Source organism: Arachis stenosperma, chromosome 4, assembly GCF_014773155.1.
Source record: "Arachis stenosperma cultivar V10309 chromosome 4, arast.V10309.gnm1.PFL2, whole genome shotgun sequence".
NCBI classification, from domain to species: Eukaryota; Viridiplantae; Streptophyta; class Magnoliopsida; order Fabales; family Fabaceae; genus Arachis; species Arachis stenosperma.
Window position 1 is genome coordinate 1931755 of NC_080380.1, and position 72089 is coordinate 2003843.

A 72089-nucleotide genomic window follows, 5' to 3' on the forward strand; every position below is an offset into this window, starting at 1 on the left:
AAATTTTTAACTTTTCAATACAATTTTTTTTATATTAAGGTCCTTAAGATCTTAACAAAAATCATCATTATTTGTTTCTCTCATGAGACTTAACCAATCAAGAAAACCAAGAAAGAATCAACAATCAATCATTATATTTACTGCATTATTAATACATAATTGAAAACTATCAGATTAAGAACCGTGCAATGTGTAAAATAATAAATTAATTTTAATATATACAATAATATTTTATATTTATGTAATTTTTCTAACCAAGTTAATTAAATGTTTTTTAGATCATACGCCTCTCTCTCCTTATTAACATAAAGAAGCTTCTTTCTCAACGTGAACCTTCTCTTCGTTCTTCTATCTCAACATAGAGCTTCTCCTTCTCAATGTAAAGCTCTAGTGTTCTTCTCTGCCCTAATTTTTACAACATAAAACTTCGTATTCTTTTTCGATCTGCATTGCATTTATCTTCTTTGTTTTCTTTATCGTTTTCATATTTTAGATTTCTTCTTTGTTTTCAAATTTCAATAGCGTATTAAAATAATAAATGATTCAACTTCAAATCAGTTGAATGAGAGCGATTTGGATTATTCTTCTAAATCGAATCAAGCGGACGAAGTTTGAATTATTCAATTTGAATTGAATTGAATGGAATGCAATCGCTAAATTCAGTTGTTTATGAACACAATTTTCTGTTCATTTGGTATTGTGCATTGGTTTCATTTTGATGGTATTTCTCGATTTATTCCAGACGCATGTGTTTTGATGAATTTGAATTTATATAATGGATAATGTTCGGTTCATTTAGTATTATACAGTGGTTTCGTTTTGATAATATTTTCGATTCATTCTAGATGCAGGTGTTTTTGAATTCGAATTTATATAATGGACAAATATTTGGTTCATTTGGTATTATACAATAGTTTCGCTTTAATAACATTTTTGGTTCATTTGCAATCCAGGTATGTTGTCGATGAATAATTTGTCCCGGTTGGAATGACTTTCAAGATAAATTGAATGGAATGGAATGAAATCTAATACAATTGAATAAGGTGATAATAAATAATTCCATTCTTTTTTGCTAAAAAAAAAGATCCAATTAGCAATAAAAACACATTCAATTTATTTTTGGACCAAATGAACTTTAATTAAACTAACGAATGAACCGAAATTACTTAAGGAATAAAAATTTGGTCAATACTTATCAATAGCATCAAGTGAACTTCAATTAACACACAAATGAATCAAAATAAACTAAGAAATGAATCAAAATTATTTAATAATAACACTAGAGAAAATCAGAACCAATAAAAATGTTAGCAAAATGGTGTTGTTGGTGATGACAATAACGAAAGAGAAAAAGAAGGAGGAGGAAGAGGAGGAGGAGGAAGAGGATGAAGGAAGAAGAACCTGCGTGTGTGAAGAAGAAAGCGAAAAAGAAGAATAGTTTTCATATTAGAGCACGAAGAGTAACCTTGGGAAATTTGAGCGTGTATGCACGCTCTTTTAATGAAAGTGTTGAGTTAAGAAATTAACTAAATTAATTAGTGATGACAAACATTATTTTTGGGCAAAATAAATAATTAGTGTTGATTAATTGTATTTATTTTTACTAATTGTTTATTGTTGCAGGCCAAAATTTCAATAGCCCAATTGGAATAAAAAGCAAAAATCAGAAGCCCAAGAAAAAGCAAAAGATAGAAGCCAAAGAAATCAGATGGGCCAAACGGGTTACATGAACCAAAACCGATCCAAGCCCGTATCCATCCCACAAAGCTTCTCTTGTAAGATTGAATTCTTCACTCCTCCAAAATGTGCAACGTATCTCTTCTCTCTGACCAAGTCAAATCAGCTTCAGAAAAGTAAGAAAGAGAACGAGAGTGAAAGAGCTTCTTCACCAAACAAAACACCAAAGAAGCAAGAGAGAGAAAGGTTAAGCTTGATACACAGAAATCTAATCACAAAATTCAAACCAAATCAAGCTTAGGTTAAAGGTATTCCATCTCATCTTGTTTGCATCAAATCTTATTCTCTTCTTCCCAACTCTCTGCTCTATCCAAAAATGGCATTCAAGGAAAAGTTGTTCTCTGCCATATTCTGCTTCACATCTACGGTCACAAGTGATACTTGGGGACCAAGTAGTTTTTCAATGGCTAAGATCAAGTTGACCATGAGAAGATTTCTATGGTTACTGCTTTGTGGCTTTCGGTCAAGATGAGAAAGTCAGAGGAAAAGTTTCTACTTTGGGGATTAAGGTGAAAAAGTGAATCTGTGGGTTGATGAAGCTCAAGGCTCAAGGTGTTGACCTTGGAAGAAGAACCCAGCAACATGCAAGGAGATAAAAGAAGATTTTCTGTTCATTCAAAGGTAAGGAGAGAAAACCAGAGAGTGAGAACAGTGTTCTGTTGAGAAGTTCCTCTACTTGGATAATGCTTTCTTTCAAAGAAGCATTCAGCCAATACTAAAAAACTGCATCTGAGGTTTGCGAATCTGGTTTTGCACATAGCCAAGAGGCTGCTGATAAAGTCAATCTCCTTCATGTTTTACTGATTGTAATGTACTTTTTTAAGTTTATCTTTCTGTAATTTCTTGTGAGAAAAGGCATTGTGAGAAAGCTCAAGTAAAATCCATGAGTGGAAAAAGGTTGAGTGATACACTTGAGAGAAAAGCCTAGAGTTAATTTTCTTATTTCTTTAGGTTGGCTAAGTGTCTTGTATCTTGTACCTGTTTGGTATCCCTTTCTTAGTTGGGTTAGCACTAAGAGTGAATAGTTAGGAGTTAGCATAGCCAATATCAAGTTAGGATAGAACTTGAGTGTGAAATTGGTGTATGTAATTCTGTTAACTATAGTGAAATTCTTCCATAATTGTGGAGGAGACTGGATGTAGGTTGCATAGCACAAAGCAACCGAACTAGGATACATACTGGTGTTCGCTTTTCTCTTCTCTGCTGAGTTCTGTTTTCTGATATTCATGAGACAAAAATAAATTGTCTCATAAATTTTCGCTGCTGAGTTCAAACAGAATCAGCATTGTAATTATGTTTAAAAAGGTCATAACAGCAATTTAAAAGGAAGGCATAGATTCAACCCCCCTTCTCTAAGCCTACCACAACCTTCAGAAAGTAATTTTTATTGGTGTTGGGCCTATTTAGTTAGACTTGAATGACAATAAAGCTTGGATGCGTAGTAAATCCGTAATATATAATGTATTATTTAGAGATTAATTAGATATATATAAATTAATATTAACTTGAAATGTTTTTATATTAAAATTATTTTTCAGAATATTTTTTTGATAATTTTTGTATAGTTTTATATAATTATTTAATTAAAATACAATACAATTTGAAACATAGTTTATTCTTTTAATAATTTGAGTTCATTTATTTTAAAAAAATACAGACATTTTATCATAGAGTTATACAAAGTTACATCTTTATTTATTGTTTTTATTTTTATATTTATTTAGTTGCCATACTTTTTCTTTTTATATGGTATTTTTTGGTGTACAAATAATTAAAAAAATTAGAAACAAAAAATGAGAATGAAAAACACTAAAAATACAACATAAAATTATGAATTAATTTTATAATCATGATATATTTAAATGTTCTAGTAAAAAAATGTGTCAAATTTGAATTTACTTGGAAGAATTTTCGCCTATTGATATGAGAGATTAAAAAATGAAGGATAATAAATTTTATATAATATGCATAAGTAAACCAAATAGTATAGTAAACTAGTAATAAGAATCTTAATATATATAAGTTATAAAATTTTAATATTTGTTTCTCAAAGTTTTTATAATTATTGTTAAGAGTTAAATTTTGATACACTGACCATACAAAATATTTTATATAGTTCTTTTAGATAAAATCATTTATGCAAACGTAAAAAATAGTTATTTTTTGTTGATGTGACGTTACGTAATTAGATATATGTGTCAAATCACTTTACATTGACAATGTATCAAAATTAAATAATAATAATAATTATTATTATTATAATACCACTTTTAATGTATGTTTATTATACTTAATCAGTACTTTATATTTCAACTGAATAATATAAGTTTTTTTTTTAATCTTTTACTAAAGAATGATGAGTTGATTCTCATCTTTTGCCAAAGGAAAGAGGGGTTAAATTTATTGTAGAAAAAACTTGATATAAATTTTTATGTTATAAATAAGAGTTAACTACCAATTTAATACCCAAAAGATTTAGTCGCAGACAAAAAGATTCTTAAAAAATGTCATCGACAAAACAGCACCTAAATAATTTAAAAATACGACAAAAAGAACCAATAAATATTATAATTTTGGTAAGTAACAAAAAAATATTTATATTTACCAAATGGCTTTTCTATTTGATCTAATTTTTGTGACAACATTTGAATATATATCTAGAATATGCACACAAAAAAATTGGAACAAAATTTGATATCTAGATTTTCTTTTTATTTTTAAAAAAAATGTGGTCATTTACAATAATTTTTTTAAAAATATTCGCTTGATAAAAAATTATCAAATTTTAAAAATGAAAAGATTTTATTTTTCTAATAATGTTTGTAAAAATTTACAGTAAAATTTGATCTCTAAAATCGTGTTTTAGAATATATATTTAATATCTAATTCTTTTTGTCTTGTTTTAAAATTTTTTGGAAACTTATTTATGGTTAGCGCCGTGTGGAGTTCGTTTTGTCAGCGATGCGAGTTTTCGAATATCATTTTAGTAGTTTACTCTTATAAATAAATAGATAGATAGATAAATAGATATAGATTGATAGATGTAAGAAGTTTACGATGAATCATATTCCTTTGATTTCTGTAACAAGCAAGAGACATTATCAGTTAATTTTTGACATAACTGTCTAATGTTAAAACACAAGTTTGAAAAATAAAATCAAATAAATTATGCTCTCTGTATTTGTGCTCAATTCTTCTCCATCAACCTTTCTTGGTATTGAAGTTTCACAAAAGAACATGTGTTTGGCTCACTTGAATCGCAACTCCAATATGCCAGCTCAAATAAGAAGCATTGTTAGTCAACAAAATCAAATGAATGTGATGAGAAATGAGTTCTGGTTGCCCTTTGTTCCAAGAGTTCTAGGGAGAGGTATAGAGCAATCTATATTTTCTCAAATCAATTGTTCACTTCAATTGAGAGGCCATTACCACCAAGTTTAATCAAAACCAATATCAGATGGATGGTTCCAACTTCGGCTCTTGATGTCTCAAATTATGGACATATAGTGTGACATGTATGCAATATTACAGTTGCAACACGGCCATGACCAACATCTCAATGTGACTCCCAATCATGAAACTTGCTGTAGCATAATCATAATGCTTAACAGAACAGGCTTCAAGTTGCAAATGCAAATTTCACCTTTAATAGTCATATAACTCATAATGACCATCACAAGGATCACAATTCTGCAGCAACTGCAATCAAGACCCACAAGTAATTCTTAATAGCATGGTCCCTGGCTAACATCAAAATTTGAGGAATCTCAATCAGAATTCCTAGTTCACCAGAAGTCATTGCATGAACATTTCCCTTCTTTGAAATGGTGATACCTTGTAGTATCACGAACATAAATGTCTCTGCTTGTTATGGTGCTGATGAGCTTCAGAACAGTATGACAATCTCCACAAACACGAAGATTTTTAACTATACGGATAATGGTTCCCGGAACAGACTTGAGAAGCCCGTAAGCTAGAGCCAGCCTCTCGCTATGCCAGAAAAGCTGTCTTTCCTTCTCCTGCTGATCCATGTCATGCAAAACTGAGCTAGTATCAGGAACATAACCCCTTTTCCTCATCTCTTCATCCAACTTCCTCATCAAAGCTGCAATCTCATCCTTCATCGGATGAGACGTCTCTCCAGCATAAAACACATAGCTCTCCTTTCCCAATTCAATGCAGCTATACCCAGGTTGTTTCTTAACTTCCATTACCATCATCATCTTCCTCACCTTTGAAACATTTTCCCACATACCAGCCCCAGCATAAACATTAGATAACAATATATAGGAGGAAGGCTCTTCAGGTTTTAAGCTCAATAGATGATCAGCAATCCTAATCGCCATCTTGGCATTACCATGGTGCTTACAAGCACTCAGTAAAGCAGCCCAAGTAGGTTCATCAGGGGTAATTGGCATCGCCCGTACAAGATTCTCAGCCTCTTCAAGGTGACCTGATCGACTCAAAAGATCAAGCAAACATGTATAATGCTGCAGCGAAGGCCTAATTCCGTGATCCTCAACCATAGACCTGAACAATTTGCGGCCTTTGCCAACCAAACCAGCATGACTACAGGCATAAATCAATCCAACAAATGTCACCTCATTCGGCTTAACACCAGCCGAAACCATGCTGTCATACAGAGCCAATGCTTCCTCAGCTCTTCCATGCTGCGCACTGCCAACAATAATAGAAGTCCAAGAAACCACATCCTTCCTCCACATCCCAAAGAACACACCCTTGGCCGCATCAAGGTCGCTACACTTAGCATACATATCCACAAGCGCATTGCTCACAAACACACAAGACTCAAAGCCAAGACCTATCACCAAACAATGAACTTGCTTCCCAAGCTCCCAAAGAGCACAATTAGCACAAGCCCCAACCACACTAGAGAGAACCAAAGGGTCCGAAATCTCAACCTCTTCACGAAGCATTTTCACAAACAGGTGCAATGCATCAACACCGTTCCCACTCTGAACAAACCCCGAAATCAAAGCAGTCCAAGCAAACAAGTCCCTCTTGGGAGCTTCTCGAAATAGCTTCAAAGCTTCGTTCTTGAAACCGTTACGTGCATAGCCCGATATCATGGCGGTCCAAGAGGCCTTATTAAAGGACGAGATGGAATCAAAAACGGCGCGGGCGTAGAGAGGGAGGGAGAATTTGGAGTACATGTCGACAAGGGAGGACTTAACGACGTCGTCTTGGGAGAAAGGAGAGAAGAGGAAGCGAGCGTGAAGCTGCTTTGCGAGGGAGAGGTGGAGAGGGGCGAGAGAGGCAAAGGAGTTGAAGAGAGTGGCGAAGACGAAGTGGTCGGGGAGGGTGGGGTGGGAGCGGAGGATGGGGAGGGAGAGGGAGAGGGAGAGGCGGGGATGGGAGGAGAGGTTGCAGGCGGAGAGGGCGGAGGACCAGGCGACCGGGTTGGGAGGGAGAGGGAGGGAGAGGAAGAGGCGGACGGCGTCGTGGGGGAGGCGGGACTTGGCGTATGAGTCGATGAGGGAGGCGGAGTAGGGGTGGCGGTCGTGGAGGCCCCACTTCATCAGCTGGCCGTGGAGGGCCTGAGCCAGGGATGGCTTGTATCGTGCCTGGGACAGGACTGCCTGAGGAACTAACATTCCTCCACTCTTCACCTTTTCAGTTACGTCATGCTTCCTCTTCATATCATGGCAAAATTTTATAGTGGTGGCTAAATCGAGGGTGGCAACACTATTCGAACCCGTGGATACCCATTTCCATTCTGCTCCTATTCGTTTGAGATGGGTAATTATCTGCTTCTGTATTGGAGTGGGTTTTAACGCGATGGGTTCTTGGGTGGGGCAGGGTGAGGTCGGATTTAGATTAAACCCACTTCGGTATATATATATATATATATATATATATATATATATATATATATATATATATATAATAGATAATATATATAATATATACAAAATAATTAGTAAAATGATTAATAATATTATATCATATTTAAATTTTTATTTTAATTTATGTTATGTATATAAATAATAGTTATATAAATCTTAAAATTTTATTTTATTTATTAGATTTAATAATTATAGGGACGGATAGAGACGGATAAAGGCGAGGCGGGTTAGGGTTTAACATTTTACTACTTGTGAATAGAGGCGGAACGGATACGGGTTTTTATTTGGCGGGACGGAATCGGATAAAGCAAAAACCTCTATTTTACTACTCGTGAATAGAAGCGGGATGGGTTCGATACAGATTCTTATTTGGTGGGACGGAATCGGGTAAAGTAAAAATCCGCCCCTACCCATCCCGTTGCCACCCCTGCCTAAATCATCATCCTATCTCTATAAATATTTTATCTAATTCAGATATTTTTTTAATCCAATTCACTTAAATCTGTCTAAATTCTTTAATAATTTAAGTATCGAAAGATTTTTCCTTCCGACGAACAAGTTGAAATTTTCATCTAAAGAAGTTTGGATTTCATATTTAGATCCATACTATATTGGTTTCAGGTAATCCCATAGAATATTAATAAATGTTTACCCAAAAGATGGACGCATTGCGTCGGATTCAGAATCTCACAGTGACGGTCACTCTAATAATGATCGAGCATCCTCTTTACCTCAATACTCCGAAAGAGGATAGGGTATTGCAGAAGAAAGAGACAGAGATAACTTAAGAGGATGAAAGCTAATTTCTCAATTCATATTCTCGAAGGATCAGGAAGTAGGAATGCTGCAAAGATCATGGGCTTGGTTTATGGTCATCAATGTACCTATAACGTTTTCATTAGGAGGTATGTTTGCTGAGGTCTTAGATGTTAATATTTTTTGGACTATGCTAAGTGTACATTAAAATTAACTATTAAAATCAGTCATTAGTATAAAATATATATTAGAATATAAATATATATTGAAAATAAATTAAATCATACGTGTATTTATGTATAAATATATTAGTGGTTAATTTTAGTGATTAATTTTAATATACAAATAGCATTTCTCGTATTTTTTAGATGAGAGAAAAAGAAAATAGAATTGTCAAAATTCAATTTTTTTTTCTGAATATCACAAAGCAGATAAGACGGATTTTAAAAATGGATGGCCCTAATGAAAAGGCTATAGGTGCATATCCGATATGAGAGAATTAGGGATTTTATAAATATTTTAGTTAGATATTGATCATCTGAAAGACTCGTTGAAGAGAAAGTTATACGATCATTCAATAATCAAGGGATACAAAATTTTTAACTAAGTTGAACAAGATAAGTTAAAAATAAGAGTATTAGTCATAAAAAAACGTACCATATAACGAAAGAGAAAATTTTAGTTAAAGAAAAATTTTATTATAAGATATAGCACTCTCATTAATTATTTTATATTTTTTAAACATGAGTATGTTAAAAAATATCATATAATTAATTGGAGTATAGTGTTTTATCATGAGAATTTTAATCAATATTATGTATTTTATAATACTACATTGTAAACTTTTTATATTTTTGTCATGTTTTAATGTATGTATACTGATAAATTCTACATAGTTTAAAACTCTTCTTCTCCATTCTTTTCATTTTCTGTTAATTCTTCTTTTTTTTTTATCATTATCGTCATCATCTTTTTTTTTATTCATCTCTTTTTTGTTTTACCTTCTCAAATTTTTTCTTGTTTTACTCTCTTAATAAGAATAAAAACAAAAAAATCAAACAAAGAAGAAGAAGAAACACATAATACTATAAAATTACTTGGAAGAAGATGAACCTACACTCATTCAACTAAAAAAAAGAAAGAAATAAGAAAAAGAAGAAGAAAAAAATGCAACATTAAAGGAAATATTTTTGTATATTTACAGCCAATTTCGGTTAAAACTAAGATATTTATATGTACTGTTTAAAAATTTTCGATGTATGTATACTAATAAGTTCTGTATAATTCAAAATTCTTTCTCTTACTCCTCATTTTCTGCTGCTTCTTCTTCTTCTTTTTCATCATCATCACTATCTTCTTCTTCTTTTTCTTATTCATCTTTTTCTTTTTGTTTTACCTTCTCAGATTTCTTTTTGTTTTACTCTTTTAACAAAAAAAATCAAACAAAGAAGAAGAAACATATAATGCTGCAAAATTATTTGGAAGAGAATGAACTTACATTCATTCAACTAAAAAAAATTAAAAAAAAAAAGAAAAAAATACAACATTAAAAGAAGTATTTTTGTGTATTTGCAATCAATTTCGGTATAAAACTAAGATATTTATATGCATTCTTTAAGAATTTTCAGTATTTTTATACTGATAAATTCTGCATAATTCAAAATTTTTTCTCTTCCTGCTCCTTATCTTCTGTTGTTTCTTCTTTTTTTTTTTATCATCATCACCATCTTTTTCTTTGTCTTTTTCTTATTCATCTTTTCCTTATTGTTTTACCTTCTCAAGTTTCTTCTTGTTTTACTCTTTTAACAAGAATAAAAACAAAAAAATTAAACAAAGAAAAAGAAACACATAATACTACAGAATTATTTGGAAGAGGATGAATTTACATTCATTCAACTAAAAGAAATAAAGAAATAAGAAAAAAAAGAAGAAAAAATGCAACATTAAAGGAAATATTTTTGTATTTTTACAGCAAATTTTGGTGTAAAATTAAGATATTTATATGTATTGTTTAAGAATTTTAGGTATTTTTATACTGATAAGTTTTACCTAATTAAAACTCTTCCTCTCCTCATTTTCTACTACTTCTTCTTCCTCATTTTCTTATTTTATTTTCTCATAATTCTTTTCGAATTCAGTTTCGAAACTTCCTTCACTTTTTGTGATGATTTTGAGAGATTTTTTTTTAATTTTGATCATTTAAGTGTTGCGGTTTTGATCGAAGGAGAAAAACTGTTTGTCATGATTTTTGCACTCTTTAAGAGTTGGTGAAGCGTGTGTTTACATACAATCTAAATTGAAGGTTGTTTTTATTAAATTTAGAGCAATTTGTATAAACTTATATGTCAAAAAAACTTATATGTATGTTAGGCATGAATTAAATAACTTCTTCATTAAGGAGGGCATCCAAATTCCAAAGTTGATGAATTCACTTATCGTACAAAATTAGTAAATTGCCAACCAAAATAAAAAAGGCACTGATAATGATTTCAAATCAATAGACCCAATTTATTAGCAACCTCCCTAAAGAGAGCTTTGGGGGTACAACTTATTTAGTTAATTCATCCAGAATAATTTAGTAGTCTTTTATGATGTCATACTTGAAGAAGATCGTAATTGTAGCTGATTACAAAACAACATAAGACACCTTTCTTACAAATATGATACATATGGTTTAATTTAATTAAATCCATATATCTGAAGTGCAGTCACCACCAGGATATCTCATCTCATGAGCAAGGGAAGGGCCATCAGGCTCAGCTCCAAAGTCAACAAAGAAGTTTGGATTAACCCTGAGACCACCTTTCTCAGAATCAACATCAATCTGCAACATGTGTGCTCCTTTCTCCACAAGCTCTGGATAAAATTGTTTATCCCATGTACTGAACAGTGAGTTTGTAACATATAGCCTCTTACCATCCAGACTCAACTGAATCATCTGAGGGCCGCCTCTCAACTTTTTGCCCTGAAAATGATAACCATAAAAAGTGGGCACTCATCAAAATCCACTAGAAAATGTCATTTTAGCAGAGTTTAAACCATTATGTCTTCTCTAAATATTCTATTCTATTTCTTCTCTTTGTTTAAACTCTGTTCCAACAATTAAACAGCACTTACCTGAACTTCTGGCACATCAGTTTGCCAAGTTTGACCATCTTCCCCTACAGCTACCACAGGGCTACCTTTCTGAATAAGTCCACCAACCCATACTTGGCCAGTAAGTACAGGATTGTTAACATCCTCAATATTGTACTGTCTTATATCTCCATGAAGCCAGTTTACAAAGTACAGAAACCGGTCGTCGAGAGAGATAAGGAAATCAGTTATAAGTCCAGGCATTTCGGGAAGAATCCAGTTTTGCACTTTAAGTGGTTTCACTGGTATGGAAACCTACAAAGAAAACTTGCTGCTTAGGTATAGTGACTAGCGTGACAAACTTATGCTGGTTTTAAGTACCTATACTAACTAGAAGAGAATATATATGTATATATCAAAAATCATTTTCTTAATAATACCTCATGGCTCCATGATCCATCCTTGGTCTTGAAAAATCGAATCATGTTACTAGTCAATGCACTGCCAACGAAACCTGTGTCTTTGGAAGGATCATGCAGGAACCTTATCTGCATTCGGGATGCATTACAGCATTAGTCATATTATATGCTAACTTGTGCAAGAAGGTTCACCAGTACCAGCTACAAGAAGGACGGAATAGGGTAAAATCATAGTTAAATCAAACAAATGTACGGAGAATTTATCAACATAAAAGAGAAATGCTTGCTGAAAATATCTTGCATGGAATGTTGTGCGACTCCACTCTATCCACCACGATACAGGTGTGGATAGGGGACCCCACTTAGGCTCTATCTACTGGTGTATAAGGCATAAGTGGACATGTACAATGTAAGATATGATTACATAAAAGAACCAAAAGTTTAAAAAATGTAAATCAAATATCTCCTTAGAATATTATAATAAAGAACTTGCCTCCAATGGTAAGAGCCCTGAATCACCAAGGTCCAGTGTTTGTCTCAGTTCGCCCCCAGGCCAGTTGTACACATGGAGATGCCTCCCGTATAATCCGTCCGAGACATGCTGCAGGTTAAAGCCTTTGGTAAAGGCCGCAGGAGCACCCCACGATGTGCTGATCATAGTATTGTGACGTGGTTGATACCAAAAGTCATACCCAAATGTTGGACTGTGCCCTGGTTTCTCCCACCTAACAATTGTGGAATAAGAGACATAATATTACTATTTGAAATTATGAAATGTACCCATATTTAGTTCTATTTTCATTTGCTTAACTTGTTTGTGGAATTTTGAGGAAAAGGTAGAAAACTTAAAATAAGAAATGAAAACGGATCATTTTAACTATTTTCACATTTTACTTTACAAAATCCTGAAAATTGAACACACTGAAAATGAACATAAGAAATGGGAATATAAACTAAAACAATGTTGCCAAAGTTGTAGCGTCATATGCAGAGAAACATGCTGCTGTATGCTCATTGAGCAACCCAATTACATAATGAATACAAGAAATTTTTGTAAATCAGAAAGCACCTACAAATTGAGCAACCAAAACTGCAAGATCTAAAGATTATGCAAGCACATTCGAATATGGATTATTGCATTTGTTGACTAACATGTAAAAGGCTACCTTCCTTTCACATTAAAATCTGAATCAAGAAGAAGAAATCCATTTCCTTTAGCATTTCCATCCTTATCTCCAAGACACGAAACCATTACATCACCGGAGGCAAGGCAATGAGATGTGTGTGGAAAAGCTAATCCAGTCTTCTCTATGATATCTGAAGGCTCAACAACTTTATGCAAAGATGGTGCTCTTGGATTTGTCTTTGTGTCAACCACATATATGCGACCTGATCTGCAATGGGATAAAGATAATAAAAATACGACATGTTTGTTTAGAGCTATTGGAATCCACAAAGTAAGCAACATAGATATGTACTTGAACTTCATTACCAAGTGCCGCAAGAGAAAAGAAAAGGAGGTATTAGTAAGGAACAGAGATTGAAATTAGATCCCCTTTTTAACAATATTTTAACTGTATCACTCTTTTGACACAACAATTGTAGTATATATAAAGCTTCTTCATAGTTTCTCTGCTTTTCAATTTGAAGATGATATATTGCTGTGTCCTTGTATTCAATCTTTGTAGTTACATAATAACTTACAAAATCCAAACAGATAGAGGATTATACACACAAGTATGGTCCTTATTACAACAACCGATTCGATTCATAGTGTTATACACAAGGAAACCAAGAGTCCTTTAGGCTCTGATTTTCCTTGTACTTATCAAGTATCAATCCTATTGTCACTAATCTGTAAATTTTTTCTAGTAAAAGTAACTGATTAGTGTTTACCACCACTTACACCAGTCCAGGTACAACAAGAAATCGTCGCTCTGCGGATGGATCACCATGGCAGGAGCTGCATGAATTCCACCCAGTATGGTGCAATTCATCGCCTAAATAGGGAACAGGTAGCCTATGAATGACTTTTGAATAAGTTGGGGAGTTTGGATCTATATCCACTGTGGCCAGATAATCAGGCTTCTGTACTCCTGTTCCTGTATTGCATTATCAAGTCAACAACTAAAGTCAACAATTGCTCTGATTGAGACAGTAATAATTAGTTATAACTGATAAAATTATGGGAAAAATAATTGTCTTGAGAATTCAGAAATCACCAAAGCTAAGCAATTCTATCTATGACCAAAACAGGTATGAAATTCTGAGAGGACGAATCGAGTTCAATCCTTCAAACTTCAAAGTCACAAAACCTTGAGGTATCAAAATTAAGCTTAACAAGGACACGCGATGTAACCTTTGAATCTTCAAATTCCAAAAATGGACAAGAAAGCACACAAAATAAAAAAACCAGCTGAACAATTTTTCCAAAACCTTCAAACGAAGCAGAATCAGAAAGCAATTTGAGACCTAATTAGGTTTACCAGTGTAGACAGCAGTGACATAAATGAGAGTCTCTCTGGGACCGGACATGGCTTCAAGTGGTGTAGCATAGCCAGGACCCGTTTTGCAGCATCCTTGATGAGAACCGTTATGGTTAGCCATTTGATTCACTGATTCACTTCACAGTTCAGAGCTTTTGCCGTACAAAGAAGAAAACAACTAGAACCGTTCACATGGAGTAAGCCACTGAAGCCAGCAAGCTGAAGTGATGAGGTAAGCCCACTGCCTTGTGCCTGCTATATATAAGAGAGTGGTAATAGTCATTAAGGAATTATTATTATTATCATTATTTATTATTTATTATTTATTATTTATTATCATTATTATTACTGATTTTGTTTTGAGTTTGTACGTAATCGTAATAGCAGTCAGATACAACGTGATGGCGTTGATGTGTAATGTATTCATGTGAAATGTCCAGAGAGGATGAACCAATAGCCGACGATGGTTATTCGATAACGGATCTCCTTCGGCTCTTCACATGTTGACACGTGTTCTTACCGTACATTTTCGACTTTTGTTTTCTCCCTGTTATCTGTCTGTGTCGCCTAAGAATTTTTTTTTTACCATTTTCTTTTAAAAATCTGTGACATATTTTAAAATATTATAAAAAAATATTTTATTAAAAATTATTGAAATATAATTTTATAGCTTTTTATGTTTTTAATAAATTAAAAATTTATATTATTATACTCTTAGGTATATCTTTAAAATACAAGACAATTAAATTCTAATCTTATCTATTATTAGATATTTATTAAAATATTTTAAAAGAAACCAAAAGTATAAACAAAAATTATAACTTGAAATTGTTATTAAAAAATTTATTATTAATGCTAGATATTCTTACTATTTATAATATCATAAATAATAATTATTTTTATTTTTTTTATTATTAGCATTTTGTTGTGAAATAAATAATTAAGGGAGATATAATAAATATAAAATAAAAAGTATACATAGAAAATACTAGTGTTAATATTCACTACAATTAATATTTTAATATAATAGAAATAATTAATATATATATATATTAGTAACAAAAGAGAGATGGAAAAAGTTGTGTACAGCTAATATAAGGAGAGAGAGAAATGAGAATTATTATTCATGGTGTGTGTTAGAGAACTTGCTCCTCTACTTATATAAGTATATGGCAATTATTTTTAAACTTCATTAAATATAATTTCTCTTGAAAACTTGAGCCTTATAAAAAATGGGCATCCACTTTAGGCTATCTTATCACAACACTCCTCCTTAGATGACCATTTAGAATTATACTTCATTAAAATCTTATTAAAGAAAAATCTCATAAGAAAAAACTTTAGTGAAGAAAAAAGAGTACAATATCCTTTGTAATGGGGACTGTCTCATTAAAAACTTTGTTAAGAAAAATCCAATAGGAGAAAACCTGACCAAGGAAAAAAGAGTACAGTCTCTCCCTCTTGTCGACATTATTTAATATCTCGAAATCGGTGCATCCCAATCTGATGTATTAATCTTTCAAAAGAGGATTTTGGGAGTGACTTTGTAAATAAATCTGTTAGATTATCACTTTTGATATATCTACCCTTAAGTTGAGCAATGCATGTTGTATTATCTTCAAACATGACAGTTGGAGCTATCTTATGATCAATCAGCCCACACGATTGACAGAATATATTGGATCAAACTCTTGAGCCAAAAAATACTCCGCTTCATGTATCGCTAGTAATTCAGCATAATTAAAGGAGATTGCTGCTATCATCTATTTCGTGGACTTCCATGATATAACTGTACCACTATATGTGAACAGGTATCCTGTTTGAGATCTTCTTTTGTGTGGATCAGACAAGTATCCTATATCTGCATAGCCAACTAGTTGTGACTTGGATCCATAGGAATAAAATAATCACATAGCAACCATTCCATAAAGATGTCGAAAATTTTGTTTAATTCCATTCCAATGTCTTTTGGTTGGAGAGGAACTATACCTTGCTAGTAAATTCACCGCAAATGATATGTCAGTTCGTGTGTTATTGGTAAGATACATTAGTGCTCCAATGGTACTAAGATATGGTACTTCAGGATCAAGGATATCTTCATTTTCTTCTTTAGGACGGAATTTATCCTTTTCCACATCCAAAGACCTTACGATCATTGGGGTACTTAATGGATGTGACTTATCCGTATAAAATCTCTTCAAGACCTTTTCTGTATATGTTGTTTGATGAATAAAGATCCCATTTTTTGTATGCTCGATCTGCACGCCGAGGCAAAATTTAGTCTTTCCAATATCTTTCATCTCAAACTCTTCTTTTAGAGTTTTTATAATTGTTGAAATTTTTTCAAGAGTTCTAATGATATTTAAATCATCAATGTACACAGCAATTATAATAAATCTAGATGCAGATTTCTTTATAAAAACATATGGGCAGATATCATCATTCTTGAATCCGTTTTTTGCTAGATACTTAGTAAGACGATTATACCACATTCGTCCAGATTGGTTTAGACCATATAAAGATCTTTTTGTAATTTAACTGAGTATAACCCATGTGAATATTCATTAGATGGTTTAGACATCTTTAGTCCTTCAGAGACTTTCATATAGATATCACGATCTAATGATCCGTATAAATAGGCTGTTACCACATCCATTAAATGCATATGTAGTTTATGATATGCGGATAAACTGACCAAATAACACAATGTTATTGCATCCACTACAGGGGAATATATTTCTTCATAATTTATACCGGGCCTTTGTGAAAAAATCGTGTGCCACAAGTCGAGCTTTATAGCGTACAATTTCATTTTTCTCATTTCGTTTTCTCATAAATACTCATCTGTATCCAACAGGTTTTACATCTTTTGGTGTACAGACTACAGGTCCAAAGACTTCACATTTTGCAAGTGAGTCTAACTCAGCCTTCATGGCTTCTTCCCATTTTGGCCAATCATTCATTTGTCGATATTCTTCGACTATTCTTGGCTCAAGATCCTTACTTTCATGTATGATATTTAATGCCATATTATATGCAAATATTTCATTGACAATTATCTTATTTTGGTCCCATTTTTCTCCTGTAAAGACATAATTTATCGAGATCTTGTCATTTTTACAATTTTCATGTACTTGAACGTCTTCTGCCGTTAAAACTACAACAAAATTTTGGACAACTGCAGGTGTCTTTATTATGTCTTTTTCAATAAGAATAGTATTTACCTCTTTTCTTTTTCGAGGATTCTTTTCTTTGGAATCGACAAGTGTACCACGTTTCTGTCGTGAATTTGTTTCAGTAGCCACTTGTTCAGTTGGGACATCAATTTGAATTGGAGCATTTTTCGCTGGTGTATAAGATTTGGTTATCCTCTTTGTATAAGAAATTGCATCAGGCAGTTTATTTTTCATTTTTTGCAAATGTATAATATTTTGAACTTCTGGTTCACATTACCCTAATCTAGAATCTAAATGCATTAAGGATGATGCATTTTAATTAAGTTCTTTTTTAGAAAGCTTTTTCTCTCTCTAATGTTAAATATTTTAATTTATCGAAATGACAATCTATAAATCTGGCTTTAAATGCATCTTCAGTTTGTATCTCAATATACCTCACTATAGAGGGAGAATCATATCCAACATATATCCCCAATTTTCTTTGTGATCCCATTTTGGTGCGAGAAGGTGGTGCAATGGGAACATATATCGCACACTTGAATATTCTTAAATGAAAAACGTTTGCCTACTGGCCAAAAGCTAATTGCATAGGAGAGAACTGATGGTAACTTGTTGGCCTCAAACGAATAAGTGTTGCGGCATGTAAAATAGCATGCCTCAAACCGAGGTTGGGAGATTTGTTCTCATAAGTAAGGATTTAGCAATTAATTGGAGGCGTTTAATAAATGATTTCGCTAATCCATTTTGTGTGTGAACATGAGCTACTGGATATTCAGCGCTTATTTCGCTAGTCATACAATAAGCATCAAAAGTTTGGAAAGTAAATTCACTAGCATTATCAAGACGAATTGCTTTGATTGGATTTTTTGAAAATTGTGCTTTTAATTGAATAATTTGAGCAAGCAATCTCACAAATGCCAAGTTGCAAGAAGACAATAAGTACATATGTAACCATCTCGAAGATGCGTCTATTAGGACCATAAAATATCTAAAAGATCCACATGGTGGATGAATAGGTCCACATATATCGCTTTGAATTCTTTCTAGGAATTCAGGAGACTCAAATCCAATTTTTACTGGTGATGGCCTTAAAATTAGTTTTCCTTGAGAACATGCAAAATAACAAAATTCACTAGATTTAAGAATCTTCTTATTCTTTAGTGAATGTCCATGGGAGTCTTCAATAATTCTCTGCATCATGGTTATTTCTGGATGACCCAATCGATCATGACAAGTTATGAATTCATTTGAGCTAGTAAACTTCTTATTTATAATGACATGTGATTCAATTGCACTAATTCTAGTATAATACAACCCAGATGAAAGTGAGTGTAACTTTTCTAATATAACCTTTCTATTTAAATCATAAGTTGTGATACACAAGTACTCATGATTTTCCTCATTCATTGTTTCAATATGATATCCATTTTGGCGAATATCTTTGAACCTCAATAAGTTCCTTAGAGACTTAGCAGACAATAGTGCATTATTTATTTTGAATTTTGTTCCTCCAGAAAATAAAATTATAGCTCTTCCAGAGCCTTCTATCACATTGTCTGAGTTAATAATAGTATTAACATATTCTTCTTTTGCCACAAGATGAGTAAAATATATATTACTTTTGAGAATAGTATGCGAACTTGCACTATCCGCAAGGTAAATATCTCCACTATATATCCTTACCATTTTCTTCAAAGACAAATAATAAAATGTGTAGAAGTATATGCACATAAAAATTTTTTCTTGATTATTTTTCTAAAAAATACTGTATATAGTATCATATACTAAAAATTTTATTATTGTTATTTTAGAACTTAACACATTTAGTCATTTTGAAATTTATAAATATTTTATTATACATCATACTTGAAATTCAAATACATAGAAAATAAAACTTAACAATAAGTTTCTTATATTATTTATTTACATGAATACTTAACAATCCACATATTAAACTATTCCATCATTGATCAAATGACCAATATTTCCTTCAAGATCCTCAAAAAAATCAGATACATTATAATGAGTGGTGAAATTTTCAACATCAGTTGAAACGAAATTCGTCTCCTTTCCTTTGTCATCCTTTTTCAAAGATGCTTGATAACGATCGACTATGTGCCTTGGGGTACGACAGGTACGCGACCAATGACCCTTTCCACCACAACGGAAATATTTATCCTCTGTTGATTTATTTTGCCCAGTATTTCTTTCTTTATCCATTTCTGGTGAGATCCTTTCTTCCGAACATAATTTTTCTTACTTTCATAATTTTTCTTGTTGCCAAAACCTTGTCATTTACCTCTCCTGGGGTTATGATTTGTCTCATTTGCTTCAAGAAATGGGGCGGCGCCAGCTGGACGCGCTTCATGATTTTTTTAAGAGCAACTCATTGTTGCGTTCAGCAACAAGAATGCAAGAAATTAGCTCAGAATATTTTATAAATCATTTTTCTCGATACTGCTGTTGCAGGAGTACATTCGAGGCATAGAAGGTCGAGAAAGTTTTTTCTAACATGTCATTATAAGTTATTTTTTCCCACATAATTTCATTCGTGAGGTGATTCGAAATATTGCTAAATTATATTCATTTATGGATTTAAAATTCTGTAGACGCAAATGCATCCATTCATATCGGGCTTGAAGAAGTATCACCGTCTTTTGATTATTATACCTTTCTTCAAGAACTTTTCACAGATCTGCAGGATCTTTTAATGTGAGATATTCATTTTTCAATCTTTCATCAAGATGATGACGAAAGAAGATTATAACTTTGACTTTTATCCTTTTGGGATGCATTATTTTTAGCCTTAATGGTATCTCCAAGATCCATTGAATCAAGATGGATTTTAGCATCTAGTATCCATGATAAATAGTTGGTTCTAGATATCTCAGGAGTATTAAATTCAAGATGAGCGAGTTTCAACATAATGAAAATTTGTTATTTGAGTCTTCTTAAAATTTGATCAGAGTCTCGTGCTAATAACATGTTGTGAAATAAATAACTAAAGGAGATATAATAAATATAAAATAAGAAAGTGTAAATAGAAAACACTAGTGTTAACATTCACTACAATTAATATTTTAATATAATAGAAATATTATATATATATATATATATATATATATATATATATATATATATATATATATATATATATATATATATATATATATATATATATTAGTAACGTATGAAAGAGAGAGGGAAAAAATTAAAAATTTTGTATATAGGTAATATAAAGAGAAAAAGAGAATTGTTATTGATGGTGTGTGTTCTTATCACAAAACTTGCTCCTCTATTTATTCAGGTACATGATCATTACTTTCAAACTTCATTAAATATAATTTCTCTTGAAAACCTAAGCCTTATGAAAATTAGGCATCCACCTCAGGTTATCTTATTACAACACATTTTGAGTAATACTACTAGGGGTGTTTGCAGTGTGGTTTGGATCGGTTTTGAGTCAAAAACTCATCCAATTCGAACACTAATTTTACTTGCGATGCGGTTTGGATTGAATGACTTTGAAAAAAATTCGATCCGATCCAATCCAATTTCAAGCGGTTTGGATTGGATTGGATCTGTGGTTTTGTAAATTAAAAAAATTAAATACATATAACAAGTCTCAACATCAAATTTTAAATAATCAACAATGACATAACAAGTCTTAACAATATCCTAAAAAGCCAACGATAACATAATAATAGAAATAAAATTATAGATTAGTTAAAATAAATAAATAAATAATATTTTAAAATAAAATATTTATTAAATAATAATAATACATGAATAATAAAAAATGTATAACAAATTAAACATGTTATAAGTATAGCTGTAAATATAATAATAAAATAATAATATTATAGCACATTGTGCTGTTTGGATTGGATTGGATCGGTTATGAAAAGTAAATCCGAAATCCGATCCAATTAAGCGGTTTGAAAAAAAATAGAATCAAATCAAATCCAAATTAGTGCGGTTTTAATCAGTTTTTGTTTTGGATTGGATTGAATGAGCGGTTTAATTTAGATCGGTTTGGATTTGAACACCCCTAAATACTACACATTTAAATTTTTTTATGAACCAAGTCCAACCAAGTTAACAATAAAATTTAGAATAATATTAGTCATAATTAATTTTTGTTATATTAGACCAACTTAATAGGAGTTGGTTAATAAAAAAATTTAGATGTATAATATTATTCTAATATTTTTTTTGCACAATTATAATAGGTATGGGATTAAAAAATTGACAAGTATAAAAGATAATTTTTATTACATAAATTAATGTATTAATAATATAAAAAATATTATATATATATATATATATATTAAAATTAGTCATATTGTATTTGTGTATAACTATATATATCATTTTTAATATATATTTTTATATTTTAACATATATTTTATATTAGTTGCTGAATTTTGATATTGACAATACGATGATGTTTTCGTGCCTTATTAAAGCTTGCTGTATTTTAGCATGGTGTGGAGTTAACTTTCACAAATATGACCCTTAGATTTGTTAAAAACACTTGTCTATATATAATTTTCACAAATTTGACTCTAAGATTTGTTTCCTCAACAAACACAAATTGGACACTTCTAGTTAGAACCTCTGTTTAGACATAGAACATCCATTGTCCAAACTTATGGTAAAAGGAAAATGGTTAGAACCTATATCATTAACATACACAACTGAGACTTTTTGAGAGTGAAGTCTCCAAGAATTAGTTACCAAAATCCTATCCAGCCTCTCCTTGGCAAGGCTGCCTCGAAATTATTGATTATTCCATGTGAACTTTCTTCCAACATATCCAAGGTCAATTAACCTCCCATTGTTGATAAGATTAGTAGTGAACTTTATAATTGATCTTGTTGACTTCATTTTCTCATTCTCTTTTTGGGGAGGTGATTTGATGCTTCAAAATTGTTTGGAATTTTAATGCTCTTTAAATAAAAGAAAGAAAAAAAAGTTTGTATGAAGTTTTAGTGTTCTTTAGTTAAAAAAGAGAGAGAAGGATTAACATTAAATTATTAAGGAGAGAGAATTAATATTAAATTATTAAGAAAAGAGAAAAGAATCAATATTAAAATTCTATTAGGCTAAATTTTGTTTTAATTTGATTTAATTTTATTTTTAGATTGATATTAAATTATTACAAAAATAAAAATTTAAAAGAATTAAAAGAGAAAAATACTCATTATTTTAAAATTTTTTTTATCTACATAAACATATTCTTATTATTTTAAAATTAATACGAATAAATTTATTTAAAATATCTAAACTTTAAATAAACATATTCGTCTCATTTTAAATAAACATTCTCGTATTATTTTTTTTAAAGCGGTTAAATATGGTCTTTAAGTATCTCAACAAAAGAGATAGATATATATAATCTTTTAAATTAATAACTTTAGAGTATATATAGGTATATAATATCTGAATAGATTAATAAATCTTGCATAAAAAATATAGTTAGCGATATCTTTTGCTTAAAATAATAAAAATAATACAAATATATTTATTTTTATTAAATTAAATTATTAATTTAAATTATATCTATGTAAATTTTAAATAAAAAATTTATAATTTTAAAATTTAATTATGTGAATAAAATTAGATTAATAAAAAAAATAAAAATATACAAATATGATTCAAATTGTACAGAAATAGAAATAAATTTATCTGTGGACAAATTTATTATTTTCAATGCACAAAAGAAGATAGTATATAAAATAAATTTTATGAGATAAATTATAATTTTAAATAAATAATTAAAATAAATAAAATATAAAATTATTAATTAATTAGATTTTATAAACTAATTTAATAACCTTAGTAACTTATATACTAATAGAGTATAGAGCATATTAAATTTCTTATAGTAATTATAATTATCCTTTATTAAAAATATATTTACAAATTGTCATTAATGTGTTTGTAGTTTTAGAAAAAAAATGTATTAATTATTTATTGATATTATCAATATGCATTAAATATTAAATTAAATCAATGTAAGATTAAATTGAGTTTTAAATTTTGATAATATTTTTTTTTTGGTAAAATTACATAAAATTTTAAAACTCCAAACATGAAAAAAGTATTGTAACATCCACTTCAAATCACGTCCCTACATTTATTGTGTCTGTATCTCTTTGTTGCTTTACAATGACTAAAATACTTTCAAATTGATTTTTCTTTTAGCTGTCATCGGTATGCAAGTGAACAGTCACTATATCCAATTTCTTTATAGTAAATAATTTTTCCATTTAAAGTGATCAAAAAAATAGTATAACCTATAATTTGAATTTTAACATCCTCATTCCATACCATCACTTTCCTTCGTAATAAGGATTTGGATCCTTTAAAGTTTGAATTTCACTTTAGAAAATAAAATATGATTTCTCACCATTTATTTCATAAGTGAGATAAAAAATAAATATGAAAAAAAACTATTCAAAAGTAGACGATCACACTTTACTCTCTAAAGTGAAATTCAAACTTTAGAAAATCTAAATCCTCATAACAAACCCATAAGATCAATACAAAATATCTCCTTGAAACCTATACTATAACCATTATTCTTGGTTTAGCTGAAGAACATTACCTCAAAAGAACAAGATTTTTTTATCTCTTTAATATTATGACTATTCAAGAATTTTTTCAAAATTTAACAATTTCACACCATCATCTTCATAGTTCCTTGGTGTCATTTGTGAATCATTTGTTGGGTGACATCGTTTCCCATTGCTCATGTGATGATTTCTTTTCGGAATTGCTTTTTAACTCCCAAACTCTACCCTCTCTTCCTCTGGCCTCTTCTTCCTTCCAACAATAAATCTATTATGATTCTCTCTCATTATTTGTTTAATTTTCTACCTCCCTTAACCAAAGACCTTCCTTCTACATCAGTTTAGCTAGAAAATATTCCTTCAATCAAAAACTTGTTGTAGCATTTGGCTTCATGGCCAAGGTGGTCACAGCAATTGCAAAAATTTTCAATTTTCACGTACCTAATTTACTGCTCAATTATCTTTTTATTACTGCTAGCAATTTTTAGAACTCTCCACAACAATTTGTGATATCTATATTGATCATTATCTTGAGATTTTTTTTTCTACTTACTCTAGTAAACAAAAAAATTCCACCTCCTTCACTTCTCCCATTAACTCTCTTACTTTCTTACCTAATTCTTTAGATTTACAATGTTTTCGCAATCCCTATAACTAAATCTAAATAGGGACATGAGAAAATTCACTTTTAGCCATAAAAATGTCCTCATATGCCTCTTTAGATTCAAAATGTAATTTTTAAAGGCCGATAGAATCCCTTCTTTTTCAATCCGGTGAAAATCAATTTTACCGCATAGACGCTTATGACCTCCACCCTCTATGTCATGTGATAATGAATTTTCTGGTATTGCGACTTTTATCACAACGATGCTATTCATAGATCAAATTATTTGGTGGATTGGATTTGACTTAATTGTATACAGTTCTATTGCGTGTGTTTAAGGTAGAAGTTTTGTATAAATGTATCGCTATGCTATTAAGTATTTCGATTTAAGTTCATTTTTTTTAAGAGGTGGAATAGAATAACCCGGTTGAAGCGTAGTGATCATACGTCTGTAATGCATTGTATGTCCCATAATAGGTCGCATTCTTCTACCCTTTACTGGTAGTCGATGACTATTCATAGCTATTACCTTGACACCAAAAAAGAGTTCCACCCAATACTTTATTTCTATTCAAGTTAATCCCAATTCGACATTAGAAATATATTGATTTTATATTAATAATCGAATACCTTTGTTTGTAAATACTATATTTTTGATTCCATTCATAGATTTTATTCATAAATAAATTTTCTTCCTTATGAATTCTAGTCTCTTAACCCTTTTCAAATCAATTTTATTTCGAAAATAAAAAATTGAAATAAATTACTACCATGATTTAGGATGTTGAAATCCTCTAATTGTCTCCAGATATAATATAGCACTACTTGCTGCCATGGCTAGACCCGATTGATGCTTAAGTGGAATGTTCACACTCAAAATTAGGAATTTAGGATTACTTAGCTAAATTCTAACCTAGCAAAAAAATTCTATTAGGACACACTGTTAGTACATTATCTATTTTTTATTTATTAAATAATAATAATAATAATAATAATAATAATAATAATAATAATAATAATAATAATTTTAGTAATAAATATAATGTTAGTTAACACAACAAACAATTTTAAATTTAAATAGACCATGCTCTTTGGCCACCTTCCTTTCTAGACCCACCACCTCATCAGCCTCCATTCTCCCTCAACCTCTTCTCTACAGAGAACCCTTCTTCGATCAGATGCCTCTTCACTTCGATTCGCTTCAAGTTCCGATTTTGCTGACGCCAAGCTCCTTGGTTCTCATGTCAGGGAAAGCAGGTACCAATGGAAGCACGAGATTAATCGCAACCCTGAATTTCAGCTCTGGCAAGAAAATGAATTAAAACAATCAAAAAAAAAAATTCTCCATTACTCTCAGAAAATTCTGCCCTGATATGTGAACTGAATCGAATCCAACCAATCCAAATTGAACTGATATATTATTTTAGTTTTGTATTAAGCTTTTGAAAAGGGGAAAAAAGAGAGTGGAATAAATTCGACAATCTCTGGGAAGAGAGTGGCGTTGCACGGGTAAGATTCGAAGCTACATTGGGGAGGGAGGGGGAGGGATTATGGTTAGGGGGTTGGCCACATTAGCATCGTGTTTACCGAAAATGTGTCTGGCGAACTCGGGGCACACTTGTCAAATTTTAAAATCTTTCAGGGCCCATTTTGTCAATAACAAAAGTCAGGTACAATTTTGTCAGTGCCAGAATCTTTCGAGTATCGGTTTGGTATTTACCTCAAATAATAAAAAATATGGTAAATTTTCTTTTTAGCCACTAACCTTTTTTCTGTGAGACATCGCACACCTTAAGTCCTTAATCATCCTTAAACCTCAGCCAAACCCCCACCCATCAAGAAAAATAGACAGATCGACCTCTGCTATTGGTTGGTAAATAGTTGTCTGTTTGACGTGTCAGATTGAGTCTAACAATGTCAAATGTCAACTCCAAATGGTTGTAGGGACTAAAAATTCCCTCCCTGCAAAGAGTAAAAAAACTCTCATCTTCTTTTCTTATCTACTTCCTTCCCCTTTTCTTCGTCCTCTTTTTCTCCTTTTTCTTCGGCCAGTCACCATCATCTCCATCACTATCATCATCGAACTTCACTTTCACCACTATCATCTCCGCATCACCATCGCCGAACCAACCTCTCTTTTCTTCTTCCTCTTCTTTTCCTCTTCTTCCCTTTTTCTTCTTCCATCGTGCCATATCTAGAACCACCATCTTATCCCTATATTTCACCACTGACAGCTACCACATTGTGGTTCCCTCTTCCTCCTCTTCTTTTCCTTCTCCCCCTTGCCCAACCTCCATCAATAACTCATGCCTCTCTCTCTCAAGAGCACTGAACCAGAGCTCAATAGCCCTCGTCCGCCTCAAGTCTCTGGCAGAGTCCAACTTCACTTCCTCCAAAGACCTCAACGCCACCTTCAATTATGCCAAGTGCATCCAATGTCTCGCCTCAAGTCTCCCAGCGTCACCATGATCCTCGGTGCCTTCACCATTCTTCACCTCACCGCTGCTAACAACTCCTCCTTCCTTGACTGGTACACCGTCCTAGATGCTGAGCCTTTGGCTTCTGTCTCCGTCTTCCGCAAGCGCTACCAAAAGCTGGCGCTCCTACTCCACCCCCAATGAGTGCCCCCACATGGCATCTGGTAAGGCATTCAAGCTCGTTGTCGAAATTTTTGGTTGTCTTCAAATCTTGTCTTGTATTTATGAAGTGTATACTAAATTATTAATAATGTATGTATTAGCTTTATTGATATTGTCAAGATTAATGCAGAAAATGTTTTAACTTATAAGATTGTGGAGGTAGGTAGGGGTGGCAATGGGTAGGGTAGGGTAGGATTTGAATCCAACCCTAACCCTACTCGCCGGTTGAGATTTTTATATAAACTCAACCCTATCCTACCCGCAAGTTGAGAATATATCAATCCTAACCCTACCCACTTTTAATCCGCGGGTACTCGACCCTACCCGCGGGTTACATAAAAGATACACTATTATTATATAACTTGATGATAATTCAAAATAGAACTGACTTTTATGTAAAAAAATATTAAATTATCAATTAATGATTTTTTTTTAATGGCCAAAGATCTTTTGCATTTAGTAAGAGATCTTTGGTTCAACATCCACTTAAAATATACTTTTATATAAGTATATAACATATACATATATAAAGTGTGAGTTAGTTAGATAGGGTTAAAGCTCAACCTGCACCCTACCCTACCCGTTGCGGATTGGATTGGCAATCCTATCCGATCGGGTGGGGTCGAGTTGAATACCCGCGAGTAAGATATATATTGCCACTCCTAGAGGTAGGTAATGATGATAATAGTCTGAAAAAGAGAAAAAAGAGGAGAGGAAGGAGAAGGAAAAAAAAAAAGAGAGGTAAAAAAAATGACAAATAAATTGACCATTCAACCAATCCAATCCAAGTCTATTAGTTTAAAAATGATTAACATACGCTATGTTTCACGAAAAAAAAAAAAGGGGTCCGGTGGTGTTCTATTCGGCCAACGGCCCAACTCGATTGGACTTATCACGGAAAACACTTCTACAGTAACACCGGATTTATATTTCCCTAAACTGTTGAGAATTAGAAATAATCCTGCCAAAAAAAAAAAAAAAAGAAAGAACAAGGTTCAACCGTTCAAGAGAATTGAAATTTGTCTCTCTTCGATCCTTTCTTTCGTTGCATCCTTTGTTCTCAGTCGCACTTCTAAAGCTCCCGAATCTCCGCCGACTGTGTGGCTGAGACAGGAACAGGCAGCATCGCATCTTCCTATCTCCGGCGACGGTGATTCTGTCTTCCAGCGGCGCAGCGACCTTCGTCAATTTGAAACCTCTCGAGAGAGGTATGCTCTTTTCGTCTTCAAAGGGTTCCATCAAACTCTTCCTCTTCTTCGTCATTTCAATGTTTTATGTTATTCGCAATGTCCTTCTTTACAAAGTTTTCCAATTCGTTAACTTTAACTTAAGAATTCACTCTAGTTTTTGAAATAGGGTTGTGGTTATATATTAGTCTGGTTCTATCTGTAGAGGTTATCATGGATGTGGAGTGGTCTGAATCGCGGTACGAGGCCCGTGAAGGTAAAAATGATAAAGATGATTCTCCGGTGAGAGAGCAATATGATGATGATTTGGATGAGAAGTCAAGCAAGCACAGAAGTAAGGATAGGAAGAAGAGTAGCCGAGGAGATGAGAAGGAACATCATCGAAGTAAAGACAGGGAACATCCAAAGAGGACTACCGACGAGGCGAGAGAGGTAGAGAAGGACAGAGTGGCTGGCAGGGAACGGAAGAAGGAGGATAGGGACGAGCGCGAGAAGGACAGGGGAAAAGATAGTAAGGCTAGGGACAAAGATTATGATAGAGAGAAGTATAGGGAGAAAGAGCGCGAGAGGGACAGGGATAAGAAGGACAGGAGTAAGGATAAAGAAAAAGATCGTGAGGCAGAGAAAGAGAGTGATCGGGCACGGGAGAAGGAAAAGGGAAAAGAGAAGAGTAGGGATAGGGATAGAGAAAGGGACAAGGCGAAGGAGAGGGAGCGCGAGAAGCATAGGGATCGAGAGAAGGAGAGGGAAAGCTATAGAGATAATGGAGACAAGGATAAGGGGAAGGATAAAATTAGAGAGAAGGAGAGGGATACAGATCGAGATAATAAGGAAAGGTCAAGAGATAGAGGAAGTAGAAAGACTCACGAGGATGATTATGAATTGAGTAATGATGATAGAGCAGACTATGATGACAAGAGAGATGAAGAGGTGGGCAAGATAGCAAAGGCTTCAAAGCTCAACGAAGATGAGAAAGATGGTGAATCCTCAGCACATCTGTCATCAGCAGAACTTGAAGACCGCATCCTGAAGTAAGTTGATTTGTTCTTACTTGATAAGTTTGCTTGCATTTATTTATTCAGTTACTATTGATTTATTTTTGTAGTTTGAACTCTTATCAACTGGTTTAATTTGCGATATAAGTTTGAGATGTATTGCTTTTTGCTTCTGGAAAGTTTATTACTATTGGGATTATGTTCATGATGTCAGGAGTTCTTTTGTAGGAAGCAGGAAATATGAAACTCTTTGTTTTAGGATACTTTTATTAAGAGATAACTTTTGATAACTTACGTACTACATTCTAGAGAACGTTCAAAAGTATTTTTCTTTGAAATTTTTGTTTTTAAGATGTCGGTTAAGCAAATAGCATGTCTTGCCATGCTATCAAATCAGTAGAACATGTAACAAATAACATTTAACATAGTGGAAAGATTTAAGGAAGCTACATAGAATAATACAATAAGTTGATGTTAACATCTAGTGCTTCTGTATTAGAACCAGAATAAAAGGAATAGTAAAGTTCTTTCTTTTTAAAGGTTCAAAAATGAATGTCATTTTGTTTTGCTTGGGTCTTTCTGTTTAATTAGTTTGTGTAGCATCATTGAGATTGCTTATAAACTACACCCAATACTTTATTGCCATGTCATCACAAGTATGGTAGAATCCACTTCATTTTATATCAGCAGGTTGTACAGAATGCCATTGTAGAACTATCCTTTAATATAATATTTTTCTTGTAAGATAGATGGCTTTCATATTCCTAAAATATTCTTACCCTTGATTTGAGTTTTGAATTATTTATTTTTTGTTTTAAGTGCAAGGATTTTTATTGTATCATACATTCATACTATCATATATCATATAACTAAGGTAAAATACATTTACCTCCTCTGAAGTTTGGTGCATTTTGAACCTTTTTCTAAAAATATACATTGAACTCCTCTGATGTAAGTATTACTCATGTACTCTTTTGAAGCATAAGTAATGAGTAATTAATTAAAGATAACAGTGATTCAGCAAGGTATATGAATATGAATATTAGCCAAAAGTTTGTATATATAGACGGTAGACCAGTTATAATATGGAGGTTCTTTTAGCAGAAGGGAAGAACAAGGGAAGGCACTGAGGGAGTGTTATTTGTGGGTATTATAAGTACAGAGAAAGGAAGGTACTTGTCCAGTTGTCCTTACTAAAACAGATGTATACTCTTTTCGTCGGAACAAATCCATTTCTTTTCTTCTTTTCTTGAAACCTTCAAAATTCAGCTCAATGATTCCAGTCACCTGTTCCCTTTGCATTCCTCCCTTACCATTTGAATATTTCATAAAATAATTTTCTCATTTAATTTTATCTGTCTTGAATGTTGATACTAGCATTTTATGTCAACCTGTTGGTTTATTGTTATATGAAATTTATTCTTTTGGCAATATTCTTTTTAAGGATGAAAGAAACGAGGACAAAGAAGCAATCAGAAACTGCCTCGGAGATCTCGTCATGGGTCAATAAAAGCCGTAAGCTTGAAAAGGAACGAGTGTTACAACGCTCAAAGATGTTTGAGGAGCAGGTTAGTTTCTTTATCTTCAAATATAATATGTTCGCAAATTGGTATTTTCACAATTTACATATGTAATCAGTGAAACACAATTTTTTATAGGACAACATTGCTGTAGAGGGAAGTGAAGATGAGGATACAGCTCAAGACACTGTTGGTATATTTCTTTCCTTATTTTCATCCTCCCCATCAATGAAAAATGATAAGTTGGAAACTTAAGGTGCGCCTGATTTGCATTTTCATCGTCTATTTTCATTTTCAGAATTTTCTGTTCTTAAAATTTGTGAAGGAAAAAGAGAAAACAAGAGGTGAAAACAGAAAATAGGATTTTATTGTTTTTAGTGTTTTCTCCTTTTCCTTCATAAAATTCTAAAAGCCGAAAACACTGAAAATAAAAACGTGTGTCAAATGCACCCTTACTATTTCGAACACTTGATTTGTTGGCATTTTTGGAAAACCTTTAGGAAACAGCTGCAGACTTTTTATGTTAAGGTGTAGTTTCTGATATCCCAAAACCATAGTTTGGGTTAAAGCTACAGGAGACAAGCATTGTTTTGAAATACTAAAACCATGTTTTGGATTTAAAGCTACAAGCATTTGTGCAAACCATGACATGGAGCTTTTCTAAATGCTAAAGATGATATAAATTTTAAAGATGATATAAGTTGGCTACTTCTGCACCTTTCAAATATGTGGATACAGAAAATTATATTGTAGATAAATGAGTTTAAATAATTAATAAAGCATAATGGATTCATTATAAAAAAAAAAACGGATTCATATAAGTATCTAAGGAGCAGTATTTTAAGCATCATGACATATTTACTAAAAGATAGTTCCTTGTAAAATAAAATGATATAAAGAATGTTTAAATTATACGAGTTTCTCTCCTGGTGTGTGTGTTATGTGGGCAAATTCAGAGTCAAATTTACATATGTTTTTACATTGCCCTATAGCTGTTGTTTTATGGAACAATTTGTTTAGCATCTTTGATGAATGTTGGGTCTGCCCTGTAACCCTAGTCCAAGTCCTGTTAACTGGGATAGTGGTAGTAGAAAAGAGGCAAAATTCTTGTGCTACTATTTTGACTATTTCGTCGGAGCATAATGCACACACCTTCAATTACAGAAAGTAAGCATGTTTTATGGGATAGGATTAGATGTATAGCATCTATTTTTGGTGTAAAGTTCTTGATCTTTATAAGGAAACCTTTTGTTTTGTTTTGCCTTTGTATAGGGAAACCCTTATCAAATTTTTTTTTTTCTAAATAATATAAATTTTATAATTTCTCTATTCTTACAATTTCAAATATTGCTAAAAAAATTATTCTAGAATAAAGCTTAACTTCAATGATACTGACACCATTATTAGTTGTGATAAACTCTGCAATAGAACTGCTACAAAATTGGATTTATTGTCATTTGAGACTCATTGGTGATGCCGCATATCTCTGATTGTTGATAATTATGGGGTTAAACAATGTATGTTGACTGCATTTGGCAGATAATCTTGCGGGGGTGAAAGTTCTTCATGGCATTGAGAAAGTTGTGGAAGGTGGGACAGTGGTTCTGACCATCAAAGATCAGCCAATACTAGCAGATGGTGATATTAATGAAGGTACTCTAGTTGGTTCCATTTTATAGTATTCAAGTACGAAATCTGTTAATGACATGAGTTTTTTTGTTCTCACATGGCAGATGTTGATATGCTTGAGAATGTGGAGCTTGGAGAGCAAAAGCGACGAGATGAGGCCTATAAAGCTGCAAAAAAGAAAACGGGCATATATGATGATAAGTAGGTTGACCAGTATATGTATTATTATTATTGTTATTGTTATTATTATTATGAAAATAAGAGTTAAATATAAATCAGAACTTTCATGAAGCTTGGCTCTCAATTTCAGGTTCAATGATGATCCCTCTGTGGAGAAGAAAATACTTGCCAAATATGATGATCCAGCTTCAGAAGAAGTAAGCTTTTCTTTCTTTTTACATTCTGATGGTCTAGAGCACGAGTTACTGAAGTATACTAAGTATTGCGATTCCTATTCTCTTAGGAGGGAAAAACAGCACAGCATAGATTTAAAAAAAAAAACTTTCAAGAATAGGAATATTACAGTAAATTCCGAGAATTCAATAATACAGAGCACAGGCACTTTGAGGTCTTGTTCCTTCCTGCCTAAAAGAAAATGAAGAGGAGAGAAAAAAGGGGGAATCTTCTCTTCAATTGCTTGGATGAAGAGAAAATGAAAATTATTTCAGAAAATTATAGTAAAGAACAGGATAAAATTTAAAAATTACTCTCTTTCTCTATTTTTGTCTTAGAAAGTGGAGGTACCCTCACTAATATATTTTTTTAAATTTCTCTTTTCGCATCATTCTCTCACATTCAATTATAATCCCCCAATTTGAATATTCACATTCCTTTTTTGGTATACCGCGTGGCCTGATACATTGTGACCTCTATTTTCCTTCCTAGACTAATGGAGAGGCCCAGGGGTCTAGCACATTCCATAGCCATAGATGTTCTGCGGATTCTTTCTTTCAATGCTTTGACTCCTCTGAGTTATTTTTTTATTCAGGGTATAACTTTGGATGAAAAGGGAAGATTCTCAGGTGAAGCCGAAAAGAAACTTGAAGAGGTTGGTTATGATTTTTTCCCCAGTTACATATATATGAAACATGTTGAGATCAGTTAAAGATAGAGATCGAATTTTCTGGGTATAGGAGCTTGCTATGACCAGAAGATTGTTTTCTTATCGTTTACATTGATATCTATCTATTATTCTTTTATTATCACTTCTTCCTCTTGGATACAGCTCAGAACTGTTTTGGTCACATGATGTATCTGATGCATATCCTTGTTATCCCTATTGCCAGCTGCGAAGAAGGTTGACAGGTGTTTCAACAAATACTTTTGAAGATCTTAATTCATCGGGAAAGGTATCATCAGATTACTTTACTCATGAAGAAATGCTTCAATTTAAGAAGCCCAAGAAGAAAAAATCTTTGCGCAAGAAAGATAAGCTTGACGTCAATGCCCTTGAAGCTGAGGCTATATCTGCAGGATTGGGTGTTGGTGATCTTGGTTCTCGGAAAGATGCGAGGAGGCAAGCTATCAAGGCTGAGCAAGAAAGATTGGAGGCTGAGATGAGGAAGAATGCTTATGAGGCTGCTTATGCTAAGGCAGATGAAGCCTCCAAATTACTTCGTTTAGGACAAACAAACACTATGAAGACAGAGGAAGATGAAACTCCAGTTTTTGCTGATGATGATGAAGATCTTCGCAAATCCTTAGAAAGAGCAAGAAGACTAGCTGTCAAGAAGCAGGAACAAGGGATATTTGGTCCTCAAGCTATTGCAAAGCTGGCCACATCAACTCACAATGATGAGACTGTAGATGATCAAAACCCTGGAGCTGGAGAATCACGGGAAAACAAGGTGGTCTTCACTGAGATGGAAGAATTTGTTGGTCGTCTCCAGATTGACGAAGGTAAATTACAATTGTGTATTTCTAATTTAATTATATCCCCAGAAGTGTGAGTTCCCTTATTAAATATAAAATCTAACCATTATCTTTCTTGTGCTTTAGACATGTTTTTGGATGTTCAAGATATTCGGATTAATTAGCAAGCAAAATGTTGTATTTGATCATAAGTATTCTCTGGTTGATACGAGTTATGTTGTTCTTTTGATAGTCTTCTGTCGTGTTCTTGTTGACATTTATGTCCAGGGTGCAATTATTATGAGCAGTAAGCTCATTGGAACTGTCGGAGAATAAATTATGTAAAGAGAAAGTTGATAATAGGTATATGACATTATAACTTACTATGTTGCCTTTCTATTTTTTCAGAAGCACGTAAGCCAGAAAGCGAGGATGTTTTCATGCATGATGATGAAGATGCAAGTGCAAATGCAAATGCAAATGCTCCTGACGAAGGAAAGACTGATGGGGCTGGTGGGTGGACTGAAGTTAAAGAAACAAATGTGGATGAACAACCTGATTCAGAAGACAAGGAAGAGGTAGTTCCTGATGAAACTATCCATGAAGTAGCTGTGGGGAAAGGATTGTCAGGGGCACTGAAACTGCTTAAAGACAGAGGGACACTTAAAGAAAGCATTGAATGGGGTGGCAGAAACATGGACAAGAAGAAAAGCAAATTGGTTGGGATCGTAGATGATGAAGGAAAGGAAGAACAAAAGAAAAAGGAGATTCGCATCGAGAGAACAGATGAATTTGGGAGAATTGTGAGTCTTACATGTCCTTATTTGCTTTAATTATAATTTTCTTTTCTAATATTATTTAGGTGCAGGGATGAAAAAAGATTCACATTAATTTGCATTGAATGAGCTGATACCAAAACATTATGAGTTTGACCTCAGTCTACTAATACCTAGTCAATGTTGCTGTTTTATAACTGAGTAGTTCCATATCAATTCATTTGAGCATAGAAATAAAAAATTTTAAGGGAGGATAACTAGGTGAAATGAAGCACTGTCAGGTAATCATTTTATTGGGGGAACATAAATAGAGCCCACAGTTCCCAGATGCAGTTGGTCTATGTCTGTATGCTCTATTGATATGTGTAGGTTATGGTGTGATTTCTTCTAATAGCCAATAGGAATGATGACATTTTGTAAATATGTGAGTAGTGCAATTCTTTTGCATGTATGTGTTAGGGACTTGGGTATTATGCAATGTCCAAAGTCCAACATCGAATAGTATGGGATACTTGACGTATTTAAGGGGAGTGGTTCTTCCATTTTAATAGTTGGCTTTTAAGGTGTGGTTTCCCGTTTTCTTGGGTGGTTAACAAATGGTATTAGAGACTAGGTTGTCGGTGGCAAGGGGCTACCTTTAGGTTGGATTATGGTAAATACGAAATACGTTGGTTCTTTAGGGCCGGTGTGTTGTTAGGTACTTGGGTATTATGGGGTGCCCAAAGTCCCAAATCAAATAGTATGGGATGGTTGATATTGTATTTAAGGAAAGTCGTTCTTCCTCCTTAATAGTTAGTTTTTAAGGTGTGGCTCCTCACGTTCCTTAAGTACTTAACAGCATGTGTGTATATTTAGGTTTGTGTTCTTATTTTTTGATATTTAAGTGTACACACGTTTGAGTATTTTTAGTCAATGCCTTGCACGATACATTACAATGTTTTATTTGGAAATTGTAGTGGAACATCAGATCTTAATTTCATTTCCCCTCTACTGCTGCAGTTGACTCCAAAGGAAGCCTTTCGGATGCTTTCTCATAAATTTCATGGTAAAGGACCTGGTAAGATGAAGCAAGAAAAGCGTATGAAGCAATATCAAGAAGAATTGAAGATGAAGCAGATGAAGAGTTCAGATACACCCTCACTGTCCGTGGAGAGAATGAGGGAGACTCAAGCTCGATTGCAGACTCCTTACCTTGTTCTTAGTGGTCATGTCAAACCAGGGTATGTTCTTGACTTCAAAGACTAAAATTTGTTGAGTTTTCAATAAAATTAGTTGTTATGTACTTTTTAATAAAATTCCTGGATTGGTGAAAAAAGTTGGAGCTGCAATGAGGGACATGCTTTCTTAAATTGGACTATAATTTCTCCCTTCCCCTAAAGGATACTTCTTTTTTCAGTAACATGTCGCAGTTAGAACACTAATGTTTGAATGCTTAGAACACCAGTTGCTGGTGTTAGTTTACTGTTCTATATCTCATTTACGGTTTTCTATACAAGAGTTACCTAGATAATAGATATAGCATAGGTTTAGGCTGCTTTTTAAAAGTGTAGTTGTTTGGGGATATAGGTGCCCTCAAACAACACTACTCATCGCCTGAGGGGTATTTCTATTATGTTGAAAGATTCCTTGTCAGATTACAATTAGTCTATGATTGGTTTCCTGCTCCGTTTTCTACTTATTTCATTTTATATTTCCACATTATTACTCTTTTCAGAGCCTTCATTTCATGCTGGGATAAGTGTTTGGCATTGCATATTAGCAGTTCTGTAGGTGAACTTGTTTTTGTTTGGCTACTTGGAAATTACTCTCATCTCAAAACATCAAAAGCTATCTCATATTTAAATTCCAATATACAGTGGAATAATATTTGGCATGAAACATATGAGGGATGTATTTATTGCTCCGACAAATTCCTTCTCTTCACTGTACCAATATGATTGGATCCTTGTCCATTAAGGGTTGCTCTGGAAAATGTATCCAATTAAATTTTTTCTGTCTACTGTCTGATAAATTCACTTCTCATTTCAAAAACCCCAACTACTATAATAGTCTATCTTATGTTTGATTTCCAGTATTCACTGAAAGTCTAAATTGTTTTCAGCTTGAAACAAACTCTCTTATCCTGGTTTTGTCAGTGATAAATTCTTCTGTCTCTGCATCTGAACTATCTCCGAAATTCCAGAACTACGTTTTCTTTAAAGAAGTGTTTTACTGTTTTTGACATCTGTTATGCTATCAACTAAGTTACAAACCTCAAAACCAAAACATCATCAGATTGTGCTGGCAGTTGGAATCTGATGAAAAACTAGTATTTTTCCTGACTGATATGCCAGTGAAATTAAAGTGTTTTTTTCCTGTATTGTGCACATTTCTTTTAATTTCAATATTTAAATAAATATAGCAAATATTTTCATGGTAGGCTTTCTCTTTCTCTCATTTTCTCAGTCAATATACTCACGGAAGTTGTTTTTATTCACAGACAAACTAGCGACCCAAAAAGCGGTTTTGCTACAGTTGAGAAGGATCTTCCTGGGGGCTTGACACCCATGCTTGGTGATCGGAAGGTAATATAAAGCTTGCAATATTTTGTTCTCTCGTGCATAATTTTGCATTAAACCAAGAAGGAAACTACAATAAGGATATACATAGGTATAACTGCATCTCACCATATTTGTTGCATTTTCATTTTCTCAAGATTCTATTATATTATATTTGGTTTTCATTCCAAGTATTGTTATAACAAACCCTGCCAAACTGCCATGACCTATGAATGTTCAAGTGTCCCAGTGAATTCTTGTGGTAGCTTTAGGCTAAAAGATATATGATTTTTTAAGGCTCTGAAATACATTTGAATGCTTATCCTTCAAAAATTGATATATCTGGTTTCCTGTATAGGTGAATGCTATTTGTAGGAAACTAGGAATGTTTAGAATTCCTAGGAAATCTGAGACGCACTTTTGACTCGAGTGTAGAAGCATACTACTGTAATCTTGTTTTATGCACTGCTCTATGCTGATTACATTTGGAGCTTGTTCAGTCAGTATCTTTGATCCTGGAACTTCAAATCAGTTTTTAGTGTTAGAGATGGTGAATGTTATAGTTACCTAGCATGTGTTTATGAGTCCTACCCATCTTTAAGCATAATTTGCTTCATGCATTCAATTTGAACAGATGCATATTCTCTTATTAAAGTTCGTTTTTCACTTGTTTCAGGTAGAGCACTTCCTGGGAATTAAGAGGAAAGCTGAGCCATCAAACTCCGATACCACCAAAAGGCCCAAGACTTGACTCCTTTTTCATCTAATTATGTTTATGTTATGCTAATACATGACTGTATAATGCCTTCATCTATTCTCTTGCTGACAGCAGAGATGAGCAGCGGAAATTTCATCCTGTTTCGGAACTTCACATTTCGTTGGCAAATGGCAAATCATGATATTCTTGCAAGATGTCCATTGGTAACTTGAATGTAATTAGCTGTCTGAGACTGACGGCTGGGCTTATGTTTTGTCTCCTAAGATCCTAGATTCCTCTCTAAAAAAAAGTTCTAAAAAAGAGGAAGAGTTTGGTTTTAATCCAAGCTAAATTTTTGGATATCATCTATCTTGGGTTGAAACACTTTTTTCATTCGTTTGTTTCTCGTGTACATTTTACGAAGTAATCTATCTGCAATCATGGTATCGTAGAACTAATTGTGACAAATATTAATCTGGGTTCCTAATCCCATGAAAATTATGTCTTAAATAGAATGAATACTACTTTTGATATGAGCGTTTAGAATTCCAATTATAAAGGATGTAAATTATTTATAGGAATGAATTTTTTTAATTTTTTTTAATTATTTGGTAAAGTGTGATATCTCATTTTATATTTTTTAAGTGAGATTAAGAAAAAGAGAAAATAACGAATAAATCACAAAAACGTGATGCAAGGTTTACGTTCTTCTTCTTCTTCCTCTTCCTCTTCTTTTTCTTTTCTTTCGTTTCTTGCCTTCTCTTTCTCCTTCTTCTTCTTGCTACACGTTCTTCTTCTTCTTTCTGTTCTTCTTCTTCATTTACGTGCTTTTCTCTCTGTTTTTTTTTTCATTATTTTCGATTTCCATTTTTTTTACATCAAACTCTGAAATCGTTTTTGAAAAAGAAGAAGCAGCAGAAGATGAGGAGGAGAAAGAGAAAGAGTTCTGAAATATGTATAAGGTGCACTTCAACGAATTTTGGGTGTATTTCTTAAATCCTTTGGGTGTATTTTTGTAATCCTTTGGGTGTATTTCTACAATCGTTTGGATGAATTCATGTAACCGTTTGGGTGTATTTTTGTAATTGTTGGGGTGTATTTCTGTAATCGTTTGAGTGTATTTCTGAAGTTCCATTATCTTCAAATTTGGCAAGAAAATTGTTTTCATGAAGGAAGAAGAAGAAGAGTCGTTCATAATGTATGGTGGAGTAGCGCGCTTTGGAAACAGGAAGTTGTTGAATAACGTGCATTTTATTTACTCTTGAATGTGGAAGTGTGTAATGTGTTAATTAAGTGTAATGCGTGTGTTTTAGTGGACTTGTAAGACTTGTAAGCCAAAAAGACTTGTATGTGTAGCAGGTCCTCTAAGAAAAAATATGTAAAAAAAAAATTAAATAATAAGAGATTATATTTTATCAAACAATTAAAAAAATTGTGAAAATTCACTTTGGGTACTAAACGAAAAAAATTAATTATTATTATTTTTAATTCTTTTTCAAAATGCAACATTTTTTTTAGAATCTGACACAACTCTCAATTATCATAGTGAATTCTTGAGACTTTAAATGCACTTAAGTTGGATTCCTAGTATTAGACCTAGAGAAATAATCTAGAACAAATTTAAATTGTTCCATCAAATTCAAATTGTTGTACTTTTGTTGTCTGCACGGTGGTATTTTTGGTTTCAATTTGTTGGTTATTTTTTTGTTACTTACCCTCTCAAATTAAGAACTAATTTGTTGTGGTATTGGACTCTATTTAAGAATTTACTGTTGGTCAATAAATTACCGCATATACAAGCGAAATTTGAATATTTGATACTTAAACGAATTAATGAGCTAACTATTAGACCAACTTAATTTAGTTTGTTGGTTTATTATTAAGTCTTAATGAGATTAGGGAATCAAATTGTTTTCTGGTATAGAGTTTGTTTGGGTGAATTTCTAAAAAATTTTTTAAGTTATCTTTTTTTAAAAGATCTTATGAAAAAGTAAAAATAATTTTATATTTGGGTATCTCATGTACAAATTTTTTTTATCTATTAAATATGTTTAGATATAACAGTATAAAAAACTTTTTGTTTATTTATTACATAAAAAACATCTTTTTTTTAAAAAAAAAAGATCTTTAAAAAAAATATAAATTACAGTTTTTAAAAATTTTTATTTTTATTTTTCTAATATTTTTACTTTTACTATTAAAAATTTATCAAACACACTAAAAAATAAAAAAAATTTTATCATTAATTTTTTTTTTATCAAAATAATAACGCCAAACTAGCTCATAGTCTACAATTTCGCAACTCATTTTTTGAGCCTTCGATTCTAATTTTTTTTGCAAGAAAAAAAAAAGGCCGATTCGACTCGCTACCCTGATCGGCGGGTTGGCTTGCCGTATTGACAGCTCTAAATTTATTACTTACTCCCACGGAGCAATCCACCTTATTCAGCTGAAACTGAAACACTCAAACGGTGGTTAAAGGTAAAGTCGCATCGACATGCCTGAACCTCAACAATGCATTCTTTTCTCATAGCACGTCTCAGGTGCCTCCATCTTCCCAAAAATCACCTTTCTGTTCCTTACACTTTCAAACTCAGATTCCAACGTTTCATTTCAACGCGCCTCTTCTCTCGTTATGCATTCGAGCAGTTCTCCGACGATGAATATGACTGCGATTTCGAGAACCACCACGTATCTTTCTTTTCTTATTTTTTATTTTTATGTCTCATTTTTTTGAAATATACTTTGGTGTTTGGTTTTGCTGGAATTCTATAATTTAATACTTTATATCCGTCTTTTGATTGCTTAAATCAAACAGAATTCGAATTTGACCTGAAAGTTTGTTCTTTCATTACTGAAATCTTCTTGGCATGGCAACGTAGTTGCTATCATGTGACAGATGCTCCTTTTTTGGTTTTTTTAATTTTTGTTAAGTAGCGATTTTTTATTTGAAGTTAATGTTATGATGAATGTTTGCTTCTGATACTGTTTTGATTTAGCAGTGGAGTTGGAATTTTTGTTATTCTTCCTATCAATATTCTATTCTTAGTGATTATCTTCTGAAAACCATGATAAGCTTTGTCATAAGGTCATTGTTTTGTGAATTCCTTAGTTAAAAGAAAATGGAATGGTTATATTGCAGGCATCGTCCACAGTGGTCAACGTGGATGAATGGAAATGGAAACTCAGCATGCTGTTACGCAGCGAAAAGGACCAGGAGATTGTATCTAGAGACAGAAAAGATAGGAGAGACTATGAACAGATAGCTAACCTTGCCAAACGAATGGGACTTTACAGGTACATAAACAGATATTTATTTAGGTGGTGTGGAATGAGCTGTAAAGTTGGCCCATTGCTTGAAGTATCTTCACTTTGATTGACTTTTGATGGTTAAATTAAAATTGCAAATGAAGACCTGCGGGTTTTTATCAATCATTGAGTGTTATTGTCATTTACTGTAAAATACAGTGAGCTGTTTGGGAAAGTGGTTGTTGCAAGCAAGGTGCCCCTTCCTAACTACCGACCAGATTTGGATGACAAACGTCCACAAAGGGAGGTAATAACTTGGGGTTGGATAGGTATGGTGGGGTGCTTCAAATTATAACAAGATTGATGTCAGTGTAGAATATTAAACCTAATACTTCATTGTTGCAGGTGGTGGTTCCACTAAGCTTGCAAAGGAGGGTTGAGGGTTTGTTGCAGGAGCACCTTGATAGACTTCATTTGAATTCTGAAAAGGCAATTGGCAAGGGGGATTATGTTACACCCCCTGGTCAGGATAACGATATAGATTTGGATGAAAATGCTGATTCATTTGTGGATGGATCTGTTATGGAAAAGGTTCTGCAGAAGAGGAGTTTAAGGATGCGTAATATGCAAAGAGCTTGGCAGGTTTTGCTTGTTTTTGTTTAGTTTATTGATTCTGTGTTGCATATTTTCTTTGGTCTCACATGCTTGAATTAGTGAGTAATTGTCACATGCTTGAATTAGTGAGTAATTTGTTAATTCATTGCTCGTTTTGGATTTCATATCTGATTTATCAATTGAAAGGGGTTAGTTATTCCAAGTTAGAATACAAATGTTGACAGCTGAAGAAAATGCACCCTATATCTCACTTGATTCATACATGCCACAGGAAGAAGCCTTGTTCTTATTTCCATTTCTTGTCAACTATATTGTTTAGTCTCTTTCATAACCTGTGGTTATTTAGTATGAGGAAAAAGGAAAAATCGTTTTGTTAAAAAATATTTTTAATTGATCATAATTGATATTGTTGCTACTCTATTTCTTGGCTTGGAGCACTTTTGGTAAGCTTCTATAAACGAAGTATTGTAGTTGGCAGAGACTTTGTTAATCCAAATTGCATTTGCATTTTGCATTCCACCTTTAAAATTTTCCCTAGAAGGCTCATCGATTAAGGTTTTTGCTTGTCTGTGTTAAAAAGTTTTCAAATGAAGCCATTTGGTAAATGCGGTTCAATAATAATATCATAGATTCAGAACTCACTTTTCTCTATTTTGTCTCTCTTTCTCAAATTCTTGATAACTACTCTGACATAAGGTATATAACTATGATGTCTTGGTTTCAGTATGTTCTGTTCGGCCTTCTTTGTGTATATCCTCGTCAATCTCTGGGTTTTCTACCAACAACTCAGATTGAATTTATATTCTCAGATGACATTTTAAAGTAAACAAAAAGAAAGGATAATACACATATTTTACTGCATGGCTGCCCTTATAATTATATTTTATGAAGTAGAATGCCCTTGAAGTAATTTATACATTTCCTTGGCTCAACATTATATATTTTGTACCCATTTATAGGAATCACCTGAAGGAAAGAGGATGCTGGAATTCCGGAAGTCTCTTCCAGCATTCAAAGAGAAGGAAGGTTTACTTCAAGCTATAGCTCGGAATCAGGTGTGTTTGCCAATTGTATTTGATAAGATGTTTTCCAGGATCAGCTATCTGTGTGTTTTATTAGTTTGGACTTTGAAAATCAACACTGTATGATATTCAATTCTGTATGTTAATGCTTAATTTGGAAGATATGTACGTCAACATTCCTGTCTATATCTATATTTGTATATAATACAAAATAAGAAACAAATACAGCTTTTACTTGCAAGAACAATAATAAAGATTCAACATAGCTAAATAACTCAAGTCACATTATTTCCTTCTTAACACAAACTCCCTAAAGATTACTATGCTTTAAGCTTGTGACAAATACCCTTTACCGATAATAAAAATAAGGAACACCATTAAAGATAGCTGAGGCAGTAGCTTGAAGTTTCCTAGCAATGTAACAATAGACACAAGTCCTCCAAGTTCAAGAAAATTTAAAATCCTGAATAAAGTAGTAAATTTACCATTGAAAAACTTTGAACTTTGAAACAAAAGGCTGCTAAGCTATGTACTTAATAGAATTCTCATCATGATATGCGGTTGAGATGAGAAGCAGGTTGTTTTCAACAATTTAACCTCATTTTGTAATTATTTAACTTGAAATCTTTCAGCTAATGAACTTCAAACACTCCTGTCTGTGTTTGTAACTTTTCATGGGATGAATTGAAAGTAGTGAACAAATTTGGGGCTCCTATGCAACTAATTGATTCCGTATCTTTATGAATATTTGTCATGCAGGTGATAGTAATATCTGGAGAGACTGGCTGTGGTAAAACTACTCAAATTCCTCAGTATGTATTAGAGTCAGAGATAGAGTCTGGCCGTGGAGCATTTTGCAGCATTATTTGCACACAACCTCGAAGGATATCTGCCATGGCTGTATCTGAGAGAGTGTCATCTGAGAGAGGCGAGCCTCTCGGTGAAACAGTAAGCTCTGCCTTTTAAGGAAATGGACCAAAAGACAAATGCATGTAATGTATGGCAATCATGAATACAAATGTAATTTTTCATGCAGATAATAAAACATGGATATAAACTATTGTTTCTTTTCAATGGGTTTTTAAAATTGGGGATATCTTTGTGTTGCTGCTATACGACAACAGAGGTTTTTTGATAGGTTGGTTTCAAAGTTCGATTAGAAGGAATGAAAGGAAAAAACACCCATTTGCTCTTTTGTACCAGTGGTATATTACTTCGAAGGCTGCTGAGTGATCGAAACCTGAACGGTATAACACATGTTTTTGTTGATGAAATTCATGAGCGAGGCATGAATGAAGGTAGTTTCCCCTATTCACATAATTTTTAATGCCTTACAAATAGCTAGGGGATTAATCAAGTAGGTTTATGTTTTCTAACTATGATGTTGTCACTGTCAGACTTCTTACTGATTGTGTTGAAGGATCTTCTTCCACGTCGTCCAGATTTAAGATTGGTTCTAATGAGTGCTACCTTGAATGCTGAGCTTTTTTCTAATTATTTTGGAAGTGCACCAACATTTCATATTCCGGTACGCTGATCTCAAGTTTATTTTTTATTTGAGCTTTATTTGTATTGACTCTTAAACTTTCGAGTATATTGGCTTACCTATCATAGCTATTGGTTACTTATCTGTATTGAACATGCATTGACAACTTAAGATATATGCAGGCAGTTGGGTGCATGCAACCTTATCTCCAAATCGATGCTTAATCTGTACTCCATTAAAGGCTATTTTAAATCACAATATATCAGTTCTATAATCTGTTTTTAGCATAGGTCTTAGTGTGTACTTGTCTAAGCTTCCAAAGGCCCCAAAACTGTTATCAGCAAGAGTATCTGTATTCTGTTTGTAACATAGGTCTTAGTGTGTACTTGTCTAAGCTTCCAAAGGCCCCAAAACTGTTATCAGCAAGAGTAAAATGTTTTGTTTTGGAGACTTCAGTCATTTCCTTTACAGTGTCCAAAAGCTGACACATTCACTTCGGTCACCAATATCTGTTTAGAAAACTAAGCAGTTTTGGGTATCTCAAACTTGCTTGATTTTTTTTACAGATTCTTTCAATGGTTTTTATTGCTTTTTAAAATTTAGAGTAATCCCCAGACACACTACATACTGTAGCAATAGAAAACTTCTACCTGAAAAGTTGTGAAATGTGATTAGTGCATAACATGATACTTTATATCATTTGCTTTTTGTTTCATGAGAATTTTACTACAGGGCATTTTAGTTACAAAGTTAGTTAATCTGTTGGCATCTGGTTACAGTTAGCCATACCAATTTGTGATTTACAACACATGTATAAATTCTGTTTTGATGCTTCAAATTCAATATTGGATACAGTTTAACATTATTATAGTCTCGAGTTTTCCTCACTACTCACCCCTCTGCTTTTCTTTCTATGATTATGAAATCTAATATAATAGAACCAATACAAAGAAGTCTGTTGGTGGTATAGCTTACTAGATTGTGGAAACAAATTGTGAATCTGTGCATTCATCATTTCCTTTATAATACTACAATGCTTATATATCTCTTCCTGTAATTTTAGTTACATGTGTGATTAATGTTTATTCATGAAAACAAATGTTTTGAGTTAATATGTTCATTCCTCAGGGCTTCACCTATCCTGTGAGAGCTCACTTCTTAGAAGATGTTTTGGAAATGACTGGGTATAAGTTGAATTCTTTCAACCAAATCGATGATTATGGTCAGGAGAAAATGTGGAAAACACAAAAGCAGCTAGCACCGCGAAAAAGGAAAAATCAGATCACTGCCCTTGTTGAGGTATGAAGCTTAATTTGAATGACGGTTGAGGAAAGTAGTGAGGGTCTCCCAAATCCTTAAGTGAGAAAGATTTGTTGAGTAGAAACGAGGTTACTAATGTAGGTAGAAGAGGAGCCAGTGACTATAATGTCATTAACATACACAAGAATGTAAGGATGTGTGAGGGGTTGCTTTCTTAAAAATAAGGTGTCACACCTAGTGTTAGTGAAACCGAAGCTACGAAGGGAGGCTTTGAGTGTCTCAAACCAGGCACTAGGGGCTTGTTTGAGCCCATAAAGTGACTTGTTGAGTTTATAAACAATGCAGATCCGTCTGAGAAGCCTTCGGGGTTCGGGCTTATTCATGTAGACGACTTCTGTTAATATCCCATTGAGAAACGCATTATTAAAATTCAGTTCCCCAGGCTAGCAATGAGTTAAAGCTAAGGTCAGAATCACTCAAATGGTGGCTGGCTTCACCGTTGGTGAAGATGTCTCTGAATAATCCACACCAATCTTTTGTATGAACCTTTTGGTCAATAAGTCAAGCTTTGAATTTATTAATGCTGTCATCTGGGCAGCTCACTTTATTACTTGCATCCCCCATCACAAGGTTTGGGTGCCAAAAAATTTTTATCTTAATTTTGGACTCAAATATCTTCTCTCGGAACACTGACAGATACAGCATGAAGTGTTCTTATTGTTTTACAAGTTCAACAGTATTCTGTGAATGATATGCAATTGTTTTTTTTTTTAATTTGAAAGAAAAAAGAAACTGACCAAGCTTTTAGATATTCTATTTTCACTTAAAAAACTGAAACTGATTTCTGTGAACTGCATTATGTTGAAAAATTAAGATGTTTCTTTCGTAATTTTGGACAGGACGCACTTTCTAAATCGAGTTTTGAGAGCTACAGTTCCAGGGCACGTGATTCACTAGCAGCATGGGCACCTGATTGCATTGGATTTAATCTTATTGAGGCCGTTCTGTGCCATATTTGTCGTAAGGAGCGACCGGGTGCTGTTTTAGTGTTTATGACTGGATGGGAGGATATAAGCTGTTTAAGAGATCAGCTTAAAGCACATCCTCTCTTAGGAGATCCGAATAGGATTCTGCTTCTAACATGTCATGGTTCAATGGCAACTTCTGAACAGGTTAGATATTTCCTTGCTCATACTTTTGGATGTCATTCCAATATCTTGTACTGCCTTACTCTTACTTTATTCTTTCTCTTTCTTCTGATTTGTTTTACTAATGAAACTGTCCTATCTGATTCTAATAACTAATGGAGTTAAGTCATTTCTCATTTTCTTAGATTATCTTATGTTTCACCATTAAAACTTGAATTATATAAAATAATAATGGATTGTTCTGTTTCATTGAAGTTCTTTTTGGCTAAATGATGATATATAATCTGTTGTGTATTTTGAGAGACATATGTAACCTTTCTTTTTTTGAAGGTTATAATTGATAATTGATGATTAATTTTTAATTTGGAACTAGATAAGTGATTTGTTCTTTTGTCTTCTATTTATGTAGAAAATCATATTTGAGAGACCACCTCCTAATGTAAGGAAAGTAATACTTGCCACAAATATGGCTGAAGCAAGTATTACAATCAATGACGTAGTATTTGTAATTGACTGTGGAAAAGCAAAAGAGACCACTTATGATGCTTTGAATAACACACCATGTCTACTACCTTCTTGGATTTCACAAGCATCTGCTCGTCAGGCAAGTATGCATTCTCCTAAGTTATGTTCGTTGCATTTTCTTTTATTCTAATTGTTACATGATTATTGACGATGCACTCCTAATGAATATCTCTGTATTGCCTATTACGTATTTTAATATTTTTCTTTTCTTTTTTCCTGATAAATATAGCTAGGTTATTGGACTGAAAAATAGTGTAGCCTTTTGTTGCTTCTTTATTTTATAAAAATGTTTGCAGTCTCACCCTTGGTGGCGGCTACTGTGGCTTCCTGACCTAGAAAAATCTGATTACAAGTCCTAGGTCACTCTCAAGAACTCATGTTCCAAGTCTGTCTACCCTTGTCTTCCATTGCCATTTACATTATAGGAACTGTGGTTAAAGTCTATCCACACTATCACTTCACCTCCATTGGAATTGTAGTGGTGGCGGTTTATCTGTGGAGGCTACCCACTGGCCATGTGGTGTGCACAGGTTGGTGCAGGTGAGTGTGGTGGTTGGAATGGAGGAGTAGGAGTAAGAGGGAGATGTTACTAGGAATGGTGAAGGAATGGAAAATACGGTTGAATTAGACAGAGTGAGATGTGCATGTAGTTTGATCTTGGGTTATTCGAATACCAATGCACCATCAACTATCACCTGCCTACAAGGAGATAGTTCAAACAGGCTGTGCTTTAGGGTTTCCAGTTCAGTGTGTGATGAGAAGACTTAGCTGTTTGAGCTGGAAGCTTGTTTGCAGGGGTTTGTGGAAGTTGAAGATGTCTCCAATGCTCCTTGAGGTCTACTACCTGATAGACATTATCATGCCATCACACTCTTGGGAGCTGGAATCCCAAATATTTGATCCTACTGGTGGTGCATTTTACAGAAAGATGGAAAAGATTGTTGGTGATATGTAGAATTTAGTATTATGTTGCCTAGGAAAGGTCACTACTAAAGCCTTGTAATTTTAGTAAATAGCAAAGATGAAGGGTGGAGATGGTGTGGTTTACAGGGCTTTGAGCAAGGCACCTCAGCAAAGAAATTTTCCCAATCAGACTATAGATTTACTTAATTAGTTGAGAGGGACTAGTTGGTGAATGTCACCACAGGCTTCCTTTCTAATAAAATTTATTTTTCTATAAATAAATACAAAATGTAAGCTGTTCTTGCTTATTGCTGTTCTGTATTTTCTCAATTGAAGGGAGTGACATTAGCTTGCACACCACACTGTATCTTCTCAATTGGTGTTCAACTTTATTCTTCCATTTGATCCAGAAAATTTCATGTAGTTATTGTAATTTTTCTCCCAGATTTCCAGAAAATTCCCCAACAATATAGATGAATTCTATGGGGGCCAAGAAATTTGGCAACACTTAACAATGTAGGTAAATTTAAAGTCATATATTCAAATAATATAAAGTGTGACCTTAAGTTTAGCTACACTTTTTAAGTTTTGCCAAAGTTTCATAGCCACCATAGAATGTAACTATATATATATATATATATATATATATATATATATATATATATATATTAAAAATAAAAAATATTAGAAAAACAATCTAAATCTGATGGGAAAATAAATATAAGGACTTAAATAAAAGTTAATACCAAGAGCTTGCAAAATAAAACCCTAGGATCATGTATCTGAAATACATCCCTTAGGATCAATATCCATTTGGATAGACCCAGATTGCAATTTTTCTGTCGAGCCTTTTTTTGTTGTTTTATAAAACACAACAGTAAGATCTTTATCATCAACATAGACATCCCTTTTAGCCATGTTTTCACATGAATTTCAGATTGATTGGAACAAACACAAGTGAAAATCCAATTGAAATAGACACTAAATCTCCATATAGGAGCACCAATAAACTCATAACAAGCACACAAATCCACAAGACACGATCTTATTTGATGGCACGAGTAAAAACACCACAAAACTCATAATAAGTACTAAATCCCTAAAATTCGAAATGTTAAGAGAGCAAGAAACGGCTTCACCCATTCACAATTGAATGTTACAAGTAATTGTAAATGTTGAGTCATTTTGTGCTGTGTGTTCATATGGTATACTTGCGTATGCTATACGCCCACACTTGCAACTAACATTCTTATTTGGCTTCATTGATTGCAGAGAAGGGGTAGGGCTGGTCGTGTGCAGCCAGGAGAGTGCTATCACCTTTACCCTAAATGTGTTTATGAAGCTTTTTCTGAATATCAACTTCCTGAGCTGCTCAGAACACCCTTAAATTCGCTTTGTTTACAAATAAAAAGTTTGCAGGTTGAGAGCATAGGGGAGTTCTTGTCGGCAGCTTTGCAGGCACCAGAGCCACGGGCTGTAAGTGCTATTGTTATTGGCCCTTGTTTATCTCTATTGCCTTTCTTCTGTATGTTAATATTAGATAGTTGTTATATCTGAAGGAAAATGTTATGCAAGAAATTGATGCATCATTGGTTTAAAACAATCATTTCTTTGGATGAAATTGTGAAAAATATTTAATTGAGGAACTATTTGCTGCTAGATCCTTCAATGAATATTGATATTCAAAGAATAATAATGTGTAGTATATTGTATTAACTTAATCAATCAATCAAGGGGTTGGTAAATTGGAAATAATTCTGGCAAGAGTTCCACTCATTTTTTTTTTCTGCACAATCCATTTGGAATTCAAAGCTTTTCCTACTGTAAAATCTTTTGTTTGGACAGTTGTACTTTACAGGAATGATACTAGACGACATGCTATAACAGTACAGGTCTCCTACTATTTTGTCTCCTGATATGTGTATTATGTGTTCTATTATGAAACTAGTGTCACTGTTTAGTTTCACTGTTTATTTCTATCCAGATTTGGGATTGTTAGGCTGTTTCTAAACTTTCCAACAAAAATTTAATGAAATAGGTCCAAAATGCTATTGATTTTCTCAAGATGATTGGAGCATTAGACGAAAAAGAAAGTCTTACCCACCTCGGTTAGTCTGTTAATTCTGTTCATTTGTGTTGACTGTTATGTGTCTGTGGCTGTTTTTATTGATTATAATTATTTCCTTTGTCTCTTTTATTCATCAGGGAAGTTTCTCTCTATGCTTCCAGTAGACCCCAAGCTAGGGAAAATGTTAATAATGGGAGCTATATTTCGTTGCTTTGATCCTGTTCTTACGATAGTTGCTGGCCTTAGTGTCAGGGACCCATTCCTTTTGCCCCAAGACAAGAGAGATGTAAGGCAGCTTATTAACTTTTGGTGCATTGTAAAATCTTAATCATTCGTATATATTGATTGGGCTGCATAGCAAGGCAATGATACCAACTCTTATTTCAATCACTTTATGATCTAATTTTTTGGTAAAACTTGTGAGAATTTTATATGGAAATAATTTGAATGTGGTTTTATAAGTCCTTTTTGCTAATCACATTTTTAGCATGATGTTGATAGCATGATCCTCTAATCACTTGCAAGCATAGCGACCTGCCTAGCATAATATGCTGGTAGTTAACATCAAATGCATTACTGACCTTATAAACCAAATGTGGGCTTGAGGAATTATTAACTTTTCTTCTCTTCATTGACCGGGTTTGCATTTTACATTTTGGTCACACAAGAACTCTTCTCCTGCATAAAATTCCCCCTTTCTTGGTATGTGATATTTGACGGTTGTTTCCTGTAATAGTCATTATATAATATGGTGGTGGATAATTGAGGCATTATCTATTATTTGATCCTTTCTCACTTTTTATTAGATATGCCAATTTCCTTTTAGAGTTTGGCATATTATTGCTTGTTTCAAGCACTGATGCAATATAAGTTTTAACTATTACTGAAACTAATTATGACTATCGTGTTTGTGTTCAGTTAGCCGGAACAGCGAAGTCTAGGTTTTCTGCTAAGGATTATAGCGATCATATGGCTCTTGTTCGAGCATATGAAGGATGGAAAGATGCAGAAAGAGAAGGGTCTGCTTATGAATACTGCTGGAGAAATTTCCTCTCTGCCCAAACCCTTCAGGCTATCCATTCACTTAGGAAGCAGTTTAACTTCATTTTGAAAGAAGCTGGCTTGGTAGACACAGATGCTAGCCTCAACAACAAATTGAGTCACAATCAAGCTCTTGTGCGTGCAGTCATTTGTTCTGGACTCTTTCCTGGGATAGCATCAGTAGTGGTGAGCGATTTTCTCTTGTAAAACTATTCTTTAATACCTATTCTTGGCTTAGAAGTTAAAATTTCATTGTTTTAGTTATTTATTTTTTAATTCTTCCTCTTACAGCATAGGGAGACATCCATGTCATTTAAAACAATGGACGATGGCCAGGTTTTATTATACGCAGTAAGTGCCAAAGCAATACTTAGATGCCTGTATTCTTGTCGCTTTCAATGAATGTTCATTGGTTATCTTGTCCAACAAAAATCTGCCCCATATTTTTTGGAATATCCTTTCGCAGTCTAGGTTATTATTGAATTGTTGCTGCCCTTATTTGCAAAGCATCTCTGTCTGTGTGAAATGTGGCATACATTAATTTGTTGTCTACATAGATATTGTGGGTGCTTTTTATTATTCTACTTTCACAAGTATTTAGGCGTGAAATTAACTATCATAGAGAATATTCTTTGCTTTATATTTCCTCAGGATCACAACCAAACCTTTGGGAGTCTTCGCTTGAAAACATTTGTTGCACTGGTTGATTTGTTTTTGGGTCTGTGTTTAACAATTGTTGTTGATATTAAATGAAAAAGTTCAAGTTAAGCCTCTCTCGCTATCTTTTGTGGAAAACCTTCGGACTTGTGTTGCTCTACATTTGAGTATTATTACTTTATGGAATTATGGACACCAGATTCTTGTGGTATCAAGCTTTTAAGTGGCACCTTTTCTTATTAGTTGTTTTATACTGTATAATTATGACTAAAAGATTAATGTGTGCGTGTGTGTGCGCGGGCGCTCTCTGTGTGTAATCTAATCATGTTTGTTGTATAACGATTAGAATGAGTTAACTAAAATTAGAGATTTCAGTTCCATTTTCATTGAAATTACCTTGTACAGTGTAATTTTACTTTATAGATTAGTGCCGAGTGTGTAATGCTTTCATCTGTCTTTTTTGCATAGTTAAGCCAATCTTTTCTCTCTGAGACCAAACATTTCCTAGTATTTTCACCATCTTGGAGCCTTGGAAACTATTAACCTACTGTTGCTTTTACTTGAATATATCCTTGTCTCGGGATATTAGGATTGGAAAGTCATCCCTTTATCAGAGTCTCATTTGTTCTGCTCATGACTCTCTTTAGGGAGTTTATTTTAGATACAAAAAAAGACATTGAGCTGCCCAGGTTTATTCTTGTGTTTTTTTTATCTTCCTTGATACAATGTTTCAAATTTTAGATGGTATATTATCATTGCATAGTTAATTAGTTATACCCTCTTTCTTATGATAATATGCTTGTCTATCAAAAGAAAAGTATTTGAAGTTATATTTCTCATCAGGTTTGAGCTGTACTACCACTTGACAATTTTCAGTATATTATGAGATAAATTACCGTCCCTATATTGTTTTTTTTTTTTTTTTTTGCTCTTTAACTGTTTCTTTGATTTTGAGCAGAATTCAGTGAATGCACGTTACCAGACCATTCCTTACCCATGGCTGGTTTTTGGTGAAAAGGTGAAGGTCAATGCTGTCTTCATCCGTGACTCCACCGGTGTATCTGACTCAATACTCATCCTCTTTGGTGGCGCTCTAAGTAATGGGATACAGGTGACTTGTTCATTGATACATATGTATCTTTCTGCTGAACATGCGGCTCCATGAAATTTCAATACCTTGACATGCGTTTCCCTGATTTGATGGTTTTAGGCTGGGCATCTGAAAATGTTGGATGGGTATGTCGACTTCTTCATGGATCCTAATTTATCTGATTGCTATTTGAAGATGAAGGAAGAGCTTAATAAGCTTATCCAAAAGAAGGTTAGCATATATACATTTCCTTGTCTTTCAAATCCTTATTTAATTTTCAATTCAAGAAAGTACTGCAGGATGTCTGTAAATTTCAAATTCGTCTAATAAAAGTTATTGTTAACGTAACATAAAATGCAATTTGTGATTGCTGGTGAAAGTTACATCAAGAGTAACAATTTTGTGCTGATGCAGCTCGATGATCCTAGCATTGACATTCACAAGGAAGGAAAGTATTTAATGCTTGCAGTTCAGGAACTGGTTACAGGGGATCAATGTGAAGGAAGATTTGTATTTGGCCGTGAAAGCAGGAAGCCCAAGCCCTCTAGCGACGAGAATAGATTTACAAAAGATGGGACGAACCCCAAGAGCTTGTTGCAAACACTGTTGATGCGAGCGGGTCACTCGCCACCCACATACAAAACAAAACATTTAAAGACAAATGAATTTAGAGCATTGGTGGAGTTTAAAGGCATGCAATTTGTTGGCAAACCAAAGAGAAACAAGCAGCTTGCAGAAAGAGATGCTGCTATAGAGGCATTGGCTTGGCTGACTCACACCTCTGACAATTATCAACAAGAAGATGATAACTCGCCTCCTGATGTCACCGACAACATGCTGAAACTCTTGGGGAAACGTAGAAAATCAAAACGACGCTCTGGTTGATTGGTTTTCCCTGGTGAATGCGAGTCTAACTCATCCGTTTTATTTTTCCCTTCGTGATGAGTAGCAATGGATAATACCATTAAATGCATGATGGCGAACAAAGCAGCTGATATTCTTGGGTATAATATTCTGACCACAAATCACCTTAGTTTCCCTTTTATACCATAACTGATGTGTGAAGTTATGAATTATATAGCCACAATTTTTTCTTGCTGTTGAAGCATTTTTGAGTTTCTTTAGAAATCCATCCAGGAAACCTGGCATTAACTAAGACCCAATTTATCTGATACTTTTCTAGCAGGGGGGAAATGGTTTGGGAACACAATTTATCTGTAGAATATATAAATTTTCCCCTTTTATGGGGAGAAGGGTCGTTTGATAGGGGGAGTATATGGTATTTGACTTATGTAGTCATCCCTATTCAGTGAGATCAAGCATAGTGGTTTGATTTGATACAAATGGTATCAGGGGGTGGCATTGCATATAACTTTTTGTAGCAAGAGTCAATGAAATCTATTATATTCTCCTAGTTGTCTGTTTCCACTTAATATAAAAAGTATTCGATTGTCTCTTGAAGTTACTAGAGTGATTGATCCTTACAAGAGGGAACACCTGCTAAACAACTAGAAAGACAGAGCGATAGACGGAAGGTGTCCATTGCCGGCACGCTACCAGATCTGACGATGAGGTCGCAACTCTACCAAGCTCCTCTGCATGATCCCTTTATTCTAACATAACTGTAACTGCCATAACTGTGACAGGGCGTATCAGATCTTGTCGCTGCTCTTAGCCAACATTGCTGTTGTGGGTGCTGCTAGTGTTGCTTGCAGGGTTCTGATGGACAGCCAGATCTGCACGTTCTACTCGTGTTCTACTCAGATCTACGCCCTTGAAGATCACAAAACGTCAAAGATGGGGTTTATGTTTTTGGTGAATGTGAGGGTTTGAGAGTTTGAAGATGATAGAAGGAGGTAATTTGAACATTTAGCGTAATATTTAATTGGAATCAATAAAGGTTCAACGTTTAGATATTTTCGTTAACCAAAATCTATATTTTACGGTAAGGTAAATTGCATTTTTCAATGAGTAGTTTTGTTATTGTTTTGAACCTTTGTGGTTAGATACCGTAGCTTTTCCTTATTAGAATTCTGATAAAATAGCCGTTTTCTTACTAGAGTTTGATTCCTAGTTCTAATTCGTCAAATATAGTACTGGTTATGTTACATATAAAAATTGTGCCAAAGGAAAGCGGACATAGAAGTAATCAAATTTTAAGCTATTAAGATTGGTCTGGTAGTGAGGAATCTAATAATATATAGTAAGAAATTAGTTTGGATAGTTTGTATAATTGCCAAAAAAAATTGAATTTTCTTCTTAAAAAAATGCATAATTTGAGTTTGTTTTATTTTTTTTTTAAAAAGAAGTTATACTTGTATATACTCATTTGGGACGACAAGGAGTCTAGCTTCCCTAAAGCTGTTGCTGCTCACGTTCAGTGATGTAAAACCAAATCCAAATGCAAAGTATATTATTGTACTAATCTCTTTAAGGGAAATAAAGCTCCTCTCCCTAAACAACAAAAAAATGTTATTTAGTCAAATCCAAATAGTCAACTACAATTCTACAAATATGGTTAGCAAATAATTGGTAAAAGTCTGTAACTTAGATTATTAGCATCTTGTATGATTTTGCATACAGTGTGAATTGAGAAGGAAAAAAATTGATTTTCATATTTTTTTTTTCTAGTGTGATATTTTATTATATAATAGTTTTTATATATTTTTAAATTCTACTTAAAAGAGTGTATTTTTGGTGACTACTTAAAAGAGTGTATGATAAGAAATTATATTTTATAAATTTAATTGAAAAACAATTTTAAGAGTATCGATTTTTGAAAAAAAAAGAAACAAAAGAAAGGAAAAGCAACAACATTGGGTTGGTTGTGTCCTCATTCCATTATTGAGTACTCGCATAAAATCAATACACCACAATGACCTAACAATTAGTTGTATTTTCACTATTTTGAGTATTGGTGAAAACAAATGCTTAAAGAAAACAGCAGCATTCACGCTTTCGAACATTTACCCACTTTTCAACAATTTGATTTGGTATTAGTATCAGTATCAATGGAACTCAAGAAGTCTTCATTAAATCATTAAGTCAAATTAAATGGAAACCAAAGCAGTCACTGGATATATATTTTTTTTATTGTCTACGGTATCTCCCTATTCAATAAGTTAAGAACTAATGATCACGAGAGCTTTTTTTTTTTGTAGTGCTACTTCCCACAAGCTTCACGTGTTTTTAGACCTTGTACAAACTGCCTGTCACACTATGAGAGTAGGTCATGCCGAAGTCGTACCTTAATTGTAAGGAGGGAGGAGGGAGATGTCGAAGAGAGTAGGTCATGCCTGAAGTTGTTAACTTAATCATAAGGAGGGAGATGTCGAAGATAGGACTAATGACTGGAGCGAAGTCGTAATAAGATATCCATACTCAGAGATGGGGCTGGATCACCTCCTTTTTAGGAAAAACTAATGCTTGTTACCTAGTTTGGTTTGACACAGTTTCACACCCCAAAAGAAGCGAGCTACGTCTCAGTTAAATTTAGGGATGGAAGTTTTCTTTTGTTTTTCGGAGGTGAAATAAGACTAAGTTCATGTGCTTATTATCTTAGGTCGGAACAAGTTGATAGGAGTTCTTTCTTTTTTTTTCTCGTCCCATGTCGCCATACGGGGGCGAAAAGAAAAAGAGGGGTGGGGTTTTTTTTGTTTTTGGCATAACAGGTTATTAGCGCAGTGGCAGAGCGCATTCCTGATAATTCCATCGTTATGCCTGGACTGTGAGGGTTCTCAACCACATGGATAGTTCAATGTACTCATTGGCGCTTGACCCTGAGAAGTGGATCATCCAAGGCATATTAGCATGGCATACTTCTCCTGTTCAAACCAAGATTTGAAACCAAACTTCTCCTCAGGAGGATAGATAGGGCGATTCAGGTGAGATCTAATGTAGATCTAACTTTCTATGTATTCACTCATGGGTTCTGGGCAGTCCGGGAGAACGACCACGACTCTTCTTAATACGAGCACTGTTGAACAAATTGAGAACTATCATATGTCAATTGGTCCAATTACAAGAGCAAAAACTAAGAGATAAAAGAAGGCTTTGCAAATATGGTTAAATTATTTGTTCAGGAGATGCATCAAGAATTGGCCAAGACAATGGTTAACTATTATGGAAAACCAAACGTCTTACTATTTACAATTTGCATTGAAAACTCTCGTTAGTCAAATTGAATCAAATAGACATCATTTTATTAGTATTTATTTTAAGACTTATTTTATGTTTATTTTATTTTATTTTGTTTTGTTTGTTTTAGGCCTAACTATGATTTGACCTATTTTTATTTTAGTGAACTTATGAGTTAAGGTTTTAAATCTAAGAGGTATAAAAATTTCTAAACCTTATAGCCAACTTTTTTTTTCTTTAATTTTGATGAATAAAAATTTTTTTGAATTTCTTTTAAAAGAATTGGTGTTAACAGGAGAGATAAAAGTAATTTTCTTAACTGTGTTATATCAGGAAATCAAATTAAGATAGCGGAGTTATTTTCTTTGATTTTCATCTTATCTTGGGTTCTGTTCCGTATCCCCTCTCTTCTCGAGAATTCATACATCCCTTATCAGTATATAGACAGCTATCTCTCAAGCACACAGGTTTAGGTTCGGCCTCAATGAAAAAAAAAACAGAACACTTAAAAAGTATTTTCACAGAACAAAAATTACGAGATCGCTCCTTTCATTTTGAGGAAATGGCGAGATCATACTATTCGAGCTTTTTTTTCATACTTTTTCCGGATTTTGGAGAAAATTTCAATAGAATTTTTCTAATTTTCCTTCCCAAAACGAAGAACTTTAAATTTTTTTTTACTTCCCATAAAAATCAGGAGATTGGATCTAGCTGTAAGAAGAATGCTTAGCTAATAAATAACTCATTTCTTGGTCTTCGACCCCTCAGTCACTGCAAACTCTCCCGATCAGTACAACGGGGATGTGTCTATTTATCTATCTCTTGACTCGAAATAGAAGCAGGTTTGAAAAAGGATTTTAGAGTGTCTAAGTTAGGGCCGTGAGGGCAGTACTAAATTGAGGCAAACTCTAAATACTAAATATGACCACAAAATAACAAGGGTCAACGTCGGCCAGTAAGATGATAGGGAATAAGCTTTATTGTCGAGAGGGAAACAGCCGGATCACCAGCTAAGGCCCCTAAATGGCCGCTCAATGATAATGGAGGTAGGGGTGCAGAGATAGTCAGGAGGTTTGCCTAGAAGCAACCACTCTTGAAATAGTGCGTCATAGCTCACTGATCAAGTACTCTTGCGCCGAAGAAGAACGGGACTAAGCAATCTGCCGAAACTGTGGGATGTAAAAATAAATTGGTAGGGGAGCCTTCTGCCTTTGAGAAAAGGACCCGAGCTGGCATTTGTAGACAAAGCAGAAGCAAAAATCTCGGCTTGAGTAACGCAAATATTAGTGAGAATCCAATGCCTCAAAAACCTAAGAGTTCTTCTGCAAAGTTCGTCCACAGAGGGTGAGTCAAAACCTAAGATCAAACTGAAAAGCATAGTCAATGGACAATAAGTGAATATTCCTGCACTACCCTTTTTGGTCCCGAAAGACGGAGGAGGCTAGGTTAGTCGAAAGATGGTTATCAGTTCAAGGTCACAAGGTGCCCTGCTTTTTCAGGGTAAGAAAGGGTAGAGAAAATGTCTCGAGCCAATGTTCGAGTACTAGACGCTACAGCGCTGAAGTAATCCATGCCATACTCACAGAAAAAGTTCGAACGACTTTCAACAAAATGATACCTGTACCTAAAACTGACATCGGTGGGTAGATAGAGAATACCTACAGGTGCGAGACAACTCTCTCTAAAGAACTCAACAAAATAGCCCCATAACTTTAGGAGAAGGGGTGCCTCCTGAAAAAGGGAGTCGCAATGACCAGGCTTGGGCGACTATTTACTTAAAACGCAAATCTTCGCAAAATCGTAAGACCATGTATGGGGGATGATGTCTGCCCAGTGCCGGAAGATCCAGGAAGTTGGTAACCTTATAACAGGGGAACCAACGACCAAAACCTCAGTGAACGACGGTCGTAACTATAACGGTCCAAAAGTAGAAAAATTTTTTGTCGAGTAAGTTTTGGCTCGCACAAAAAACATGACTATTTGGATTGGAAAAACACTCGGTAAAATAAACATCTCTATGAAGATACGAACTACCTCCACTTAAACAGAAAGACCCTATGAAGCTTTCTTATTCCCTAGAATTGGCTTTGGACTTTTCCTGCATAGCTTAGATGGAGAATTTAAGAATAACATGATGTACCGTAGTCCTGATTTGAGTATTGCAATGGCGTTCGTGCAACATATATTCAAAATCTTTAATCATGTATCAATCAGTTACATCAATTTTAGGATGTGGGTTTTTGGAGTATTTGAATTATAAGTAATTTTAAATAAAAAATAAGAATAAACTGAAACTTAATATAATTAGAAATTACCTTTCATTAAAGTAGATTAGTTTTTTAAAAATCAATTAAGTTAATTAATTAGATATAAAGGGTGAATGAAGGATCAAAATTTAATGGATGAGTAATATTTCTCGAAAAATTTTGTGGTGCTGATAGTAAAAATAAGAATGTGATGTTATTATGTGTCAACCTAAATGAACAACACAACGAAAATAATAATGGTATTGATGCTTCTTAATAATAAATATGCTATTCAATTGATATATATAATAAAAAAGTACAGTTAAATTATTTTATATTATTTTAATTTTATATTTATTTATTTTTAAATTAATTGTATTTTTTAATTATAAATAATTACTATTATAAATATAAATTTAACTCAAAAGTTAATATGAATTATTATTATATAAATTTTACATTTACTTTTATAATTTTTTAATTTGATTTTAAACTTCAAAAATCAAATTGAGTATTAACTCTAATAAATAATAATAGTAGTGATAGTATGAAAATTATAATATTGTTTTATATTAAATGAATCTCACTAGAAAATCAATGGAATAAGTTACAATGTGTACAATAATCTGATTCTTTAGCCCAATAAGAAGAAGTAACCATATGCTATCGTACAGATTCAGACATCAGATAAAATACTACTGTTACGATGGGTAACCGGAGATTAATAAGAGGGATGGCTTTGGTTGGCCCAATCGTTCGTGGATGGTGGCTTCCGAGCTGGTTTGCACGTTGGAGCCTCCTTCCGACTTGTGTTCGTGAGTGAATGGGGGGTGGTACCTGCAAAGACACTCCGATGCCTAAGTTAGCAAGGGTGTGAGCAGGTCTAGAGAGTATTGGGCTTAGAGATACCTGAAGGGTGTCAGTGTATTTGTAGTGGTGAGCCAATAACCACCGTTGGAGTAGTGCCATATTTTTAGGGTGTTAACCGTCCCATTATCTTAGGGAGGTTAAGATATGGCTCGATTAAAGTAGTTGGAGAGATTTTAGGGGCAGTTACTCATTTGAATGAGTGCTTATCTGCCAGCTATTCTCCGTCCCGACTTCTTGGGGGTAAGTCGGGTTTGACACCGACTTCTAAGTGTGAAGGTTGGTGTTTAGTAAGGCTCGATCCTCTGGACTAGGCCTCTTATTTGAACCTGGGCCTTTATTATTGGGCCAGGGTAGGAACAGTGCCCCTACTTGAGCCCAAGATCTTTATAGGACTTGGGTTCAAGTATTTTACTCGGGATCGTAGTCGACTTGTTGGAGGACCGACGTGATTTTCTGAAACCGACGTGACTTTCCGTGTCTCTTCGGTTCTGACGGTTATGTCTAATCAAGCGTCGTGTCCGTTAGGGATGTGCGTAGACTTTGGTAACGGTGCATTCTCATTAATGACTGCCCCACTTTTACCATTATGCCCCTTAGTATGTTTATAAATACTTTCCCTCTCTTTCATTTTTTTGTTTCTGCAATTTTTCAAATTTCTTCTTGCTTTGTTCGTGCTTCATTCTTGCATTTGGAGACCTCTGCTTCTTTCAACCTTCGGTTTCGGATAAAGGTTAGCGTTTTACTTTTATGACATGCTTTGTGATTGCATGCTTTTATTTTCTTTGGAGAGGGAGAAGTGACGTTGTAGGCTTTCGTATCCCCTTAGGGACTCTCATTTTTTATTCTTTTTCCTTTTTCCTTTGTAGGTTTTCGTCGTGTTTTTAGAAAATGTCTTCTGTAGAGGCTCTTTCTCAATGGGTTGATGTCACAGTCCTAGGAGAGGAACCTTTGGTTGATGCGGAGTTTATTACTCATCTTCGTACTCACCACAGGATTTGTGTTTCTGAGGATGACGAGCCGAAGTATGAGTTGGTAGTCCCGGGTCCAGAAGACCGGGTTTGCTTTGGGAGGGCTAATGAGACGTCTTCTCATTTCTTCTTTATGTATGAATGTATGATCACCCGTCTGGGTGTCTTCCTTCCTTTTTCGGATTTTGAAATGTCTGTTTTGCACCACTGTCGAGTTGCCCCTACCCAACTTCACCCCAACTCTTGGGGTTTTCTGAAAATTTATCAATTTATTAGTCAAGCTTTGGACTTCCCGACTTCTTTGCGGATTTTCTTTTTTCTTTTCCACATGACTAAGCCCTTTAGTGGGCTAAACAACAAACAGCAATGGGTGTCTTTCCGAGCCATACAAGGTCGGAGGATTTTCACCCTTTTTGACGAATCCTTCCATGACTTCAAAAATTATTTTTTCAAAGTGCAAGCTGTAGAGGGTCACCACCCCTTTTTTCTGGATGATAACTCTTCTCCTCGCTTTCCCTTATATTGGCTGGAGGCCTCCCCTTGTGAGAAATATGGTCTGGACGACCTGGATGAAGTAGAGGTTGCCATTGTGGGGTTCCTCCGAGAAGTGTGGGGGAGGGCCCCATATTTGGATACTAAGAAGTTTCTCCAAGGGTCTCCGACCTTTGTCCAGGCGCAGCTAGGTAGCTTTTTCTTGTTTTTAAATTTCCGACTTATCGACTGATCATTCCGACTTGTTTGATTCTTTAGCTATTGTTTTTCTTTTTCAGAAATGGCTAAAACAAATGCTCAAGAATCTTTCCAAAGAGTCCAGGAGGCCAAGGCCAAGTCTCGCGCTCGGGCCGGTGGTGCCAGGGTTATCTCTCCTCCTCCTCCTCCTCGGAATGTTGGGACTCTTTCCAAGCCTATCGTAATTTCTTCTTCAGCTCCCCCTCAGTCGCTCCCCGTTGTCCGACCCTCCCCTGATCCAAAGAAGCGCAAGACTTTGGAGTCTGGTGCTTCTGGTGAGGTTAAGGCGGATGCTATTGAGTTTGTCCGAAAGAATATATATCCCCATGTTCGTATAGGCATGGATGATATGTCTGTTCGGGGCCACCTTACCACGATGGTCGAGGAGAGTCTCAAGGCGGCGGGGGTTTGTGGCAAGCTCTTGGATATCTTTGAGAAGGCTCCCCTCAGCTCTTTAGGGACGACCTCAAAGGTCGAGGAGCTAGAGGGAAGGCTTCTCTCATATCAGGAGCATGAGGGAGAGTTGAAGAAGGAGATTGCCAAGCTGAGGGAGGAGAGAGATACCTTCCGAGAGAAAGGGAAGGCTTTGCAGGCCCAGTATAACATAGAGATGGAGTTGAGGAAGACGGCGCAGGCCAGTTATCAAAGCTTATTCAAGGATCTTGTGTCTGTGAAGAATGATCTGCTGAATTCTCGGAAGGCATATGATGAGTTGGAGGACTCAATTGCTGATGGCGCCGAGGAGTCTTGGAGGATTTTCTTGGAGCAAGTCAGGGTGATTGCTCCCGACTTGGATCTTTCTCCTTTACATCCTGACAAAGTCGTTATTGATGGTGCCATCGTGGATCCTCCTGCCCCCGTAATTGTTTCCGAGTCAGAATTGAAGACTCGGGGGCAGAGAATTATTGAGTCTCCTCCTCATTCCAAAGACGCTCCGGGTTCTTCAGCAGTTCCTCCGATCTCTTCCTCTCCCATGGATACCTCTGGTGGCGCTCCTCCTGATTCCAGTGGTGGTGATCTTTCTAAAAAATGACTTGTGGCTATTTGGGGTCCGGCCTGTGGGCCCCCGTTTTTTAAACTCTTTATTTATCTCTGGTTTGAACAATTTTCTTTGGCCCTTTGAGGCCGTAAATAAAATATTTTATGCGTGCCCTTTTTGATAAGGGTTTTAACTTAACAAAATAAATACCCTTTTTTGGATAAGGGTTTAAGTTACCTTATGCGTGTATGATTTTCTGAATTCCCCTTGACCTTTTCTAGAAAAACCTTTCTTTTCGCTTGTTTGTTTTTCTGAGCTTTTTTGTTTAAGGGCTTTTAGGACAACCTTTAAACTTCTTCCTAGGTTTTCCTATCTCTTTTCGTTATCCCTCATACTCAACTTAGTTTTGGTGAGTTCTTATGACTTAGGTTATTTTTGCGATGCGTTTTTCTTCTACTCGGTCCTTCATTCCGATTTATGGATCGAAGTATTTCCGAGCTTTTCTACTCGGGATCTCGTTTCGACTTATGAGTCGGATTTGAACCCGGGTTTTTACGATCGACTTCTTATAACCTCTTTACACCGACTTGTACCTCGTCGTTTTATCCTGACGACCTTTTAGGTCGGTTCATGGGATTTTCACGTTTTGTCGAGCTTAAGTCGGCGCGTTTCGTAGAAAGACTTAAAAAATAAAAAATGAAAAGGATTTCATAAGAGATATCATAGATGAAAAGGATCTTTATTAATCGGGGAGGTACCTTTTTTGCTACTAAGGGTTTTGATAATCTATTTCCCTTAGCCTCTACTATGATGCCTCGTTAAAAACCCTTCTCCAGAAAAAACCCTTTTGGGAAAAAATCATGAAGTTGGGAAAAGAGTACATCAGGGAGTAGAGTTCGCTTTTAGCTATAATACCTTTTCATGTTACAAGCATGCCACGACCTCGGGAGCTCAGTGCTGTTCAGGTCGATTATTTTATAATAACCTTTTCCTAAAACTTCATTGACTTTGTATGGTCCCTTCCAATTTGCGGCGAGCTTTCCTTCTCCTGATTTGTTGACTCCAATGTCGTTTCTGATTAAGACCAAATCATCTGGAGCAAATGTTCTTCGAATGACTTTTTTGTTGTACCTTGTAGTTATCCTTTGCTTTAACGCTGCTTCTCTTATCTGGGCATCTTCTCGGACTTCGGGGAGCAGGTCGAGCTCCTCTTTGTGCCCCTGTATATTTCCGATCTCATCGTGGAGAATTACCCTTGGGCTTTGCTCATTGATTTCTATTGGTATCATTGTCTCCACACCATAGACTAGTCGGAAAGGTGTTTCTCCAGTGGCGGATTGGGGTGTTGTCCTGTAAGCCCATAGCACTTGAGGGAGCTCTTCAGCCCAAGCTCCTTTTGCTTCTTGTAGTCTCTTCTTTAGTCCTGTCAGTATGACTTTGTTGGCTGCCTCGGCTTGTCCATTGGCTTGTGGGTGCTCCACCGAGGTGAACTGATGTTTGATCTTCATACTGGCCACTAAGCTTCTGAAGGTAGCATCGGTGAACTGGGTTCCATTATCCGTAGTGATGGAATAAGGTATCCCATATCTTGTGATGATATTTTTGTAGAGGAATCTCCGACTTCTTTGAGCGGTGATGGTGGCCAATGGTTCTGCTTCTATCCACTTTGTGAAATAATCTATTCCCACGATCAGGTATTTGACTTGTCTAGGCGCTTGGAGAAAAGGAGCTAACAAATCCATTCCCCATTTGGCAAAAGGCCATGGAGAAGTGATACTGATAAGTTCTTCTGGTGGAGCCACGTGGAAATTTGCATGCATTTGACATGGTTGACATTTTTTCACAAATTCTGTGGCATCTTTCTGCAAGGTCGGCCAATAGAATCCAGCTCGGATTACTTTCCTGGCTAGTGACCTTGCTCCGAGATGGTTACCGCAGATTCCACTATGTACTTCCTCCAGTACCTCGGTGGTTCTTGAGGTCGGTACACACTTTAACAATGGTGTTGATATCCCCCTTCTGTAGAGGATATTTCTCATCAAGGTGTAGTGTTGTGCTTCCCTTCGGATCTTTTTAGCTTCTTTCTCCTCGTTAGGGAGGATGTCGAATTTCATGTATTCAACTAAGGGGTTCATTCATCCGAGGTTTAAACCGACTACCTCAAGTACTTCTTGTTTATCTTTTATTACTGAGGGTTCCTGGAGGGTTTCTTGGATCAGACTTCTGTTGTTTCCTCCTGGTTTGGTACTTGCTAGCTTGGATAGGGCGTCTGCTCTACTGTTCAGATCCCGAGTTATGTGTTTGACCTTGGTTTCTGCAAAGCGCCTGAGGTATTCCAAAGTTTTTTCCAAGTACCTCTTCATATTTGGGTCCTTTGCCTGATATTCTCCACTTATTTGGGAGGTCACCACTTGCGAGTCGCTGTATATCATCACCTTTGTAGCACCGACTTCTTCGGCTAGTTTTAGCCCCGCAATCAAGGCTTCATATTCTGCCTGATTATTTGAGGCTGGGAATTCAAATTTTAGAGAAACCTCTATCTGGGTTCCTCTTTCATCTACCAATATTATGCCTGCGCCGCTTCCCGTTTTGTTGGAGGATCCATCTACATAGAGTTCCCATGTAGTTGGTTTTTCCTCTTGATCCCCTGCGTATTCTGCAACGAAGTCGACGAGGCATTGAGCTTTGATCGCTGTCCGAGTTTCATATCTTAAGTCGAACTCGGAGAGATCTATTGCCCATTGAACCATTCTCCCTGCAACATCCGTTTTTTGGAGGATTTGCTTCATGGGTTGGTTCGTACGGACTCTTATGGTGTGAGCTTGAAAGTAAGGCCGTAACCTTCGCGAGGCTACTACCAAGGAGTAAGCAAACTTTTCTAGTTTGTGGTACCTTAGTTTGGGGCCTTGTAGAACTTTGCTGATGAAGTAGACTGGATGTTGTCCGACCTCGTCTTCTTTTATCAGGGCTGACGAGACAGCCTTGTTTGCTACGGACAAGTATAGGACGAGGTCTTTCCCAGGTACGGGTCGGGTTAGAATAGGAGATTGGCTTAAAAACTTTTTGAGCTCCTGGAATGCCTCCTCGCATTCAGGAGTCCATTCGAACTGGCATCCCTTTCTTAATAAGGAAAATAGTGGAAGGAATTTTAGTGCCGATCCTGACAGGAATCTGGAGAGGGCCGCAAGTCGTCCATTTAGCTGCTGGACTTCTCTCAGACAAGTCAGACTTTTCATCTCTAGGATGGCTCTACACTTGTCGGGATTGGCTTCGATCCCTCTTTGTGTTAGCATAAATCCTAGAAATTTCCCTGCTTCCACTGCGAAGGCGCACTTTGCGGGATTTAGTCTCATCCCGTGCAGCCTTATAGTGTCGAAGACTTGCGAGAGGTCTGTCAAAAGGTCGTCTTTTTTCTTGGTCTTTACCAGCATGTCGTCGACGTATACTTCCATTAGACTCCCCAGATGAGGAAAAACACTTTATTCATCAACCTTTGATATGTGGCCCCTGCATTCTTTAATCCGAATGGCATGACCACGTAGCAGAAATTAGCTCTGGGCCGAGCTTGCGTCTTCTTTGTTGTACAGGTCGGGATCCTGGATAAACCGAGAGTTTGTGGGACATGAGCTCGGGGTCAATCCCAGGCATGTCAGAGGCCTTCCAGGCGAAGAGGTCGGAATTATCTCTTAGGAGCCTAGTCAACCCTTGTTTTAGAGTTTCCCCTAGGTTGGCTCCTATATGGGTGTTCTTCCCTTCCTCTTTACCAACCTGTATCTCCTCGGTTTTTCCTCCCGGTTGTGGTCGCAGTTCTTCTCTGGCCCTTGCGCCACCGAGCTCTATTGTGTTAACTTCTCTGCCCTTTCCCCTTAGGTTTAGGCTTTCATTGTAGCACTTCCTTGCTAACTTTTGATCTCCCCTTACCGTTGCTATTTCCGCTGAGGTCGGGAATTTCATGCAGAGGTGAGGAGTAGATACCACTGCTCCGAGTCGATTGAGGGTAGCTCTGCCGATTAGAGCATTATATGCTGACCCCACATCGATGACTATGAAGTCTATACTCAGAGTCTTTGATTTTTCCCCTTTTCCAAAAGTAGTGTGAAGGGGTAAAAATCCTAGTGGTTTATTGGCGTGTCCCCTAGTCCGTATAGGGTGTCGGGGTAAGCTCTTAATTCTTTCTCATCTAACCCTAGTTTGTCGAAGGCGGGCTTAAAAAGAATGTCCGCCGAGCTTCCTTGGTCCACCAGGGTTCTGTGGAGATGGGCATTTGCTAGGATCATGGTTATCACTACTGGATCATCATGTCCAGGGATTATTCCTCGCCCATCTTCTTTGGTGAATGAAATGGTAGGGAGGTCGGCTGGCTCTTCCCCGACCTGATAGACTCTTTTGAGATGTCTTTTGCGAGAGGATTTGGTGAGTCCTCCTCCCGCGAACCCTCCTGAGATCATGTGAATATGTCTCTCTGGTGTCTGCGGTGGTGGGTCTCTTCTATCCATGTCGTCTCGCTTTCTCTTTCCGTGACCGTCCGACCTTTCTATGAGATATCTATCAAGCCGACCTTCTCTAGCCAGCTTTTCTATCACATTTTTAAGGTCGTAAAAGTCGTTTGTGGAGTGACCATATATCTTATGGTACTCGCAGTAATCGTTGCGGCTTCCCCCTTTTTTATTTTTATTTTTAATGGGTCTAGGGGGTGGCAATCTCTCAGTGTTACAAATCTCTCTGTATACGTCCACTATAGAGACTTTCAGAGGAGTATAAGAGTGATATTTTCTCGGCCTTTCGAGACCGAGTTCTTCTTTTTTCTTGGCTTCCCTTTCCCTCTCTTTTGTTGAGGGAGGGTGTCCGGGTCGCCAACTCAGGTTTCTTAATTTGGCGTTTTCCTCCATGTTGATGTACTTTTCAGCTCTTTCCTGTACATCACTCAAGGAGGTGGGGTGTCTTTTGGATATGGACTGCGAGAAAGGACCTTTCCTAAGTCCATTGACTAACCCCATTATTACTGCTTCGGTGGGTAGGTCTTGAATCTCCAAACATGCTTTGTTGAACCTTTCCATATAGGTTCGTAAAGATTCTCCGACCTCCTGCTTTATTCACAGGAGGCTCGGTGCATGCTTCACTTTGTCTTTCTGGATTGAGAACCTCATCAAAAACTTCCTCGAGAGGTCTTCAAAACTAGTAACCGACCTCGGGGGGAGGCTATCGAACCACTTCATCGCTGCTTTCGATAGAGTGGTCGGGAAGGCCTTGCATCGTGTAGCGTCGGAAGCGTCAGCTAGGTACATCCGACTTTTGAAGTTGCTCAGGTGATGCTTCGGATCCGTGGTCCCGTCATAGAGGTCCATGTCTGGGCTTTTGAAGTTTCTCGGAACTTTAGCCCTCATGATGTCCTCGCTGAAGGGATCCTCCCCACCTAAAGGTGGTTCTTCGTGTTCATCGCGGGAGTTGCGACTTTTGAGGGAAGATTCCAACTGTAAGAGCTTTCTTTCTAACTCTTTTTGTCGTTCCATCTCTTCTTTTAAGCTCTTTTCAGTTTCCTTTTGTCGCTCTCGCTCCTGCTCTAATTGCTCCAGGCGGCTGTGGACTAATCCCATGAGTTCAGTTACATGGGGTGGTCCTTCTTTTTCTGGTCCGCGCCCTTCTGAGGAGTTCACCTTCGGATTCTTTATTCCGGAAGTGCCTTCCCTGTGCTGATTATCGATTTCTTGGTGGAGGGTGAGGTCCACATCGTTGTTGCCTGTGTCCAGATTCTCTTGTTCAGAGTCTGTTTCTACATGGCCTTCTTCGTGGGATCTATCTGCCATCGTGGGATGATCTCTCAGGTCCCCGGCAACGGCGCCAATGTTACGATGGGTAACCGGAGATTAATAAGAGGGATGGCTTTGGTTGGCCCAATCGTTCGTGGATGGTGGCTTCCGAGCTGGTTTGCACGTTGGAGCCTCCTTCCGACTTGTGTTCGTGAGTGAATGGGGGGTGGTACCTGCAAAGACACTCCGATGCCTAAGTTAGCAAGGGTGTGAGCAGGTCTAGAGAGTATTGTGCTTAGAGATACCTGAGGGGTGTCAGTGTATTTGTAGTGGTGAGCCAATAACCACCGTTGGAGTAGTGCCATAGTTTTAGGGTGTTAACCGTCCCATTATCTTAGGGAGGTTAAGATATGGCTCGATTAAAGTAGTTGGAGAGATTTTAGGGGCAGTTACTCATTTGAATGAGTGCTTATCTGCCAGCTATTCTCCGTCCCGACTTCTTGGGAGTAAGTCGGGTTTGACACCGACTTCTAAGTGTGAAGGTTGGTGTTTAGTAACGCTCGATCCTCTGGACTAGGCCTCTTATTTGGACCTGGGCCTTTATTATTGGGCCAGGGTAGGAACAACTACTAATTTATTAAACACAATACACTCATACTATCCAGAATAACCATCCAGATATCAGGGATAATAAACATTTGATATCCTATCGAATCGCTTTAAATAAACATCTTATACTTTAATTTTAATTTAAAATTAACCCTCATTGTATGCATTGTACGGAACATGTATTGGCTCCATATATTTTCTCATTAAATTATCAGTAATAATTTAATTTATTACCTGAATAAATATTTTTTAAAATATAAAATTTATGATAAATTAATAAATTAATTATAATAAACAAATATAGTACAATAATAATATATTTGTCTTATATTATTTATTTTACTGTTATAATTATTTAACTACAATATAAAGTATAAGAAGATGTTCAGGTGTTCCGTTTACTTGATCGGAACATTTGATTCCACTATTTTGAACCTTTCAGATATACTTTAAAAAATATAAATGGCTTAGATTGATGAAAAATCCTTAATGTAGACAGCACCTGCAAGAATTCATGCTGAGCATGCAACCGATTCATACTTTAGTCAGTTTATAATGGTTCAAAATTCCGTTGCTTAGCTTGTCCAAGCCGGTTGGAAAGTAATTCTGTTTAAAGGTACTTTACTGGCTTGTATGTAAGCTAAACTGATATAATATTAGGCCTTTTAATTACATTTTTGTTGTTCTCAATGGAAATTGGCTCGAAATTTTGTGTGATTCTATGAAATAAAATTTTTTTATGAAAAAATATTAGCTACACGGATAAATGATGAAACAACTCAACATTTTTATTATAATATAAAATTTTTAAAAACATTTTGATTTTCATATAAATTTGAAAATAATTATTTTACATTTTAATATTATTACAGAAAAGTAATTGAATATATTAAAAAATTAATACGGATAAAGTTAAATAAATTTTTAATAAAGACAAAATTACGTGTAATTAGGATACATATTTATGCTATGTATTAAAAAATATATTCAATTTATATTTTTAAAATTTTTAAATTTTATTATTTATTAATTTATTTAATTTGTATTAATTTTATTTTATTATATAAATATTTTTGAATAATTATCGGAGATATATTTGAAAGAAGATAAAATAAAAAAGTATAATTAAAAAAAGTAATGTTATTACTTATTAATTTAAAAGTGGTTTATCATTTCTCATATATATGGATATGATGTTTGTTGTATAGATGTTTTTAAATAATTATTAAAGATATATTATTTATTTTATAAATATATTTTGATAATTATTAAAAAGATATAACCTATATTAAAATTTTATATATAATTAATAAAATCACCATGTTACATTATACAATAGCATAATTATAAATAAAATAACTAAAATTAAAATATTCTTCTCTTATTTATTAGAATTTTGCACACATAAATTAATATCATTTGTATTTATATTTTTTTAGAATTTATATATATAAATTAATAAAATTTATTTATTAAAAATAATTTAATAATTATACTGATTAAATAATAAAAAAATACTAAAAAATGTTGACACTCTATAATTTCTCATAGTCATATATATGGATATACTAATAAGTAACAAAAAATATATAAAAAAATTAACAAATTTAAAAATACAAAAGAACTAAAATAATGTAATAAGAGAATATAGTTTGAATATTACTTTTAAAAAAGACGTACTTAATTTCATATTATAATTTAGAGTAAAGTATCGTTGTTATTCTTAACGTTTGGGGTAAGTCTTAAAGTTGTTCCTACCATTTTAATCGTCCTATTTAAATCCCTAACGTTTTAAAATTAACTCAATGTTGTCCTGCTGTTAGGGATCCGTTAATAGAATTGATGGCGGGACAAAATTAAGACGATTTTAAAACGTTAGGAATTTAAATAGGACGAAAATATTGGGGACAAAAACGATACATAGAAATAAATTTTAATTTTATCTTTTAAAAATATCAATTTTTTACTATACATAGTATTCAATTATTTTTTAATCACATTTAAGTAAATTACACTTAATCATATTACTTTCATTCTAAATAAATTATTTTTTTTATAATTTTACTCTTAAAGATGTTTATTTATCATGAAATGTTTGTAGAATGACTAGTATATAAACTTGTAGAAAAGAAAAAAAATAATATATATACAATAAAATATAAATTATATCTTTTGTCTCTAATGTATCAAAATTCCTTAAAATTATAAAAA

The 72089-nt window shown here is 34.5% G+C and overlaps 4 protein-coding genes across 7 annotated transcripts; 2 read left to right on the forward strand and 2 right to left on the reverse strand.

The window, feature by feature from the left end:
• Positions 1-4843: 4843 nt before the first annotated feature.
• LOC130976679 (pentatricopeptide repeat-containing protein At4g14050, mitochondrial) lies at positions 4844-7374 on the reverse strand. The gene has a single exon (XM_057901591.1). It carries the CDS (start codon positions 7350-7352, stop codon positions 5523-5525), a length of 1830 nt encoding a protein of 609 aa, XP_057757574.1. The 5' UTR covers positions 7353-7374; the 3' UTR covers positions 4844-5522.
• A 3470-nt stretch (positions 7375-10844) lies between these two features.
• Positions 10845-14597, reverse strand: LOC130974176 (selenium-binding protein 1). Its single transcript, XM_057898939.1, has 7 exons — positions 14341-14597; positions 13761-13956; positions 13021-13248; positions 12348-12579; positions 11876-11983; positions 11478-11750; positions 10845-11325 (listed from the first exon to the last, which is right to left on the reverse strand). Exons 1-7 carry the CDS (start codon positions 14459-14461, stop codon positions 11044-11046), a joined length of 1440 nt encoding a protein of 479 aa, XP_057754922.1. The 5' UTR covers positions 14462-14597; the 3' UTR covers positions 10845-11043.
• Positions 14598-28293: 13696 nt separating this feature from the next.
• On the forward strand, positions 28294-39062 carry LOC130973984 (SART-1 family protein DOT2). Of its 2 annotated transcripts, none has more exons than XM_057898684.1 (13): positions 28294-28545; positions 28694-29555; positions 30964-31087; positions 31178-31232; positions 32579-32692; positions 32773-32869; positions 32979-33045; positions 33657-33716; positions 33955-34567; positions 34928-35322; positions 36295-36515; positions 37775-37859; positions 38509-39062. In XM_057898684.1, exons 2-13 carry the CDS (start codon positions 28738-28740, stop codon positions 38581-38583), a joined length of 2724 nt encoding a protein of 907 aa, XP_057754667.1. In that variant the 5' UTR covers positions 28294-28545; positions 28694-28737; the 3' UTR covers positions 38584-39062. The 2 variants fall into 2 exon arrangements, with proteins under 2 accessions (XP_057754667.1, XP_057754666.1); XM_057898683.1 differs by having other exon boundaries at positions 28730-29555.
• A 1805-nt stretch (positions 39063-40867) lies between these two features.
• On the forward strand, positions 40868-55532 carry LOC130974061 (DExH-box ATP-dependent RNA helicase DExH3). Of its 3 annotated transcripts, XR_009084388.1 has the most exons (20): positions 40868-41220; positions 41672-41826; positions 41998-42085; positions 42184-42420; positions 43353-43448; positions 44175-44363; positions 44554-44713; positions 44813-44943; positions 46030-46200; positions 47061-47333; positions 47719-47913; positions 50010-50213; positions 50776-50845; positions 50943-51091; positions 51724-52032; positions 52138-52197; positions 53462-53614; positions 53714-53824; positions 54008-55166; positions 55240-55529. XR_009084388.1 is itself a non-coding variant. In XM_057898807.1 (19 exons), exons 1-19 carry the CDS (start codon positions 41044-41046, stop codon positions 54476-54478), a joined length of 3399 nt encoding a protein of 1132 aa, XP_057754790.1. In that variant the 5' UTR covers positions 40868-41043; the 3' UTR covers positions 54479-55530. The 3 variants fall into 3 exon arrangements, 2 of the variants coding, with proteins under 2 accessions (XP_057754790.1, XP_057754791.1); XM_057898807.1 differs by having other exon boundaries at positions 54008-55530; XM_057898808.1 differs by lacking the exon at positions 40868-41220 and having other exon boundaries at positions 41723-41826; positions 41998-42107; positions 54008-55532.
• The last annotated feature ends 16557 nt before the right edge of the window (positions 55533-72089 follow it).

What these genes read in the sequence shown, in the direction of transcription:
- LOC130974061 (XM_057898807.1), top strand. Translation starts at nt 41,044, where the DNA reads ATGCATTCTTTTCTCATAGCACGTCTCAGGTGCCTCCATCTTCCCAAA. An exon ending in AAGCTATAGCTCGGAATCAG is followed by an intron (nt 43,449 to 44,174) that starts GTGTGTTTGCCA and finishes TTTGTCATGCAG; the next exon opens with GTGATAGTAATATCTGGAGA. An exon ending in CTCTAAGTAATGGGATACAG is followed by an intron (nt 53,615 to 53,713) that starts GTGACTTGTTCA and finishes TGATGGTTTTAG; the next exon opens with GCTGGGCATCTGAAAATGTT.
- LOC130976679 (XM_057901591.1), bottom strand. Translation starts at nt 7,352, where the DNA reads ATGTTAGTTCCTCAGGCAGTCCTGTCCCAGGCACGATACAAGCCATCC.
- LOC130973984 (XM_057898684.1), top strand. Translation starts at nt 28,738, where the DNA reads ATGGATGTGGAGTGGTCTGAATCGCGGTACGAGGCCCGTGAAGGTAAA. An exon ending in CAAAGATGTTTGAGGAGCAG is followed by an intron (nt 31,088 to 31,177) that starts GTTAGTTTCTTT and finishes AATTTTTTATAG; the next exon opens with GACAACATTGCTGTAGAGGG. An exon ending in AGATGGTGATATTAATGAAG is followed by an intron (nt 32,693 to 32,772) that starts GTACTCTAGTTG and finishes CTCACATGGCAG; the next exon opens with ATGTTGATATGCTTGAGAAT.
- LOC130974176 (XM_057898939.1), bottom strand. Translation starts at nt 14,461, where the DNA reads ATGGCTAACCATAACGGTTCTCATCAAGGATGCTGCAAAACGGGTCCT. An exon ending in ATGGATCATGGAGCCATGAG is followed by an intron (nt 11,751 to 11,875) that starts GTATTATTAAGA and finishes TTTTCTTTGTAG; the next exon opens with GTTTCCATACCAGTGAAACC. An exon ending in CTGATGTGCCAGAAGTTCAG is followed by an intron (nt 11,326 to 11,477) that starts GTAAGTGCTGTT and finishes TATCATTTTCAG; the next exon opens with GGCAAAAAGTTGAGAGGCGG.